A 72,089-nucleotide genomic window follows, 5' to 3' on the forward strand; every position below is an offset into this window, starting at 1 on the left:
CTCACTCAAAATATGTCAAAGAGCTATTGAAGACATTTGGACTAAACGATTCAAAACTAGTAAGTACACCTATGGTGACAATAGTCAAGCTATCAAAGAATGATGATTTAGCTAAGGTAAATCAAACATTATACAAATCTATGATTGGAAAATTAAAATATGTAGTACATAGTAGACCTAATATTGCATTAGTTGTGGGGATATTTGCAAGATTATATGCTAACCTTAGAGAGAATCACTTGATGGCTATAAAAAGGATAATGTGATACTTGAAAGGAATAAAAGAGTTTAGTTTATACTATAAGAAGAATAAAAAGTTACACTGATGCTAATTGGGCTAGAAATATTGATGATAGGAAGAGCACCAGTGGAGGAGCATTCTTTGTAGGTAGAAAACTTGTTAGATGGACTAGCAAGAACCAAAGTTGTACTTTTGAATCTATTGCTGAAGCAAAGTATGTTGCTACTGCCATTAATTGCACAAAGATTGTATGAATCAAGTAGCTACTTAAGGGAATGAAGGAAGAAATCATAGAACTAGTGACACTTTATTGTGATAATACAAGTGCTATCAATATATCAAAGAATCCTATAATGCATACAAAGACAAAGCACATTGCAATAAAGTATCATTATGTAAGGGAATTGGTTCAAGATAAAGAGGTGAAGATGGAATATATTAACACTAAGGAGAAAATTGCTAATATCTTCAAAAAAATATTACCAAAGGATGCTTATGAGTATCTGGGAGGTAAACTAGGGGTGATACTGCTATCAAAGGTTATGTAAAAGATAGAGGGAGTACCCTACATCAAACAAGCTAACATTCATTTTGTAAAAATTGATGCAGAAGATCTTACTTTAGGAATCTCCTAAGGTAATTACAAAACTAGAAATACAAATCAGTCACAAACAAGGTGATAGAGGGAGAAAATTGGAGAACCTACAAAAGTCTATATCTACATATATCAAAGATGTTAGGTGTTGAGTGTATGTATTTGGCATTTTTGTCAAAGAGGGAGAAAGTACATAAAATTGACCAAGTGCAAAAGGAACAATGGAGAGAGATCATTAGAAGATTAGAAGACTAAGAGAAAGAAAGAGGAGAAAGCAAAAAGCAATTTGAGGAAGGATCAGAACAAAAAGAGGGAGATATTTTGATATTCTACTAATCTATGAAAGAGGAGAATTAGATAAACAATGAACTCAAAGGGAGTTATATTTTGTAACCTAACTAGAAGAAGGAGCTACTGATAGAGGGAGAAATTTCAAATCACAAGTTTTCTTTTTAGTATTGTCTTACTATTTTAACCTAGTTAGTTTGATGGAACAAGATGTTCATCATTTTTTTGATTGGTTGATCAATTTGGCTTTCCATCAATGCCAAAGAGGGAGATTGTTGAAATTTGATTGAAAAGATCATTTGAGTAGAAAGATTGTTGAAGAAGATTGTGTGTTTTAATCATTGTTTTGTCACTGATGTTAGACCTGCTACATGCCGGTAAGACAATTGCTTATATGTTTCAAGTACTATCACTTAGTTGATTGCCGAGGATGATTTGATTAACAAGATGTAACAAAAGTACCTAAAGGAAAGGTTGAGTTATGATTATGTATTGAAGTGCAAGAATTAGTTAAGATAGTGATAACATAATGTATTGATGATCTACTCAAGGTTACAAAATGACTAGCTACACTTAGAAAATTTTGAAGAATAAAGTTAAACAAAGTTCATTTGCCAAGCTTGACCAAGTGGATAGTAGGTGTCAAGAAAAGTTAGCACAAGCCAAGAAAAAGGTCAGTTGGAGCCAAGTGAAAGAAAATTCTAGTGGATGTCAAGAAAGTTAGTAGATGTCGAGTAATTTTTAGTTGATGCTAAGTACTAGTAAAATCCAGTTGATGTCGCATGATTTTACAATAGATGCCAAGTAACATGGTATGTTTCAAGCATTAGAAGGATGATAATGTTGAGCTATTAAATTATGAAAAAGATTGAAGATTCACCAAATAAAAGCTACCAAGTTTGTTCTCTTGGAACTTGTGAATTAGGAGGAAGATAAGATTGATGAGCTGGTGGAATAGAACCTTATGTAAACCATTTTGGTAGTGAAGTCAAATGGATTCTTGAAGAAGTTTCTAGAAAAGACAAGATATGGGGTAGATACATTTTGTCCTACCTAATCCATCAAAAATCCTAATTTTGGTGATCAATAATGAGTGGGAAAAGTGTTCTAATATCCTATATGTAGGAATGTTTGGTCATGAAGCAAAGAGTTATAGAGTTTTGATGCGAAAATCTAACAAGGAGAAGAAAAGGGGTTTTTCTTCATCAAGTGACCCAAGTAAAGAAGTTTGCAATGGTGTACTAAGTAAGAAGGCTTAAAGAGGATGACTTCTTGAAGCATAAACAAGCTGTCAGAACTAAAAAGATTGGAAGCCAAGTAGAATTGAGGATTGGACAGTGATCTATAATCTGCAAGGTTGTAAGTTGTATCATATGAAAGGTCTACTATTACTTTTTAACAATTATACTGGTCTAGGTTAAATCCTTTGGAGTAAGGTTGACTTAGCAGTCATTGGAAAATCCTTTAACAGGGTGGAATTCCAAGTGAATGGCCTAAAGTCCTCTAACAAGGCCTGCTTTTGATAGGGTGACTAAAATCCTTGAACTGGGTCACATTTAACAGTGTGTATTGTAACCTTTAATAGGGTTGGCCTTTAATAGGGCATCACTTTAGAAGAGTGAAAAAGGAGTAGCATATTACTGGTGGTTTTCCTCAAATTGGGTTTCCACATTAAATCATTGTGTCAAATGTGTTGATGGATATGTTGTGTTTTATGCTTTACATTTCCACAAGTTGATGTGACATTAACATATCAGGTGTAGTTAACACACAATGAATGCATGGATGGTTAAGAAATTTTTATGGGTTCACTTAATTGTGAAATTTTTTTTTGTACATCTAGACCTTGAATAACTGATTCACTCCCCCTACTTTGAGTTATTCTAAAAGAATTTGAACAATAGAGGAAGCCTAAAAATATATAATCATCACAGTGAGAGTATGACTTAAAGCATAAGATGGGCAATAAATATGGCTTACCTCTATTTTAGCCCATTTGATGATGCATTCTAAGAAGAAATCATGTCCACATGATAGAATTCCACATGATTCACTAGCTTCAATCAACCAGATTGGACATGCTACCACATTAGAAAAGTTATGATTTGATGAAGATCTTGGAGATTAATGTTTCCAAATATTTTTAATATTTATATTTTTGTCAATAGTAAATTCATAAGTGTGCTTCTTAATTGAACATTTCCTACTTCCTTTAGATGTATAGTAGATAACTTCAATGCTAACTTTTGTAGAAGAAAACCCATGACCTGATTCAGATACACTCTATAATTTCATCAGATGACTATTTTCCTTATCCTTAACAACATTACAAGCACTAATTGGTTCTCATGCATAATCAAAAAATAGTGTGATACAGTTCAAAATGCTACCGTAGTCTTATTTTTGCACTACACGACATATTTTTCTATATTGTCAGTCCATATTTTGCTTTGAAAGATGAACAATTCCTATCATTGGTTTGAGACTTCTAGTTACATAATTGCATTACAAAAATTAACTTGTTCTCATGTGTAATCAAAAAATAGTGTGATATAGTTCAAAATGCTACCGTAGACTTAGTTTTGCACTACATGATGTATTTTTCTTCATTGTTTCTCCATATTTTTCTTTGAAGATGAACAATTCCTATCATTGGTTTGAGACTTCTAATTATATAAGTTTCTAGAAAAGTCTTGTAATAGCTAGTTATAGAAATAATCACCAAAGAAAACTATTAGTTTAGTGTTCAAAGTTTGTGGTCCCTCCAAAAATCATATTTAAAATGTTTCTCATACACATCAATTCAAGTACTTGTTTATGATGAACTTGACTGTCTCTTCTTGTTGAGATAGTCCTATTATTATGTGTATATATAATAGTATTGTACATAGTACATTTAAGCATTAGAGCCTTTGGATGTTGAGTGAATAGTTTTTGCATAGTTGTTTGTTATGGTGCAAACTCCGATGTAAACCATTTTTGGTTGATATAATCATGAATTTACAATTATAAGAGATAAGTATGGAATCATATTGCAAATACCTATGAAGTACATGCAACCAATCAAATTAAGGGAATTTTTAGGTGGCAATATGAATCAACCTTAGTCATTGATTTCGACCTAGCCCATCTCCATCATTTTTTATTTAAGAAGGTTAAACCCTAAAAAGTTTATCATTTCAAGAGGAGGTGAATGTTAAGTGTTGAGAGAGCATTCATGGTGGTGAAAGAAGAATCAATATAAGAGGAATAGAGAAAAGAAATGAAAGAATTAGTAAAGATAGATCTTATCAGAAGGATCAAGAGATAACCAACAAAGAGAAAATATGACATTAAGAAGAAGAGTTCTAACTGAAGGATCATGGTGTTGAATCATTCTAATAGGTGATACTAAGTAAATCTCTTAACATAGTATTCCTAATAAGTTGTTGTGAATCTCTAAAACAAGTGCTTACTTAATTGTGACTTGAAATCCTTTAACAAGGTAATACCTAACAGTCTTTGTAATCCTTTTACAAGGAAGACCCCTCACAGGGTAGATCATATCTTATGATCAAACACTTTGTAGCCATAATTGGCCACACTTTACAACTATAGTAGTGAAGATTTGTGGGTGTCATCACAAACGTAGTTTTACCTTCTCATTGGAGGGTTTATAGGTAACCAATTTATTGTACTATCTGTTATTTACTTTAAATACTATGGATGTGATGCATGTTAAGTTATTTTAGTTTATATGTTAAGTTATGAGATGGATGTTGGTGATATATTTTAGAGGAAAAAGTTTTAAGTGTTGATTCACTCCCCCCTTTTAGAACTTCCCATTATTATTTATAACAATTAATATTAGAGTTAAGATCTCTAGAAAGGAAATTTGTATAACTTTAGAGGTAAGGTCTTGAAGATGGAAGTCTACAAGTTGGGGAAGACTATTGAGAATCAGAAGATTGAACTACATCTTGTCATACATAAACTCAAGGAGGCAAGAGATGAACTCTAGAATTCATTAAAAAGAAGGAAAGATATATCTATTCAACAAGATAACACTCAATATCAAGAAGTTGACACTGCTAGATTATTTGAAGATGGAAACTCAGAAGAGTTTGATGCAGCAATTGTAGATCTAATGGAAAGGAATAATGCCCTAGGTAAAGAAGTTAGGAACTTGAAAGTAGAACAAGAAGTTCAATCAATATTATTGTGTGAGACAACTAAAATAAAGAAGGAAGTTGAGGAGGATAGAGCCATGATTGAAGAAAATAAAAGACTATTGGCTAATAGACTTGAAGATAAGACATCAGATGTACAAAATCTTGCAAATATGCAACTGGATACAATGAATCAACTAATCATTACAAATCAAGAACTTAATAGAAAAGACATTGAGATTACAACTTTGGAAACATAGAATACCCTATTGCATGATGAATTTAATGCTGAGAAACAAAATCTTAACAAGCCTAGTGAAGCCATCAAGTACTTTGAAAAATTGATTGAAGCATAAAGGCCAAAGAATGACACTGCTGGTTTGGGATATTCTACTACTAAACAAGGAGAATCATCCAGGAGTGGTGAATAAAGGACCAAAAAAGGAAAGTACAACAAACCCACTTGTCACCATTGTATAAAATTGGGTCATACAACAAATGTGTGCAAAAGCAACACTACAAATCAAAACCCTGAGAAGAAATTCAAGAGACATTATTGTATATGTGAATTGTGGGCCTCAAATCCTCACACACACTTCAAAATAGTCTTTACCTAAGAGATCATCCTGGAATGAACATTGAATTGCTCATCCAAGTAATCTAATTAGTGCAACCTGTTGACTTCTAACTACAAGGATTTTTCCTCTGCTATTTGATCAAAAAATAGGCAATGAGACCCTTTAATACAAAGGATTTATGCAACTATATGATAGTGTAATTAATCTAAATGAGAATGCAATTTAATTTAATAATATATAAAAGAAAATTAAGCTATATGATTGCATTTTGATCTATATGATATTAATGTTAAGCAAGAAAAGCTATGAGAATACTAATCAAGTGAGTAAATATTTTGATAGTAATTTGATACAATTCAATTCCTACCTTTGTAATGAACAATTAGAAGTCTCTTAAATAGAATTCTTAAAATAAATCAATAGTCAAGATCAACTCAAATGAATGGTCAAGATTGACACTAAGATACAGTCAAGATGGAAATTCCTAGTGTAGGTGAGGTTAACTAGCTCAAATCCTGAGTATAATGAAGAGTTAACTAAAATTCACCTGTGTGTGAGAATAAGTTGATTAATTTAATTCCAATTCGAGAGATAGATCACTTAGAATTCCCATTCTTGAAGTAAAGAGAAGGATTTGGAAGGTTATTTAATTTAATAAAATGAGATATGATCTCATAAATGCATATTTTAATTAATTAAGTAATTAAACCCAATAATTAAGATAAGGAAAATATTAAATTAAATAAATTTAATTCATTTGCACATTAGCTTCAAGAGATAATTTAATTTAACCAAAGTATGAATGCTTTAAATTAAATTAAATCTAATCAATAGGTTTAATGCAGCTAATCTGAGTCGATACTTAGGAATTAAATAAAGTATCTGATTAATGTAGATTAGATTTTTTTACATCTGACAATTAAATCAAATAGTGATAACTACAATAAGAATTTCTTGGTAAAATAGGACTTAGGGTTGATCAAAATAGACTAGAATTGGTTAACATGGAAATTTACAAATTTTGGGGTATTACATTTGCCCCTCTTTGAGTGAATGTGCAAGTAACACATTCAATTCAAAGAAATCAGAAGTATGATGTGAAGATCAAGAAATGAGATTGGCTCTGTGATTGATGATACAAAGACCAACTGATAAGCTTTTTAAGGTTATCTCTAGAATATAGCTTAACCTTAGGGAATCTAGATACAATACCTAGATATCAAAATTGATCAGCTTTTAAAGATTATCTCTAGAATAGAGCTTAACCTTAAGGGATCTAGATAGAAGACCTAAATACCTAGATTAATAAAATTTTAAAGATTACCTTGCGAATGGAGCTTAACCTTAAGGGATCCAAATAGAACACCTAGATACCAAGATTGACAACCTTTTAAAGATTATCTCCAAAATGGAGCTTAACCTTAAGGGATCTAGATAGAACACCTAGATACCTAGATTGATAAGCTTTTAAATATTATCACCAAAATGGAGCTTAACCTTAAGGGATCCAATAGAACACCTAGATACCTAGATTCATAAGCTTTTAAAGATTATCTCCATAATGGAGCTTAACCTTAAAGATTCTAGATAGAACACCTAGATACCTAGCCATAAAAGATAGCAAAATCCCATCATGAATTATAGAATCATCCCTAGAATGAGGCTTGACCCTTAGGACTTAGGCTTTAGACTTTCCTAATACCTATCCATAAAAATCTGATAAGAATTGCTTATAAGATAAGATTAGTTGATAAAAAGATGAGATAGATGACATAGATGTCAGATCAGAAAGGGGACAAGATGCCCCAAGTGATGAGATGCCTCGAGTGATGAGGATATAAGATTTAGATTGAGTTGAAATTCAGAGTCAATGTTGTAATCATCTTGCCCCTTTGGGAGAAAAATCAAAAGATGACACACCAGAAATATGATGTGGAGTAGTATATAGAGAAATACAAAACAAATTAGAGATTTAGAAAAATATAGAAGAGATCAGAATGATTAGAAGAAAATTTGGAATCAACTTGAAGTGTTTTTGAGGTCTAGAAGACCAAGTTTGACCATAGTTGATTTGAGTTGACTTTTTTTAGAATTTTGGAAAATTTGAAGAAATTGTGAGTTGAAAAGATTCAAAGATTGATAAAGTATAAAAAAAAATGGACTACATAAGCATTCGATCGCATTTGTCCCAAAATTTTAAAATGCAATTTTGAGCTATTTAAGTGTGATAGATTTTAAATTCACTCCTGAAAATGGATTTAGACTGGTCAAATTGGCCAAGGGGTGATTTTCATGCAAGTTAGAGCACTTTGAAAAATTATGTCAAAACTTATATAAGGGCCCAAATTTTCATTTTCAAATCATTTGCACTTTTGTCTTTTGTGGAGAATAGAGCTTTGAGGTGAAAATGGTGGTCCCCCTATCTACACATCAATTTGAGCACTCTTGACAACACAACTAGCTGACAGACTATGGGCATTGAGTGAGTAGTCAATAACCTTTCTTTGTATTAAGTTTTGCACATGTTTTGAGGTAGTTTTAGCATGTTTGATGTGTTTTTAAGCTTGACATGTTGGTTCTTGCATGAGGATGTCTCTCCTCATGTGAAGCTAGTCTCTTGTCACACAAAGAAGTACCAAGCATGTACTTCTTCACTTGGTATAGTGGGTTTTATCACATGGGAAATACCCACACGTCACATGAGAAACCTTAGATTTGGTTCATTTTTCTCTAAATGCTTGATCACTCCTTGCACAAAGAGTTATATCCTTGCATGAAGATGTGCAATCTCACATGAGGACATGAGATTTCGTGCAAGATTCTAGCATTAATTGCAAGGTTAAAAGTTTGAAATTTAATTTTTTGTTGCAATTTTTGTGCATTATGTCATCATGTTATTTAGTAGAGACTGGTCATTTGCATATTGTGTTCATGTGTGTGCCAGTTACCTTTGAGGACATTGAATTTCAATCCCATTACCCACCATATGGAGCTTTGTTGTGGGCACTAGATGACATGGATATCACTCACATAGATAGGTTGGGTTTGTCATAGCTTTGCCTAATTCCACTAGTGTTGGTGAATCATGACCTATTGACAACACTAGTGGATCATTTCCATTCAAAGACAAACACTTTCCAGTTGCCATAGGGAGAGATGATAGTGACATCAAAGGACATCTATAAGATTCTCCACATACCATTCTATAGATTGTATGATTTATGACATAGTTCCCCAAGTAGTCACAAAGGCACTAAGGGCCATCTTCTCGTAGGACGTGATTATGGGTAGAGAAATCACATGGGGTGAGCTTGTGCATACCTATGGTCCCACACATAGGTTGGCATTATGGGGATATTCATCAGTTGTTTCTTGATGCTAGATAGAGGCCAACACAAATTAGAGTGTGGATGGGGCAAGATGCTCTAGATGATGTTAGAGACCCTAGAGACATATGGGTGGGGTTAGTGCATGCTGACACATATGTACCATGAGATGCACAAAATAGTGTATCATGAGAGGAGGAGCATGGTAGCTAGAGTCTATGTTCTCTAGATCTGGACATGGGAGTAGCCTATGGAGCCATATATATGTAGATATAGAGGTTATCTTACCTAGATAGATTTAGGGAAGACTAATTAGTGTAGGGCTCATCTTGGTGATTTAGTGGTAGTAGTATGGAGGCCTTAGTGAGAGATAGAGGATTGGGATGATGCACCCCTAGAGCTGAGTCATGTATTTGCTTCATGACCACTGATAGGTTGATATGTAAAGATGGTGGAGAGATTCACACTAACATGTGTGTGGCAACAATATTGGAGGCCTTAGGACATCTCACATGAGTACTACTCCTATGCATGATTAGTGATTGATGTGGACCATGAATAATCCCCAAGATTGGATCTGGGGAGATCGATGATAGATGTATGTAACTTGGTTGCAACATAGAGGGACTAACTACTAGTAGTAGTAGATGGATGGATGACTCCTACATATCAGACATATTTTGCAAGTCATCCCTTTCCACAATTTACAGATCTAATGGGGATGGCAGCTTCAAGTAGCTAGAGTGGCCATAGTAGGTTAGAGATAGGCACCTATTAGCTCGATAGATAGGAGCAAACCCAAGTGTAGGTGGTAGTGGTATAGGGTAGAGGAGGTAGTAAGGTGAGATGGGAGGCCTAGGAGCCATTGGCAGGGATGTACAGAGGTAGCAAGTTGAGCAGGAGTAGTTGGCTGAGTAGCCTAAGGCTACAATCGGCGATGAGGAGATGTAGGACTAGCCTACTATAGGAGGCAAGTGTGGAGACATCTTGGCATAGACCTAGGAGGCCCTTAGGAGGTCAAGGGATCAAGTGTATATTTTAAAGAAATAGTTAGTAGAGTTACATATTCAAGTGGTGGTTAGAGATACCCAAATTAAAGAGTGGGATTGAGAGATCCACAGGTTACCAGAGTAGCTAGAGTTAGCATAGTAGAGATCTAAGTAGTTGCAAGATGAGGTATGACCACAGTCAGCTAGGGCAGCCTATTATTTTGTAGCATATGCAATGGTTGTACTAGATGAGATAGTATTGGTGCCTCAATTTTCTTAGTATACATGAGTGTCAAGGGGAGTACAACCTCCACAAAGACTAGACATGCCTCCTCCTTTGCTACCACTAGTAGGAGGTGAGGGGGAAGGGGAGACCTAGATTCTTTTGTGACCCCAATTTTGATCCAACTTTGTATCCATTGGTGTGCTAGCACCATTTTGCACCATTTTTGATTGATAGTGCTTGAGTAGCATACAATTTTGTAGAGATGTATAATTTTTAGATATATATATATGAGATTTTAATTCAAGTACCATTTGCATTTGTCACTTCTCTCTTTATAGCTTGTTGTGTATGAGATGTGTTATGCTATGATTATGAAATGTGATTATGATGTGATGTATGAATGCAAATTTGATTTGATGTATGAATATAGTGTAGATGAGATGGATTATGAAATTATGTATGAAATGCAAAATGTGAATGCACTAACATCTCATGTAGTGCTCCATATTTTTTTTGATAGTGACAAGTATCCCTTGAGGAGTGAGAGGATGAATCAAAGAACCAAAAACTTGTACAGTCATGAAGAAACATGATACTTTAAAGAAGCCAATAATCCCTCATAACAAAGGATGTAAGTGAATTAATCATCAAACAATGTACTTATGCAATGCAAGTTGATACTATATGCAATTCCTAGATGAGGTGAAACCCTAGGTCTAGTTACCAAACTTTGATAAGTATCATTAATGAGCATGTAGTTAAATCCCACATGTCATATAATTCCCATTGAAATTGAAAAAATATAAATATGAATATGACACATGTTCTAGTTTTGTTAAGATTAAATGTATGCATTCAAGGCACAAGAAGCCACAATGACTAGAACATTTGTCCCTTTTAAAGTAGAAAGTTAATATAAGCATCTAAGAATAAACACTAGGATGATTAGAATGTTTCTTGGATGTAGAGACATGAGAGATCATTCTTATGCTAAGTGGTTAGTAACTTTTTTTTCCACAATGACACTTGCATTCATAACTTGAGATAGAAGTGTGCTATGCATACTCGTAGTGACCCATATGTTCACTTAGTAGGATGAGTATCGATATTTACTGTAGCATGAAGAGTTCACTCCAACAAGAAAGGAAATTAACCAACCTTAATGAAGTATTAGTATAAAAGGAGTTGAGGTAAACATGGCTATCCAATATGAGATGAAGACTCTTATAGTGGACAACCCTCTTATATAGATGCTCTAAATCATTGAAACTAAACCACAAATAGAAAATAAAGAAAATATCATGCCTCTAGCCCTTGCTTCTCTATTTGAGAGAGACATCATTGAGTTTCTTGAAGGGACATAATAAAGTGAAAGCAAAAAAAATAAAGAAAAGTTCAACATATCAAAACAAGCTTATCATTTTGAGCTCATTAACTATGTTATAGGATTGATGTCAAGTGTCAATGTCCTAAACATGGATGAAAGAAATATCTTCAGTAGGGTGACAATAGTAGACAGACATAGTTAGAACAACTGGTGATTAAAGTCAAAGAGGAATCTTTAGTAAGAAGAACCTTAGTAGGAACTTGAGCAACAGTAGATAGACATAGTGAGGACCATTGGTAATTGGTGTAAGAGATCTTTCATGAGAGGAATCTTGAAAAGTGACACTAGAAATAGTAGGTTGACATAGCTAGAATAATTGGTGACTATTGTGAAAGAGATTATCCATGAGAGGAATCTCAAAAAGTTATACTAGCGATAGTAGGAAGGCATAGTTAGAACAATTGATGACTATCATGAAAGAGTATCCATGAGAGGAATCTCAAAGAGTGACATTAGAGACAATATGCAGATATAGTTAGAACAACTAGTGACTATCGCAAAAGAGACTCCTATGACATTGTATGGCATTACCCTCGAGTTATGACAAGATTCAATCCATGGATACATGAGTGAAAGCAAAAAAATAAAGCAAGAAAGCAACTGTACATGAGCAAGAAGATGCACTGTGAGATATAACATTTGAAGCAAGAGGCACCTGTTTTCCAAGTGTTCACCTTCTTGATAGAGATTCCTTTTTTTTACTACCATGATGCTTGTTTGCTAGGTTTTCATCAAAAGAACTTTTTTTTTTGTATATTTCTCTTTTTTTTTTTTTTTGTATTTTTGTATTTTTTCATTTTTTTTTGTATTACCTAGGCACCTATTGCTAGGTTTTTTTCAAGACTTTTTGAAATTTTTAGTTTTTTTCAAAAAATTTATGTATATATAGAGAGCTTTTGAAAACATATCAGCTGTAAAACTACTTTAGATGGAGAGTGTTGATAGGCTCCTTGAGCACCTCTTCATCGACTGTAGAAAGTTGGTAAACACTAGATCCAAACACTATAGTGACTATGTAGGGACCAAGCCATTTGGGTTTGAACTACCATTTTTGTACCCATTGTTACTAATTCTTAGGATTTTCTCTCAAAAAAAGATTACCTAGTTGGAATTCACATGGCTTTACTTTCTTATTGTAACTTCTAGACATATGCTACATATAAACTCGAAGATGATCACATACCACTTGTCAATGTTCATCTAACAATACTAGTTCTTGAAGTTGAGATATTCTATATTCATCATCAGCAATGAGGCCCTTATAAGTTCTAAAACCACTTTAGATGGAGAGTGTTGATAGGCTCCTTGAGTACCTCTTCGTCAACTGTAGAAAGTTGGTAAGCACTAGATTTGAAAACTGTAGTGACTATGTAGGGACAAAGCCATTTGGGTTTGAACTTCCCTTTTTGTACTTGTTGTTACTAATTCTTAGGGTTTTCTCTCAGATCAAGATGACCTAGTTGTTAGTTACATGGCTTTACTTTCTTATTGTAACTTCTGGACATATGTTGCATATAAGCTTGAAGATGATCACACACCACTTGCTGATGTTCATCTAAAAATACTATCTCTTGAAGCTGAGATATTCTGTAGTCATAATTAGTAATAAGGCCCTTCATGGAGATTCTTAGAGTAGGGATCTCAACATCAATTGATAGCACAACATCTTCTCCATAGACCAAAACAAAGGGCAATTTACTTGTAGGAATTTTGATACGTGTTCTATAAACCCATATATCTAGATCAATCTAAAGGTGCCAATCCCTTGTATATTTGCTAACTGTGTGATGAACAATCTTAAGTATCACCTTGTTGGATGCCTCTACTTGACCATTACCCTAGGGGTAATAGATAGAAGACCGATGTTGTGTTATTTTGAACTTTTTGCATATCTCCTTAATATCTTTATTTTTCAACTATCCTCTATTGTAAGTAATAATGGAGGAAGGTATGCCATACCTACATATGATGTAATTCATGATGAACAAAGGTATAGTTTTTCCATTTGTGATAGAGAGAGGTACTATCTCCACCCACTTAATGAAGTTGTTTGTAGCTATAATAATGAACTTATGTCCATTTGAAGAAGATGGGTAAATCTAACCCACAAGATCGAAGGCCCATTGTTGGAATGGCCAGAGTGTGATAGATGGAATTAGCTCCCTGGCTAGAGCATGAATCAGATTCCCATGGAGCTAGCATTTTTTTATAGGACATGGAATATTTGATTGCCTCTTGTTTCATATTCAGCCAATAGTAACCAACTCTAATAAGTTTATGAGCTAGTGTAAAGTTATTTGAGTGAGATCCACAAATGCCTTCATGGATATCAATTGAAGAACATTTGGACTCATTGATTTCTAGACACCTAAGGATTTTTCCATCAAGACCTCTCCTGAACAAGTCATTTAGAAATAATGACAAACTATGAAGCATTATGGATAAGGTGACATTTTTTATTCTATGTTAGACCATCCAAAATGGTTTGGTCATGCAAATAGGAGTATATGTGGTGGTAGCAATATGAATCATATCCTATAATATAATAGATCATCTAAGATTCAGGGGTATCATAGGAAGGGTAGAGTAACATTTCCACCAAGAACTCATGTTCAAGATTATTCTCTAGAATTTATAACAAGGAAGCAAGAGCAGCCATGGCATCAATGACTTTGTTGTTTGGTCAAGGAACCTATTGAAAAGTGATATGAGCAATGTATTTCTTTAGATCATCCACCATGCATTTATAAGGAATCAATTTCTCATCTTTTATCTGATGTACATCATTTATTTAGTTGATTATGAGTTGTGAATTGCCAAAGATGTTTAATTGATCAACTCTCGATTCAACTGCAATCTTCATGCCATTAATGAGAGCTTCATATTTTGCAATATTGTTTGTACAAGGAAACAAAATATTGTATGACTTAGGTAGTGAATACCTTTATGGTGTTATGAATAGTAACTCAACACTAGATCCTTGTTGTGTGAAGGAACCATCAAAGAACATCACCCAAGTTTGGTGTGTGTGTGCCAAAATTGATTCATAAGGAAAATCAATGTTCAGTGGAAGTAGACTTTGCATCAGTGCTTTAGCTAGCTAATCCACAATTGCTTGTCCTTTGATATCCTTCCATTTAACATACTAAATGTCAAATTTTCTTAGTATCATGACCCACTTAGCCAACCCTCCTATTAGAGTTTCTTTTCTGAGTAAGTACTTCATTGGATCAATTTTAGCAAATAGTCATGTATTATGGGCAAGCATGTAGTGTCTCAAATTTTGGGAAGAAAAGGTGAATATCAAGTAGTCCTTCTCAATGATATTGTAATTCTTTTCATAGGAGATCAATGTGTAACTCAGATAGCAAATGGCTCTTTCCTTGTTATCATTGTCCTCTTGAGCTAGCAAGATACCCAAAGATGTCTTTGGTTCTAAGATGTATAGAATAAGAGGCTTCCCATGAATAGGAGGCATCAAGATCAATGGATTAGCAAGGTATTTCTTTATCTATGTCAAACTCTAATCAAAATCTTGGCTCTAGTTATATTTTACACCTTTATGCAGAGTCTTGGTAAAAGGTTGTGACCTATCTGTCAACTATGATATGAATCTACGAATGGATTGGAGTATTTCTTGCAAGCCCCTCATTTGATTGATATTATGAGGTGGAGATATGTCCATGATTGCTTGAACATTTTCTAGATTGACCTTGATTCCTTTTCTAGACATAATGTAGCTAAGTAATTTCCTAGATGTTACACCAAATGCACATTTTTTAGGATTAAGTCTTAGGCTAAATTTCTCCATGCGATCCAAGATGGGTCCCAAATCTTGAAGGTGAGTGTGGTATTTTGTGTTCTTAACTAGAGTGTGATTAATAGAGTCTCCTATTATTTTATGCATCATGTCATGAAAAATTGTAGTGACTACCCTTTGATATGTAGCACCAAATTTTTTAAGACCAAATGGCATCACATTCCAATAGAATGTCCAAATGAACAAGTGAAATTAGTCTTTTCCTTATCTTCTAGTACAATTTTGATCTCATTATAACTATAAAAAATTGTCCATGAGTGAGCACATCTCATATCCTACCATCATGTCCACTAGCACATCAGTGTTAGGAAGTGGAAAATCATCCTTCGCACATGTTAAGTTCAGATCTCAAAATTCTATATAGACTCTGATAGATTTTTTGTACTTGGAAAATGGAAAAATGCTTGATATCCACTCAACATAATCAATACTGTGGATGAAACCAGCTTTCAAAAGCTTCTCCAGTTTAGCTTTGACAAATAATGCAATAAGAGGATGCATTTTCCTAGGTTTCTATTTGATTGGTTTAACTCTTACTATGATAGACAAGTGATTTATAATGAGATCAGGGTCTAATCTTGGCATGTTTGAATATGTCCATGTAAAGTTTATTTGTTTATCTTGGAAGAAAGTAATGAATCCCTCTTTTTCTTCTGAAGATAGCAACTATGCAAGATGTATCATGTGAGGTTGTTCCTCTATTATGAAGTTGATTGGCTATGTTGACTCTATCAACATTAATGGTATTACCTAAAAATGACTAGAAAGTGCATCAAATATCTCATCCATGGGTGCCTTAGAAAATTTTTCACCCTTGGATATGTCTTTTATTTTTACTTTTTTAGGTTTGCAATACTGCTAGAATATGGTTTTTGCCATCGAACCTTTTATTTCTTCTCTTTTTCATTATATGATTGAGATATTTTATGTCAAATTCAGTCATGTTGATGCTTTTTTCACTGGCGGAAGATGTTACTAATTTGACAATGTTTAAGTAGTAGGTAAGAGCATAGTCATTCTATAATGTAAGGACTTAACTAGATGCATTAGAATTCTATTCTATGAGCCTGGGATAGGTGAGTGAAAGAGATGTGATAGGTTTGATTGCATTCATGGTATAATCATTAAATTGTTGGATGAGTAATTTGAAACCTCTAGTAGCTTCGTCCACAAGTGTGATTGAATGCCTTTGAGCACTAACATCATTAATTGAAGACTTAAGGACACTAGTTGGATAGGACTCATCTAACCTAACTCTAGATTATTCATGTAGTTCAAGGAGGTTTTCATAGACATGAACTTGATCTATGTCTTTCTTCATAGTTGCTTCTAAGAGAGAGTCAAATTCATACTCTTAAGAATCTGTACTATAGGGAGACAGACTATAGAATTCTCCAATAGTGATAGGAATAAATTCTCTTTCATCATCTAAATTTTTACAAAGGCACTCAATGTGTGAAGCATGACCAAACTCTCCTTGTTCTTGTTGGGTATGATGTGAACTAGTAGTATCCTCAAAAGAATCACTATCACCATCCATGGTGCTAACACGTGGTACAAAATCATTTAGTTTTGCAAAGAATTTAGCTAGATCATCAAGAATTAGATACAGATAAGGGTCCCCATCATCAACATTATCTTCATGGTCATTAGACTTAGCTTGTGACTCATGTTCAAATGAACTCTCAAGTTCTGGTATGAATTTGTTACTTCCTAGATGGAAGGGAATATTCTTGAAGCCTAAAATAGATGTGTCTCGATTCCTTATAGTGATCACTTTGATAGGATCAATCAAATAATTTTTGTTACATCCAATAGGACTAGTTCCCTTGTAGCCAAAGCATTTCATGAGTCTAAGATTGAGACCATACTTCTTAGGAGTAATTTCATGAGACTATTCAGTGAGGTCAATGGGCATTTCCTCTTTGTAGATCCATGTAGCAGTAGCTTTAAAAAAAGTCCCATCTTACTTAGTTTGAGGTTTTAAGACAAAAGGTCTCTTTGCTTCAGATGGTATCCCATAGTGATGGGGAGACTCAGGAAGAGATGTTAGAGATAGAACTAGTTCTATGTGATATTCACCCATTCCAGTTTCTCTAAGCTTGAGTGACGGTTCAATTCACTTCAGCTTGTTATCATGATGGTTTGTAGATTCCCTATTAGTAGGTACAAGGTTTTCAATATATTTCAGCATATTACAGATATAACTAGTAGTTACAAGTATGGTTACTTCAGAGCCATGAAATGGGAATTTTACACATTGATGATAAGTAGATGGTACAACTCCCATCTCATGTATCCATGGTATTCCTAGAAGAATATTGTATGCTAAGGGAATGTTAATGACTTTGCAAGTGACATCCCTTTCTATAGGACCAATGCAAAAAGGAAATACCACAAGACTTAAAGATTTTCACTCAACTTCATCATATTCTTTGATATTTATCTTGTGATGAGGATCAACAGACTCTTCAAAATAGTCCAATTGTCTAAGAAGAATAGCAGAGACAATATTTAAACTAGATCCATTATCAATAAGCACACAATGGACATATTTCTAGTCTATCATGACCTCAATATGTAGAGGTTGATTATGTAGATGACTCATCCTCAAAGAAGGACATATAGTAAGGTGAGGTTAGATGACCTACCATAGATTGGAACCACTCAAGATCAAGATCTTGTGGGATGTTTACCTTAGTGAGGGCTTTGTCAAGAATCTACCTATGAGTAGGAGAGATTTTGAGTAGATAAAAGATTATGATTTCAGCATGAGTTTGTTGTAACTAATTGAGGATACTATAGCTAGTAGTTGTAGAAGTTGTTGGAAGTTTTATTCCTTTGCCAGAAGGACCAACAAAAGGTTTGTATTTTTTTTGTTCAAGATCAAGAGTAGAAGGTGTAAGGCCTTTGAGTACCAATTTGGCACAAGAATGTGTAATAGCTTTGGCACAAGATTGTGATGGTTCATTGTTAGATGTATTGGAAGAAGGGCCCATTAAGACAAATGGTGTCTTAGGTTTGATTCTATCTTATTTTCCCTTGATAGTGATGATATTAGAGTACTTAGAATCCATAGGTTCATCCATGTGGACAATCTCATCATCATCATTAGAGTATGTATAGTTGATCTTGTAATGAGATTTCTATTTTGGTGTTTCTCCTTTTTTGTAAGATTGGAATTTCTCTTTGAAAGCCTTGTGATCCAAGTTATTATTATGTCTATCCACAACAATATCACCATCATCAATCAAGTCTTGTACTTTGTGACACAAGTTTATGTAGTTACTAGTTTTGTGACCTTTTTTTTGGTGATATTCACAAAATGTAGTTTTGTTCTACCATGGTGGTTGTTGTTGTGGATCCTAAGGTCAAGTTATCCAATGGAGAAATGAGCTTGTTTTGTAACAAGGTCCTATAGACCACCTCTGGAGGTTCACCAAGAGGTGTATATTCTCATTTTGGATGTGAGACCCAAGTGGTGTTCTTTAGTTTATTTCCAGATGTCTTATTATCAAAAGGAGGTTTCTCAATAGTCTTGGATGCTTTGAGATTGTCTGTAACATTGAAGGCTACCTTACCAAGTTTAGGAGTGATGTTAACAACAACTCCATCATGCACGACCTCTCACTTTTTTTCACCTACTTATATTCATCCTTGTTAGAGGTGGATCCTTGTTTAGTGTCCTTTTGAAGGGTTAGGTCATCCTTTTTTACCATGAATTCCTGTATACAGATAGCTTGTGTGATCATGTCTTTGAAGGTGCATGGACCTTGAAGTTGAACCCTATACCCAAAATTAGCTAGGAGGTTATGAATGAAGATATCAAGCTTTTCCATTTCAAGAATTTTTCATGAATATTTGGTGTTAAGTTATCTCCACCTCTGAAGGAATGTGAGGAAAGGTTTCCCAACTTTTAGTTTAAGGTTACACAAGTCTCGAATGTTAACAGGGTATTAGATGTTGTGAGAATACTGTTGAAAAAATAGGTTAGCAATCTCATCAAATTTTTTGATACTAGTAGGCAAGTATGAAAACCACTCCATAGCTTGACCACCTATACTTCTTGGGAATAAATGCATGACATATGTTTGATTATGCATAAATTCGATAGATAATGCCCCAAATTTCTGAAAATGATCTTGGGGATTAGTAGTTCCAAAGTATTTATTGTACTTAGTTAATTCAAATCCTCTTGGAAAAGGAGGCATGTCTATACTCTTTTAAAATTGGAATGGACAAAGAGTATCTAAGGTGTATGTGTTTGTCTTTCTCATGCATCATTTAAGCTAGTTGGTCTTGCATTATTTTCAATTACTTTTGCAATTCAAAAGTTTTAGTTTCCTCTTAAGGTGTAATGATAGCTTCAACATTAAAGTGATGAGGGAGCTTAGCTCCCCCTTGGGAAAGTTTGAGAAAGTATTTCTCTTTCTCTTTGTTAAGTAGGATTTCCATAAATTTCTAGAAGTTTTTGTCGTTATGAAACTTTTCATTGTGTTTAGAGAGTATTTCTACCTCTTCATCATTATCATCAATAATAAGAGGTTCCTTATGTTTTTCATTTTTGTTTTGATCTTGGTCTCTACTATGTTCTCCCTATTTAGGTCCTTCATTAGCCATTCTAGGAATGCAAATGGTTTCAGTACATTTTGGTTGGAAAGGGTCCTCTAAATAAGAATTCTATTATGTTGTTTGGAGATGTATGATTGCTACTAGTTTTAGGATCCTCTTGATACAAGGGTTTCTTAGTTTTTTGTAAGTTGATAGAGAACATTCTCTAAAAATGAGGTGAGATGATAGGTCAAGGAGATCATGAAGACTCCTCACTAGATGAACCAAACATAGACCATGTATGAACTAGAAAGTGACCTTTGCCATGATTACAACCCCTAACTCTACCTCATATAATTCTAAGGGGATAAAAAACATTTCCACTTCTTGTTTCCATAGTTATAGAAAATGACAAGAAGCAAAAGCCTAGACAATGAACACACTAGAATGTAGTCTCAAATAAATAGGATAAGGGTGTTGTATATTAAGGTATGAGTCATCTGAGTAATGGCTAGAACAATCAAAGATTATGAATATCATGAATAAAATATGACAAGCACTAAAGGAAAAGAACAAGATAACTAAAAGATGAGACTAGGTTGAGTGTAGGTCACAAGTTGTTAGCTAAGAAAGATGTCATTGTTTGAAACTATTTGTAGAGAAGAAAGAGGAACTAGATCATAGATGGCTCTGATAGACAGTTTTGATAGTTTTAAGACAAGATCTCATGCAAAGATTCTCAAGGAAACATGTGAGAAGGTACAAAGAACTAGGTGAAGACTTAGAACAAAAATTTTTGGATTGGTTTCTCACATGAGGACTTAGTTAAAGCTACACAAGGATGTGGTAAACTGACAATAAAATAGGATTGTAAAAAAAGGACAAAGCTTAAAAGATCTTGCATGGAGATTTCCATGACATCGTGTGAAAACTTGAATAGGGTCACGTGAAGAAGTGCTATCCAAAAAGGTACTCATGTGAAATTTCACCAAATTGACTGTGAAAGTATAGACTAGACTGACAACTAAGTTTGAATTTCAAATATATTTACCAGGTTTAGACAATTTTGGATAGATTGTTGGTTTTTTTGACATATTTTAGATAGACAACAAGGTGGTTTTCAAGTTTTTGAACAAAATTTTGGATTTGAACAAGATAGTTTTCTTTCAGAAAGAACATGGGAAGCAAGTAGTAGTTGCAAACAATCCAATCAAGGACAAAGAAACTCAGAGGGATGGGGGAATCTTGACTTATTTTGTTTTGACAGGCTTTAACAAGTTTAAGACATAATAACAAACATGCTTTTATCTCTAAAACCAAAAAATGATAGAGGAAGCAAAACCTTTGTCCCACAACTTATGTGCATACATTCACCTTACATAGTCATGTCATGTCACTAGAGGGTGCCTATGTTTTGGGTATATTTCAAGGGATCAATAACATATATGCTAAATGAACACCCTTGTGGCAAGGGTCAAGCATGTATACCATCTTCCAAAACCTAGGTACATGCCTATGGTGAGTTCTATAGTAGAGATTCTTCCCTATCCTTGCACAAAGATTATGCCCCCTTTTGGAGGTGAACTAGGTAGCAACTAAATAAGAATTTTTTACTTGGCTTCCATTTATATTAATCCCTAATGTCTTTTTAAGAAAATTTAAGACTACTAGCCCACATTGGCATCTAAAAGTGCATCCACTTGACTAGCAAGACTGGGGTTGGTGCTGACCAGCGTAATAGATAGAGCCTTCTCTTGATATGCAATATTAGGAATCAAGAGGAAGAAATTAACATGGCTTTGGAGTATTTCACTCTATAAAGCTTCTTTATTATAGTGAGTTGGAATCTTTGACGAAAGGAGTGTGCTCAATTTGGTCATTCCTAGAGGTTGGATCACTCCAACAGGAATTCTAAAGGTTGACTTGGACTGGTGGTTCGGATCTAAGGGTTTGAGTTCCTAATTTTCCTCAAGGGGAAAGAGCCTACTCCTCTACCTCATCACCTCACCCAAACATGCAAGACATGTTAATCACCAAGTTAGCTTAATCAATCTAGACTTGTCTTTTCTCAAGATTTTGATTCTCTAAAAGGAAATCATCATCCATTCATAGAAGAGAAATCATACTAGAGAACCACTAACTTGCTTGCCTCCCTTGGATGTTGTCTTTTAGAGTCTTCTAGGCTTTTGATTTACCCTTGTTCATAACTTCCAAGTGGGAAAGAGCATACTCCCCTAATCCTCTATCTTGCACCCTATGAAGTTCACAAGCCCTAATTATACTATGTGTGAAAAGTAAAAAGAAGACAAGACATTTAAAGTGGATTTTAAATTGGTCTTTGACATGCATTTCTTTAGAAATCATCTTGCAATCACATACTCAGTATGTGCTTCAAGTTTTTTTGATAAAGGTTTCTTCATTAGGCATCCTAAAAATGACTATTATGCTATAGAAAACTACAAATTGGAAAGAAAATGCTTTAGAGAAAACTTCTTAGTCAAACATAATGATTAACTAAACTTTGGAAAACTGTATTTTGCATGTTGTTGCAAAATTTCACACAAAATCATGCACAAGACCATGCAAGAAAATGTTGTACACTGCATGAGGACCCACTCAATTATGCACTCTTTTGCATGAGGAAGTGTAATTAAAGGGGAAAAATCTTCAAATATTTGCATGAAAATGAGATTTCTCATGTGAAAATCTAGAAATTTGTGTAGAAAAATGCAATAGAACCATTAAAAAGACAAAAAACTAAGTAGATGAGGCCAAAAAAAATGATTTCTCAACCCCACCATGTGTGCCAGAAATATATGTGAATTGTGTGCCTTAGATCCTCATCCTCACTTCAACATAGTCTTTACTTGAGAGATTATCCTATAATGAACATTGAATTGTTCATCTGAGTATTCTAATCAGTGTGACTTGATGCCTTCTAACTAGAAGGATTTTTCCTTTGCTCTTAGACCAAGAAGTCGTCAACAAGACCTTTTAGTATGAAGGATTTATGTAGCTATATGAAAGTGTGATTAATCTAAACGAGAATGAAATTTAATCTAATAATAGATAAAAGAAAATTAAGCTATATGATTTTATTTTAATCTATATGATATTAATGTTATGCAAGAAAAGCTATGAGAATCCTAAGCAAGCGAGTAAGTATTTTGACAATAATTTGATGTAATTCAATTCCAATCTTTGTAATGAGGAATTAGATGCTTATTAAATAGAAATCCTAAAATCAGTTAATGATCAAGATCAACTCAAATGAATGGTTAGGATTAACACTAAGATCTAGTCAGGATGGAACATTCCTAGTGTAGGTGAGGTTAACTAGTTCAAATCCTAAGTATAATGAAGAGTTAACTAAAATTCACCTAAGTGTGAGAATAAGTTGATTAAGTTAATTCCAATTTAAGAGATGGATCACTTAGAATTCTTATTCTTGAACTGAAAAGAAGGATTTGGAAGGTTATTTAATTTAATAAAATGAGATATGATATCATAAATGCATATTTTAATTAATTGAGTAATTAAACCAAATAATTAAGATAAGGACATTATTAAATTAAATAAATTTAATTCCTTTGCACATTAGCTTTAAGAGATAATTTAATTTAATTAAAGTATGAACACTTTAAATTAAATTAAATCTAATCAATAGGTTTAATGCAGCTAATCTAAGTCAATACTTAGGAATTAAATAGAGAATGTGATTAATGTAGATTATGGTTTTCTACATCTAAAAATTAAGTGAAATAGTGATAACCAGAATAAGAATTTCCAAGTAAAATAGAACTTAGGGTTGATCAAAATAGACTAGAATTGGTTAACATGGTAATGTGCCAATTTTGAGGTATCACAACTATCACAACTACAAGAAGCAAGGACATCAGGTACATGAATGTAGGACCAAGACCACCAACACTCAAAGATTTGAAGGGTAATGTTACAACTATTTGAACTATTGACATAAGGTATATGAATGCAATTCAAAATCCAAGTGGACATCAAACAAATAGACAAAAGTACACAACAATGGAAACTCTTATGATTGGGATTACATCACAAGGTACAATTTTCACTATGGCCAAGAATATGATCACATTCCTAAAAATTACATAAGAAGATATTTCATAGGTAACTACAACAAATGGTTGAATGAGATTATATGCTTTAGTTGTCTTAAGATTGGTTATGTCAATAGAAACTTCCCAACTTGGTCACCTACACTGAGAAATGAAGGTAGCAAAGAAAAAGGAAAGGTTGATGCTGTTGGAATCAACGAGTGGGAATATTTACTTCTTAGGAGGTGGAGGGGGCGGGGGGGGGGGAAGAGGGGGGGTGAATCAGAAGTAACTAACTTTAACTTTTTCAAATTCACTTAACCAAATCCATTCACATGCATCAAATTTATCTAATAAACATGAAAGTAATGACATGCATAAAAATAGACAACACAAAAATTTGGTAACCTAGAAACCCTCCAAAATGAGAAGGTAAAATTAGGGTGGAGATGACAGCCACCAAATATCACTGCAGCAATGTGTAACTATTCAAGGTTACAATGTTTGACTACTTCCAATGGTCTACCCTATGAAAGGCCTATCCTATTAAAGACTTTACACTTTATCAAAAGTGACCTGGTTAAAGGATTTCACTACCCTACTAGAATTAGGCCTAGTTAAAGGACTTTTGTACATTCACTTGGAATGCCACTCTATTAAAGGATTTACAAATGGCTGTTAGGCCAACCTCAGTCCATAGGATTTTCCATATTTAATACAATTTCTAGAAATTATTAGAAAGCCTTGACCTGATTACTTGCAATCTTTAATTGCTGATTCTAGACCCTTGTTCTACTCTTTCTAATCTAATCCTTGCTTGATTTGATATGTCTCTCTACACGATTCTAATACTCTATTCTTCAAAAACTAGATACTCTATTCTTCACTAGGTCTCCTAAACTCCCCTCTAAATTTTTCTATATTTCACCCATACACTTCTCTCATGCACACATACAATGGGTTTTCATCCTCCTTTTAAATATTTTGAAGACTTAGTGTTAGGTATGAATCTATGTTCAATATTTAATCTTCATTTCCCACTCAACTCTTGCAATTTTCTTATTGGTTGCATGCCTTCTCTATTTTTCTTATTGGTTGCATGCTAATCACATAGGTAATGTGAAAGATTTGACCTTATCATCAAGATCATTTGAGATTCATCTCATGTCGGCTCCAAAAATGGCAATTCTGTTTCACTCAACATCTATAGTGACTCAACACCTATACTTTTCTTGGCATCTATACATCAATCAGCACTTAAACTTTAGTCAGCACCTAAAGATTGCTCAGCACCTAAAGTTCACTTGGCACCTATTGAATTATCTAGCTCGACATATAGTATAGCTCAGCTTCTATATTATACTTGACATTAACTTTAGAATTTGGTTAAGTGTGTTGAGACTCAAATGTCAAAACCAATTTGAGACTAAGAATCTCCCCATTTGACATGAGTGGCAAAAACACTTAACTAAACATTATAAATTTGATCTCTATGAGTATACTACATATTCTTGCTTGGCATATTTACAAGACTTCAAAAACTTATTCAAAATTTTGTATACCTCAAAATCTTGTAACTCCCCCTGAGTTGTTGTGTCATTCCCATTCATGTTACCAAAATTCTCATGCTAAATATGTCTCATGCTGATATATTTGATACTATTTGCCTTGTCTACCTTTGTCTGTATCTGTGTACCCTATTTCTACTTCTTGTACTCTATACTTGTTCTCCTTTACATATGTTTGCATTTTTTCATCCTTTTGGCTTTATTACTTCCTCAAAAATATGAATGTGAATATATCCCCCTTTGGATATTCTTTATTGTTTCCATCAAATAATGTGTTATGTATTCATTCTTATTTACATCTCCCTCAAAACATTATATCTCCCCTTTTTATTAGATGCAATAAATAATGAATTTAATATTCTTATTCTCCCCCTTTTTGACACAATATGTCAAAGGGTCCTAAGGATGAATAGAATACTTTTCCAAAAATGTTTTATTTACCTCCATAATTATCTTGAGAGAAGCATCCCAATTATCTAAAGTTATCTCCAATGACTTGTGTTGGATGGCTATTTCTGCTACAAGATGAACAAGACCTTCTCAAGTAGAAAGATTTAGGTCTTTCTTTAGTACATTTTCTACATAGGACTACTCCTTATGAAGTACTTCTAGATGTGGAGTTATGAAGGATTGAATTTGCATCAATTTGGCCTTAATATTGGCCTCTTCAGCTATCAACATAGCTAATTCCTTCTATGTGTGAAGTGTAGCTACAAAATATTTCTCACTCTAAGCTAGATCTTTTGGTAGTTGAGTGATATAAATATTTATATTTTTCTCCAAGCTTAGTATCCTTTGGCTTCTTTCCTGTGTGAAATATGAGGAATCACACAAACTTGGTGTACAATGAGAATACATTCTCAAGTACTTTCTTCACTTTTTCAATCTTCTTTGCCAATTCAACTTGTGAGAGTGCTATTTCACTTGATATCTTCTCATTTACTTTCATTTGAAATTTATTTTTTGACCATTCTAATAATTTGACATTAGTTTCTAGGTCCTCATTTTGTACCTATTCCACAATGTTGGATAATTGCTCCATTATGGGCTAAGTTTCATTAGGTACTTGCAAGTTGAATGCATCAAGAAATATGTCCTTGATCTCCACTAGTGCTTGCTTCTACCTATACTCATTTCTAAGTATCTCTTGTCTCTTCCTCCTTTCTAGCACCTCTTGCACTTCATTTATCTATTGCAAGTTCATGGTTCTTGAGTCATAGCTTGGTAGACTATTTCTTCATCAAGTGTAGGGTCTCCATAGTGAAGTACCCTTGCAACCTTAGTAGTGCTCAAGCCTAATGTTGAAATTTGCAATGGTAATACATCAATGCTCAGCTTCTTATTAGGAGTCCCCAAGGTAGGCAAGTTTACCAATGTTTGTATTGCCTCCTACTCCTTAAGGGTTTTCTCTGCTTCTATCTTGTCTCCTCTACTACCTTGATCAATGATGAAAATTTGTGGAGGTGCACCTTGGGTTTGTGTTGTAGGAACATCTTGTCCTATTTTTTCCTTTGTTTTCTCCTCGATATTTGTTGTCATTCTGACTGTAGAATCAACCTTAGCAATTTTGTCTTGTTCTTTTTTCTCTTTAGGTTTCTCTATTGTAGTTGTGGGAGGTTATGTAGATTGATCTTGTGTGGTTTCCTTCTCCCTTTTTATTTCTACTACAACTTTTTGTAGCTCGTCAACACTCACCAATACTAGGTTTGTGAAAAGTTATGCTTGTAATGTTGATTGGTGAAGGATCTTCTTGAGATCCTCCATAGTTAAAGGATTAATGTTCTGACCTGAGGTGTCAAGAACATCCTTAACAATTACTATTTCTATAGGTGTTGTGAGTGGAGGGCTTGGTGGTGGTAGTTGAGTGTCTTGGACACTCTGTTTAGTTTTTTTTTCATCAGCTATTGCCTCTTCACCATGTGTCTCCTCCACTATCTCTTTTTTTGTTTCTTTTTCTCCTTCATCTTTTTCTTTTTCTCTTTCTTCCTCTTTCTCATTCTCTTCTTATTCTTCATCATTTCTACCCTCAAATGGGTCTTCATGCCCTTCCTTTACAGTTTTCAAACCATATATTAATTTCCACATTTGTGTGGATTTTTGGACAACATCTTCAATTTGATTTTGTAAAATATTGAAGGCTCTATATTTGGGTACAAATTTTCTCCCATGCTTCTTACTAACCTTTTTTATTTGACCTTTAGTAAGGTCTTGCATTACATGAGCCAATGTAGACTCTCTTATTTCTTTCTCCATTTTAAGATAGTAATGCTACTTATTCTCTACTAATAAGCTCAATTCCTTTGGCATTGAAGTGTCTAGTTCAAGTGGACTAGCCCTTAACTTAGCCATTATACTATAGATGGACTCTTTCGCTATTCTTTGTTGTTCCTTTGACAACTTATTGAAATCTATGGTCTTTAGACCAAATAAATCTGCATTATCTCTAATATTATTGAAAATATTTTCTAATTTAGATGTTGTAGAGTGTCTTACCAATCTAAATTATTCTTCTTTAGACTTAGTTCTCTCTTCATCTGATTATGGAGGTGCAACATATTTTCTTCTCTTTTTCTACTCTATTAGTCCTCCTTGTTCTATTGCCTTTTGTTTTTCCTACTCCTTTGCCCCTTCTATTATGGACCTAGTGTCAGCCCTTGTTGTTGGCTTGGCTAGGGTTAGCTTTGCAGGTTTCTTCTTCTTCCCTTGGGGCTTTGTAACTGGCTACTTCTGAGCTTTCCTCTTCTTTGGTTCAACCTTTGGTGCTTCTTGCTCAACACCTTCTTTTTCATGCACATCTTCTCCCATACCTTGGGTTAGGGCAAGTGGCCCTTGATCTTTATCTTCTTCATCACCCTCGACATCTTCACCTTCTTTCTCTACTTCTTCTGTAGTTCCTTCTCCAATTTTTGCTTTGAGATTCTTAACAAGCTTGTCTTTCTTCTTCAAAGAGGAGGTAATCTTCAACTCCATATCCACTTTGGATCTCACCATGTCATAGGTTCCAAAATGTGGTGCATCCTTGTCAATCTCCTCTGCAAGTAGTGCATTTATTGTTGTTGATGCTTCATCTATATTTATCTCATACCCAAGAGGTCTCAACCATCTCACTCTTGGTATGGCCACTTTTATATATCTATAGTCTATAGCTACAAGAAAACAAGCTTCATTTACATGTTTCTCCACTAAGGAAACTGGAATTTTGAGCCTTTGTTTCATTGATTTCTTAAAATCCTCAAAATAACTAGTCATCAAGGTCTCAAAATTGGCTCTCATCTGCTCTATGTATTCATTGAATTGAGCTATAATAGACCTATTATTTTTCCATGCAACTTTTCCAAAAGAAGGGAATTCATTCTGTACATAAAAGAAAACACATATCAAAATTGCACCAAATTTACATTGGGCTCCTTTTGTTCTCTTGATTGTTATTAGATTTTCATTGATCTATTGTAATTGTAGCTCTGCAAGATCATATATATGATCCTTCTTCACTAGTTTGTATTCAACATCTACTACAATACAAGGCACACTGTTGAGTCTATTGGATTGATAGAATTTGTGTGCTATGACCCTTACTACAAAGTCCACTAGAGGGTCTTGGATTATATCAATTGTCATCCCTCTTTTATTCCATTTTGCACTTGTGTTCTTCTCAATTGCTTCCTTGGCATCACTCCTAAGAATCTTTGGCCAATCTAGGGTTGGGTATCTAGTTACTCTATGAATTATTCTCTTAGTGATTTTATTAGGACCATCCTCAACCATAAACTACCATCATGCACTCGGCTCAACACTAGTTTAATCCATTTTGTTCTGAACATAGTGGGGAATTCTAGGGCATGCATTAAACCCTTCCTCTCAACAATTTTGTACTCTTCTTTCAACACTCTATTTTCACATGATTTCTCATATTCCTCCCTCATTTCCATGTCACCTATGGCTCCAATTTTGTAGTTATAGCATTTTCTTATGTCTTGAACCATTACAATCTTTGTGGGTATGATGAATAAGGCACTAGCTAGGTCATTCTTGTATGCAAGCTCTGGGATTGGAAAAAAATTAGGTTGTCTAACCTATTTGGATACTAATTAAACTTCAAATGTTTCCTTCTTCTGATTTTTTCTTGAGCTAGATGCCATTTTTCACAATCTAGGGTTTCAACACAAAGAAAAACATGAAACTGTGTAGCTTGGCATAGTTGTAAATACCTTATAATTGATGGAATTGTGCTAGAATGTTGTTTAAACATTCATATGCACTGATTTCTTCACTTTGGATTCACTCTGTGCTCTTTCTTGTCTTTTCTCTTCATTCTTGATGAAGTAAAATGAATGAAAATATGATATTATACCCTATTTTCATTGCATTTAATGCTCAGTATGTTTACAACTATCCACTCAGCTTTTGAATGATTCTACATTACTCAACTTCCATTGTTTTTCCACTACTTGGCTTCCATTGAAGTATTACATACTCAGCTTCAACTGAGATTTCTTCTTTACTTGGCTTCCTCTACCAACTGAGCTCCTACTATTTTGACAATCAACTTGGCTTGTACTAAATTTTTACTTGGTATCTAAAGGCAACTTGACAATACTTGTGATCTCTTTAATTTTTTTAAATCTTTGAATCCTTTTTCATGCTAATCTATTCTTTTCCAGTACTTTCTTTTCTAGGAATTGATGCATGATGAAACTTTTTAAATCAGTCCCTTATGCCTTTTCTTGCTTATTTTGATGAAGTGTGACCACTTGACCTATTAGGTGAAGTGATCCCTTCATTTGATGTGCTAAGCCCATCTTTCTTCTTCCATGTCTTGTTCATTTCTCCTTTGATGTGTTCAACATCTACCTTCTCTTTACCTTTGTCATTCTTTGAGTTTGGTGCCTTTGACCTAGTTGGAAAATTCCTGCTGATATGACTAGTCTTCAAGCAACTAAAACATGTGGTTTGGCTCAACCATCTATTGTAGTTCCCTTTGAAATTTTTCCTTATGCAATTTTCAGGAATGTGTCCATATTCTTGACAGTAATGATAGCTATACCTAGTGTTATAGTCCCAATTGTAGTGATGACCATGGTTTCCTTCCTTTTCTAGCCAATTTGATGTCCACATAGGCTTTGATCTACATTCAAAAGATCTATGTCCATACTTCTTGCAATTGTAGCAGTGACCTTCAAATTTTGGTGTTTTGATAGTCCCAGTCCTATAGTTATGTGACTGATGTCCTTGCTTTTTGCACTTATGACAATAACTTGCATTCTTAGGCTTTTCATGCTAATCGGCATTCTTACTCCAACATACATAAGAGGTATGTCCCTTTTTATCATAGAAATGACAAGTAGGTTTAGTGTTCTTACCTATGTTACTCCTTTCTTCTACAGTCTTGGAGGACTCTCTTTTCTTAGTGCTGATGTAACCTAATCTTGAAGTATCATTGCTAGCCCTTGGTGATTTTAGTAGCTACTCAAAGTACTTGATAGCCTCATTGGGTTTTTTGAAGCTTTATACAATCTCCTTCTCTCCTTTTAGGTCATTTTGCAATTGTTCATTTTCAATCTTCAACATAGAGATCTCAATTTCCTTGATATTCAGTTCATGATGTGCATTCATCATCTGGCTAAGGGTGTCCAACTGCATGTTTGAGATTCTTGCAAGCTCAATTAACTTTTCTTCTAGTCTGTTGGCAAGGTTTCTCTTTTCTTCTTCTATCATAGCCTTGTCTTCAATGGCTCTTTTCTTCTCTTCAGTTACCTCACAAAGCATCATGGCTTGTGATTCTTGTTCAAGCTTAAGTATTCTAATTTCTTCTACTTGAGCTCTATTCTTCTCCATCAAGTTTTCTATTGCTGCATCAAATTCTTTAGAAACTCCATTTTAAAATAGGTTTGAGGTGCCAATCTCCTTGTACTGTGTTTCATTCTTAGCTATGGCAATCTATCTTCTTCTTTCTAAGGATTTCTTCAATTCTCCTCTAGCTTCTTCCAAAGCATTTAAAGCAAGTTGTATGTCAATTACCTAATTTTCTATGATCTACCCAAGTTTGTAGACTTCCATTTTTAGATCTTTTCTCTAAGTTGTAAGGCTCTTTCTTGTGAGAACTTGGCTCTGATACCAATTGTTGGAATTAACAAGTGGGTAGATTTACTTTTGAGAGGGGGGGGGGGGGGGGTTGTTGTGACTCAGAAGTAACTAACTTTAACTTTTTCAAATTCACTTAACCAAATCCATTCACATGAATCAAATTTATCTAATAAACATGAAAGTAATGACATGCATAAAAATAGACAACAGACAAATTTGGAAATTGAGAAACCCTCCAAAATGAGAAGGTAAAACTAGGGTGGAGATGACACCGACAAAATATCACTACAACAATGTGTAACTATTCAAGGTTACAATGTTTGACCACTTCCAATGGTCTACCCTATGAAAGGACTATCCCATTAAAGACTTTATACTCTATCAAAAGTATTTACAAATGGCTACTAGGCCAACCTAAGTTTATAGGATTTTCTATATCTAATACAATTGCTAGAAAGTATTAGAAATCCTTTACCTAATTACTTATAATCTTCAATTGATAATTCCATATCCTTGTTCTGCTCTTGCTGATCTGATCTGTGTTTAATCTGATATGTCTTTCTATGTGGTTTTGATACTTTGTCCTTCAACAACTAGATTCTACAATGCTTCTTTGTTCTTCACTAAGTCTCTTGAACTCCCCCTCTAAATTTTTCTATATTTCACCCATACACTTCTCTCATGCACACATATAATGGGGTTTTGTCATCCTTTTAAAGATTTCAAAGACTTAAGCTTAGATATGAATCTACGATCAATATTAAATCTTATTTCCTGATCACTCTTGCACTTTTCTTATTGGTTGCATGCCTTCTCTATTTTTCTTATTGGTTGGATGCTAATCACATAGGTAATGTGAAAGATTCAACCTTATCTTCAAGATCCTTCAAGATTCATCCCATGTTGGCTCCAAAAATGGTTTACATCTGAGTTTGTGAAGATACAAACTCATATGTTGATTCTGTGTTACTCAGCACATACTAGTTGTTGTTTCTCAACACATGTAGAAAAATTGGCTCACTCAAATCCTATAGCAATTCTATTTCACTCACCATCTATAGTGACTCAACACCTATACTTTTCTTGGCATCTATATATCACTTGGCAATTGAACTTCACTTAGCACCTAAAGATTGCTTGGCACCTAAAGATCACTTGGCACTTGTTGAATTCTTTAGCTCAACATATACTGTATCTCAGCTTCTATATTATACTTAGCATTAACTTGAGAATTTGGTTAAGTGTGGTGACTCTCAAATGTCAAAACCAATCTGGGACTAATAGATGCTAAAAAGGTGAAGATAGAGATGAGAAAGACATAAAAAAATGAAGGAAGATTGAAGTACATCAAATGCAAATGAGGTCACTTCATCTAATGGATCAGGTGATCATATCACCCCCAATTAGGAAATAAAAGGTACATGTAGAAATGATATTTGAAAATTTATATTATGCATCAGTTCCAAGAATCTAAGATATGAAAAGATTAAAAATTCATTAATTAATATGCAATGGAGTGATTAGAACCTAGAGAAAATATATAATTTTGTTGTTTTCTATGTTGCTGCCAAGCATGGAAGGAATTGTAGTTATAGACAAGTTAAGGAGTTATGGTAGTGAGTTTCAAGCTTGTTATTATAGCCAAGTATATTGAAAGTCCCATGATAGCCAAGCTTAGAACTATGTAAGCACTGAGTAATTAATGTTGAATTTTAAGGGTTACATAGTCAATTTTTGACTCATTTGCACTTACCAAATTTTGAAGAGCATGAAGACCATGAAGGATAATTGTAAAGGGAGTTTCAAGTGTTTTCAAACCAAATTCAACTGTAACTAGAGATCATTCATCAAATTTGAGAGGTATTTATCTTGTGTCAAGTTATGTTGTTTTATTTTTTTGCAAACCCTAGGAAGTCAAAATGGAAGCTAGCTCTTCTGTAATAGTTGGGAAAGAGGGAAAGGAAGTTCTCAATATTTAGTTAATCAGTAATGATGTAAGACAACCCCCACTCTATGCTATTCTTGAAATTATATATAAGGGAGACCTTTCTGGTGCATTATCCATGATACCACCAAAGGTTTTAATGGTTCATGATGTGATATGTTGTTATACTTGCAAGGTAGGAGATATGGAGGTTTAAGACATCTATAGTAAGCTATGTCATAATGGAATTTTAAGGGAAGATAAAAAAAATCATCAAGAAGAAAGGGTTAAATCATGCCCTAGACTTTCCTCAAATGTTTAAAATAGAATGGATCAAGATTTTCTTAAGCTGCATACATGACAATCAAATTTGGTTAGAGAATAGACCAATTAGAATCACAAAGAGGATTGTGCATAGAGTATTAGGGTACCCAACCCTAGATAGACCAAAGAATATGCAAAGTGATGTAAATGAGGTTATTGAAAAGAATATAGGTGTCATGTGGAAAAAGAGAGGGATGTCAATGGATACTATTTTAGATCCCCTAGTTGCCTTTGTAGTGAGAGTGATAGATCACAATTTGTTTTAGTCAAGCCAACTAAATAGTGTTTCCTATATGGTAGTGGATTTAGGTTATAATATTGTAAAAAGAGACCATTCCTATGACCTTACCAAGTTGCAACTACAACAATCATTAGAAAAATTGGAAGCCATCAGGAAAGCCAAAAGTGCATCTTGTAAGTTTAGATCTTTGTTTATTTGCATATTTTTCTATGTGCATAACACATTTCCCACTTTTGGTAAAGTTTCTTGGAATACAAATAAGCCAGTGACATAGTAAATTATAGAGCTCATTGAGTAGCTTGGAGTTAGCTTTGAATCAATTATGACTTGTTACTTTGAGGATTTCAAGAAATCCATGAAATAGAGAATGAGGATTCTTGTATCATTAGTGGAACAACATTATGATGATGTGTGTTTCCTAGTGGATATAGATTTACATATGTATAAGTATAAATACCTAGAGTCAGATGGTTAAAGCCATTTCCATATGAGATCAATGTGAATGAAGCCTCAGCAACAATCATAACTTTATTAGTAGAAGAAATTGACAAGAATGCAACATCATTTGGAAACTATGATAAGGCTAATTCTAGGATAACAATAAACTTGTAGACTACCTCAGTGATCAAGAAAAAGAAAAAACTAGTGAAGAAATTTAAGATTTGGTGTAGGAGAATATGAAGAACAAGAAGAACAAGGCCAAGCACCATTGAAAGTAACAAAAGTCCTAGGAGAAGATCAAGGTTATGATGTTGAAGGTGTCGAGGAAAAAGAAGTAAAGGAAACACCTAAGAAAACTAAGAAAAAGAGGAAAGAAAATGAATAAAAAATGGAGATACCTAAGAAGACTATGAAGTAGTCACAAAAAAATCTTGTTGTACCTTTAACTAGATTGAGCATAACAGTAGCTACTATACAGGCTATAGAAGTTACAAAGCCTAAAGACAAAAGAGCAAGTTACAACAGAGCTAAGCTAACTTGCTAAGAATACTTAAAAGAGATTGAGGAAGAAGCCCAAGCCATAGGTAGAGTTAGATGAGGATAAGATATATTTTGATAAATTGAGTCAATTCAAGGTGGTAAGCCACAATCTCTCTTCTAAAATTGATAACTTGTGTGAAAATATTAAGGTCAATGTAGATTTGTCACGTTTTACACATGTTGATTTTTATAAGTTAGGAAGTGTAGATAAAAATAATATAGAGGAGGCCATATATGACATGATGGTAACTTTCTAGACCACTCCTCTAGAGATTTCCAACTCATTACCAAATATTTTATATGAAAGAGTTGAGAAAAAGTGGCAATTTAGCTTACAAATTGAAAGACAAATCAGGAAAACTACACTAGCCCAAGTGATGAATAAATTGGATAAATAGATGATTTCTAAGGTAGTGGAGAATCATAAAGGGAAATTTTCACCCAAATATAGGAAATTCCATATTTTGAAGAAGAACATAGAAGATATGGTAACCAAAAGTACATCAATTTGGAAATCTATTTATGGATCATCCACTAAAGCAATAACTAAGAAAGGCGAACAATAAGTTACAAATACTATGAAAGAGAACCCAATCAAGGAAGGAATTATGGAGAGAACTAAAGGAATAAAAAATGAGGTCATAACTGAAGAAGAGCAAAAAGATGTATAGGATGTACAAGTGTCGAGTGTGAGTCCTCCACATACAAACCAAGAGAGTCAAAAGAACTAAATTATTATCAAGGATGTTCCTAATAATACAAAACAAAGTGTGAATCCTTTGATTGAGGATGATATAATTAAAATTCTATAAGACTCTACCAATAATAAAATGCTATGCATTAATCCTATATTGGTGAGAATGGATGAGATTCAAAAGGTAGAACTTGCATCTGTAGCAGAGCTTCAAATATATCAAAGTGTAAACCTAGAAAAAAAGGATGTTACAACTAAGACACCATCTACAATTCCAAAAATTGTCATTCAAATGAAAGTAGAAAAAATAGAAACTACAAATACATCATTACCAAGCCTAAATAGTTTAGGTTTACTAATTGTAGTGATTGATGACAAGGATGGAATAGAAGTGTAGATAGGTAAGGAAGAAAGTATTGTACCTATTCCACCATTACAAGGTGAAGTCCAAAAGGAAGGGAACAATATTGAAGTGGATAAGTTGACTTCTACACTTGAGGAGAAAATTTCCATGTAGACATGGGTCACTTTTCCAGTCAATACATCTCCTATAAGTAGTCATGCCCTTTAGAGGCTGAGTACATATTATATTCCACTTCAAATATCAAGGCCAAACACCTATGAGTGTTGATGCTACATCATTTGGTGATGTAAGTTTAGATAAATTGATTGAGCTACCAAAGTTTTATTTGAATACAATCACTATTGAAAGAATAAGCATTCTTTAGGAAGCTCTAGAAAGGAGGAAGAGACAATAAATTTTATAGAGTGAGTATAAGAAAAAGAAAGTCTTCCATGAAATCAAAGATATGTTCATTGATGCTTTTAGCCTCCCAAAAATAAATGAAGATAAGCCAATAATAGAAAAAATTATCACTACTGTGGACAAGATAAAGCATGAAGCCCCAGATTCTAATGTCAAATTATTGAAGTGGTAAAAAAGAAAGTTTCCTACCAAGGTACTGGAGAAGATATCTAGTGCTATTGCACTAAGATAGGTTGATCTAGCAACCAAAATGGATAGTGTGAAGGTGGTCTTAGAGAACATTTTCTCTCTATACACTAATTTATTCAATGTTGAGCTATTTACAAAAGAGACACACAGGAATTTTGACAAGTTGTAGGAAGATCTACAACTCATAGATACATTGCAACTATCTCCTAGTCAAATCCAGTTACATTTTTAGAGGTTACTATACACTCAAGGTAGGCTTGGAAAGCTACAAGAATAAGGTTAAAATATTAGATCTACCTTGATTAGTATTCAATCCATGTTGACACCTCACATGGAAGCATTGTGCAAGGAACTAGCCTATGTAGAGACATTGATGAAGAAAGATTCTCATCTTTCTACCCATGATGACTTAGTTGACCTTGCTGCCCAAGTAGACATCTAATATCAATCCCTAGAGGCATCTAACAACAATTGGGATGTAAAATTGAAGATAATAGTGGAGCTTCACAAGCCATTTTTTGGACAAACACATGGTTAATGTACAACCCAAATGACATAAGTGTCAAAAAAATGGGATTATCAAAATTTGAAGGAAAATGTTTTTCAAGGAGGATATCTACTCAGCAAAAGTAATATAAGCAGGAAAAAAATGAAGCATTTACTTAGGGAGAGTAATAAGGTATGGAAGAGACATCAATTTTTCAAAGTTTGAGATTTTGAAAGTTTTGTATTCAATTCGAGTCATGGAGATGAATTGTGTACCTTATGCATAAAAATAATTATATATATCCCATGAAAAAGTATTTTTGCCACTCATGTCAAAGGGGGACATTGTTGATCTCATTTTGGTTTTGACAAGGTAGTGACAAAAAACTTAGTCAATATCTAGTAGAATTACAGTGCAAGTTGAGTGCATTGTGCATGTCGAGCATAAGTTTCTAGATAATACATACTAAAAAATAAGACTAGTTAGTGCCAAGCAATAATATGTGTTGAGTAGATAGTATATACTGAGTCACTCTAGTGTCAAGCAATCTATACATGTTGAGTGATTTAGGTGCCAAGTAAATAATGAGTGTTGATCTATTTAGAAGCCAAGTTACAACATTAAGATTTCAATGAAGGTTGGGCATCAGATCCTTTTCATGCCAAGTGATCATTTTTTGGCATAGTTATTTGTTATGGCACAAACTCCTATGTAAACCATTTTTGGCCGATATAGTCATGACTATATGATTATAAGAGACAAGTATGGAATCACATTGCCAATCCCTATGCAGTACATGAAACCAATTAGATTAAGGGAAGTTTTAGGTGGTAATATCAATCAAACTTAGCTATTTATTTTGACCTATCCCATCTCCACCATTGTTTATTTAAGAGTGCTAAACTTTAAGAAGTTTATCATTGTAAGAGGAGGTGCATGCTAAGTGTTGAGAGAGCATTCATGGTAGCTTTGGTGGCTATGATAGAGTTATGTAATGAAGAATTAGTCTAAGAGGAATAGAAACAAGTAGTGAAAGGATTAGGAAAGAAAGATTTGATTAGAAGGATCAAGAGACAACCAGCAAAGAGAAGATTTGGCATTAAGCAATAGAGTGCTAACCGAAGGATCATAGTGTTGAATCATTCTAATAGGTGATATAGAATAAATATCTTAATATAGTATTCCTAACAGGCTATTGTAAATCTCTTAACCAAGTGTTTACTTAATTTTGAGTTGAAATCCTTTAGCAAGGTGAGACCTAATAGTCTTTGTAAGCCTTTGACAGGGAAAACCCCTCATAGGGTAGATCATAGCTTATGATCAAATAGTTCATAGTCATAATTGGTCATACTTTACAATTATAGTAGTGAAGATTTGTGGATGTCATCTCCACACCATTTTTACCTTCTCATTAAAGGGTTTCTAGTTAACCAATTTATTGTGTTATATGTTATTTACTTTATACCATGGATTTGATGCACGTTAAGTTATGAGATGGATGTTGGTGATATGTTTTATAGGAAAAAGTTTTAAGTGTTGATTCAACCCCCCACCCCTCTCATAACTTACTTTTCCATTGCAATTTCTAACTTATGCTTCTTTTTCAACTCCTTTCCCTTAGAATCTAATGTGCTTTATCTCAACACATTCAGTTGCAAACCCTAGGTTTGAATTATGAGATTTAGCTTGTGTGATTCTTGGGTCATGAAATGTTGCCTTTATTCTAATCATGTATTCTTCTCCTCTTGAATTGGCTATGGTGATGACACAATTGATTGATCATTCTCAATATTTTTATGTTTACCTATTAAACTTTGTTTAGCAACCTCTTTTTCTTTCTCTAGTTGAGTTCCTAAGGAAATTGTCTAACTCACTGTAGAAGATTGATCTACATGACCCTTTTATATATTTTATCTTCACATATATTATTAGTGCCCTTTGTGGCTCGATCTATCTTTTCTTTCTCAGGTTTCTCATTATCTCTAGTGTTGACCAACTCACCTTATTGCTTGACATCTTCACCTTATATTTGACTAACCCTTAGTGCAATTCAGAATATAGGATATGTAGAGGTATCTAGTATTGCATATATAGTTTGCATACATACCCATTTTCCTATTTTTGGACATTATTTTATTTAAATCAACACAATATTTTGGTTGAGTAATACTTTTGTAGTAGGCATTTGAATAGGGGTCTCATCCTTTAGCTCTCCCTCAGCCAATGCATCATCATTATTTGGATTCTCTTCAAATTTATTTTCAATGGTGATGGTATTCATTTGAGGGAGTATCTTAAGTAGTGGATAAGTATATAGAATGATTGACATTTTGTATTCATGATTGTGTTTATCATTGATTTCAACATAATATTGTTTTTGTGAAGACTAATAGAGTAGAAGACAAAGAAAAAGGTCATATGGATAGTATATTAATAATTAGGTAAAGAATAGTTGATGATGTACTCTACATTATGTCCTAATGAAGTGGAAAATTGCACATATAGGGAATCAAATACATGCATAAGTTATTCATGAATTACAAAAGATAGTATGCAAATAGAGTACCTGATAAATAGTTTTTGATGATTAGATATCATCTCTTAACTAGGAAAGAATGTTGATGAGTAAAATTAGAAACTAGTAGTCAATAGTCTGATGATGATGTCAATAAGTGCACAAGGTCATTAGTCATATGTGTGAAAAGTTGTCAAGACTGCAAGACGACAATAATTTGTAATTGTAAAAAGAAGTAATGTTTTGTAATATCTTAATGAGGTCCTATTATAATTAATTGGGAAAGCCTCAAGGATGACTGAAGGAATCATTTTGGGGATATGGTATATAGGAAGATTTTTTTTCCTTGTAGTGATGTGTGTTCCATTTATATTTAGAAAGTGATATGCAGAGTTGGTAAATGCATGTAAGCAATCCAAGTCAATATTTGGATGCAAAGTTGGTGATCTAGTATTGATATTAGAAGAGGTTTTGGTCTTATCAAGAAGATAGAGGAGCTTGAGTTATTACATTTATATTATTCTACAAGGAATAATAAAAAGATCTATTGGACATTGAGTTCAGTGATCTTACCCCTGAAGCTATTTAGACAATGGCTCCATCTACCTTTTACAACTCCTAATAGGGTTGGAATCTCCTAACAGAGATTCAAAGTCACCTAAAAAGGATTGATATGTACTGAATTTATTTTATTGGCTCCTAATAGAGTCCATGCTCTTATAATAAATATTTGTATTAGTACATCAGCTTTTTGCTACCATCCCCACCAAGGTTTCCCCTCTAATTAATGGTTTTCCTAGTTAACTTATTTAGTGTTATTGTGTATGTGTATCTTTTTATGGTTGTTGATTATATTGTTCACATGGTTATGGATTAATAAGGTTGATAAATTTTTTAGTATTCTAATAAATTATTTACCTCCCCCCCACACTTAGATTTATTGGTGTACCTTACTTTCTAACAATTCGTATTAGAGCATTAGGTCCTTGAAGAAAAATCTTAACAACCTAAGGGGATCAATGGTTTGTCACTTCAGTAAAGAAAGTCCTAAATTTGATGAATTTAACTATGACATCTAGAAGGAGAGGATGAAGACTCATTTTATATGTATGTGCCTAGGGTATTGGCTAATGAAAAAGAATAGAAAGAAGAGTTTGGAAGAAAGAAAACTTGAAGAATATAGTGAAGCTAAAAAAAATCTATTCATGTGCAATATGCTTGCCAAAGAAGCATTATTTTGAGCTCTTTCTGAGAATGAATTGTTAGAAATAGGGAATACTAAGAAGGAGGGGGGTGAATTAGTATTTTACAAACTTTTATCACCAACTAGATATTATTAATTACTTTGAACCATGCATAAGAAAGTAAACAAGTAATTTTGAATAGTAATAATGACCATGCATAAAGAGAAATCATAACACCATATTTTTTTATCTAGGGAAACCCTAACCAAGGAAAAACCCCAATTGGGATGATACCCACTATATAATATACTAATGTATATGTTCCTTGTTAGAGGATGGACCCTGTTAGGAGTCAATGAGAAAATTCAATATAGAGAGTCCCTATTAGGAGACATTGAATTCCTATTAGGAGATTTTAACCCTATTAGGAGTTGTAGTATAGTAGATGCAAGAAGAGCTCATTGCCCAAACATACACTTCCAATTACAAGAAGAGCTCACTGCGCAAACAAGTGAATTTTGTATCCTTTTTCTTGACTGATCTCTAACCTTAGCTCAATCTTCGATCATGAAATTAGGTTCTCAAAAGCTTTGCATATATCACTTCAGAAAAGTTCACATATCATTTATTACAATACAATTTCCCTCTTCTTCTCGCAAGATATCCTTGTATAAATATCATGCCTTTTCAAAAATTACTACTAGGTCATCTAAGACCACAATATACTTTTCCAGCTTAGAGTAAACATCTAGGATGTTGGCCCTAATTGGAGAAGTAATTATTTTGTAAACAAAATAATTCCTTTCCTTTAATTATGTTGTTCTATTTCACTTTTTAAATCATTAATATCTCTTTTTTGTACTATCTCTACTAATTTTCAAGGTTATACATGTCATTATCTACATGTATATTTTCTCCATCTATCTTCTCTAGTCATAATATGACGTCAGAAACATTTTACATATAAAACAATGTATTGTTGTAAATCAATTTCATACTTAAACAATTTTTTGAGCACTAGAAGCTAGGTATACCAAGGTTTTCTACAAGTGATTACATCATGGTTTACCATAAATGAGAAAAATTACATTACTACATATATAGCCAATTGTCAACAATCTCCCCCTTTGGCATTGATGGCAACAAAGTAAGGACAATTGGCTAAGTGACAAAAACATAAAACAAACTTACAATACTTATACTATTACATTGCATATGCTCAATTATTAAATTACTCCCCTTTGAATATGATTTCTATAGACATAACTTACTACACAATTCTCTTCTACACTTCTCCCCCTTTGACATCAATGACAAAGGTTGAAATTTTTAAAAAACTTTCAAAAAGTTGTCTACTATCAAAACACCATCTTACTGCCTTAAGCTATGAAAATCTTCGTACAATCATCAAAATTTTCCTTCAAAATATTCATACCTTTCTCTCATGTGTCCTTTCTACTTTGGCAGTAGTGATTATTGCACATAAGGCATGTGACACAATCTCAACTACATTAAGGTTAGAATAGGTGAAGTTTGCATAAGTGTCTTTTGTTTAACACATTCTCCCAATTGTCTTTCCATGGTTGATATCTTCAGAGCAGTAGACTCTTTGAATTTTGATAATCTTCTCACCATTAGTTCTTTTGTAAGTTCAAATTTCTTGATGTTTGTGTGGATACCAGAAATGGGTATGTGTAGGATCATGGTGTACCAAACTATGGCCTTAAGTGGCAGTGAAAAACCAACAAATCAGGGTTATGTCAACTTGACACATAATTTTAAAGTGGTTCTGGACTTTATAATCAAAAATTTGTAAGAAAATAATCTATATGAAATTGAATCTAGTTTCTAAACTACAAGGCCTTATTTGGAGAAAAAATTATTTGATTGGTCAAAACTTTAGATTTTAATGCAGTACTACAAAAATTTTAGGGAAAAAATAAAAAGTAGGTGTATGTCTGACCACCTTAATCATAATCAAATGAAAATATTTTTAAATATAATTTTAGATATAAAAAGTAGACTCATGCTTGGATGTGATGCATATTTTTGGCAATTTGTATTCCAAATAAATAATTAATTATGAATTTTCTACTATACTATTTTCAGAATTAAAAAAATTTCGTGTTTGACCACCTTAACTAGTTCAAAAAAAATTAAAATTAAGTTTTTTTTTTTTTTTTCTTATACTAGTCAAAGCATAGAATGTGACGCATCTTTTGGATTTCACAAATCTTATACGGTTTGAAAGTTATAGCTATTTTTCAACTAGTATGTCAATCAGCACTTTGTAGTTAACTCCATTAGAAAATAAGTAATGATTACTTACTAAACTCGTAATTTGACAAAACTTACATTTATGAAAAGCTAAGAACATTCTAAAGAAACCCTTTTCATTACATCAAATTTTGGTTTAAAAAAAGTCGTCAGCTACATGCTTGAAGTAAAAAACACATAAGAACATGCCAAAAACACATTTTCGGGATGTTTTAAAGATGACCATATAAGGTTGGTATTGAAAGATATAGTAAGAATTATAAAGGTATTAATTGTTTTCATTTAGTATCAGGATGGGTGGGAAAAAAGTGGGAATAGATTTTGAAATTCTTTGAGGTATTTCAGAACTACATATTTTTCAGATCACCACTTTTTGGCACACCATGATCCTGCACATACCCAAATCTCTCCTTCCAATACATCAACTCTACAAGAGGGTTGTTGTATCTGACTAGTTAGAGCTTCTAGCTGACACATCTTCCCTTGAATCTTTAACTTATGAGGTAAAGTATGATTGATTTTCATTACCTTTCCAAATTGTTGACATCTTTAGAGTCCCTTGATACAAGTATTAAGACTTAGCAAATCATTCTGAATATTCTAGAAAATGGTGCTAAAAAGATTAGCATCATGTGGAATTTGAGCCTTAGCCTCAGCAACATTCAAAAAATTTGTAAATTCATCATCAAATGATTTTATAATTACTTTAGCTCTCTATGGGGGGTCTACTTTAGTGTGTTTAGCTAAGAGGGTGTTGTGCAATCTATCAATCACCTCCATTAATGCTCTTTGTAGACTTTAAACCTTTTATGTTCTTTTCAAATAATTTTGTTAAGGATGAGACCAAGTTAGATTTATCATTACCATCATTTGTAAGGTTTGCAAGAGATATAGGAGAGGATGAGATAGATGCTTTCACGTCATCTTCCTTTAGTTTCTTCTCTATTGCCTTCTTTGACTTTCTCTCTTCTTCTTCCTTCTCTTCTCTTTTTTTCTTTTCTTTTTCTTCCTTTTCTATTTCTTCCTCTTTCCTTCTTTTCCTCTTCAATACATTTCAACTTGGCTTCTTCAATCTTATTCTTTTATTCTTCAAGCTATCTTTTCTCTTCTTCAATTAGTCTCAATTGATCCTAAATATCTTTGGGAAGGGGCTTAGGCTGGTTGAACAAATATTCATCAATGTTAATAGTAATATTTGTCTAACCAATCTACACAGTATCACCACTTATTGATACTTCTGAAGTCTTCTCTATAGTTGAAGGATCTTTCTTTAACTCACTCATCATTTAATTGATGGTTGTTGTAGTTTCACTTCTAATAAAATTATTTTCTCCTCCCATGAATAGAAATGGCCTCATCTTACTTCACAAGTAAGGTGCTAGTTTCTTCATCAATTTCTTGATTTCATCTTCATCATCTATCTTACACATAGTTCTTAGCATTGACTTCTGAAGTTCCATGTCTTCTTCATGAACTGGTCCCTTCTTAGCTACAAGTTTTTTATATACCTTCTAATTTGTCATGAGTTTAATACTCCCAAGTTTCAAGTTATTGAGAATCATATATCTCATAGTAGAGATATTAATCTTTTCTTTCTCTATACAATTGTACAAATTATAGAACTTATTCATCTATACAAAGTTCCTCTCATTAACAATATATATGTTAATCTTCTCTATTTTTGGTTTCCAAGGTTTCCTTGTTTTACCTACTAGCTTCTTAGAAATAGTGACTTTCTCTAGTTGTTTGTCTTCTTGTTCCTCTTCTTCCTCTTCATCAGTTGCATCTTCAATTATCAACAATGTATTTTTCTTCTTTTCTAGTCTAGTAGCTTATTGCTTGACTCTTCTATACTTTTGAGGCCCTACCATCCTTTTAGACTTCCTCTTAGGTTCACTTGGTTTCTTGGTTGATACAATAGCATATGGAATGCTTTGTTCTAAAGGAGTTTTTGCAATAGATACACCAGATGCTTGGCCAACTAATAGAGGTGTCACCTACATTATGCCTTGTTCACCATTTTATTTTAGTCTAAAAATTATTTGTCTCACTACTTGACACTCTTCTTTTGACATATCAGCCTCAAATAATGCTTTCTTCATTACAGATGCAATCTTCCTATGAGATGCCTTTTGTAATGATGTCTGGTAGGTTGACTGGGTTATCTCATCATACATTCTAAATCTGTATGATGCTTGATCTATATTGGATTTCAATATTAAATCAATATAACTAATAGCTACATAATCACTCAATTCATAACCTAGGGGCTCAAGAAATGTATTTTGAGGTTCTATTGCTTCAATGTAGGTTAAGTCAGTATCCACCATAAAAGAATGATTATCCACCATAAAACATATATCATTCTTAAATCTATCTAAAATTGAAGGGGCAATTTTGAATCTCTATTTCATTTCATCCTAAAATATTCTCACAATCAAATTTATGTTGTCCAAGATTCTCTATTTTGGATGCCTTCTACACACATCTATTATCTTGTCCATAGTGCATATTTCACTTCTCATAATATTAGTAACTAATAAAAATGGAAATCTTCTGTAGATGAAAGAAATAATGATTAATTAGAGGCTAGAATTTGAATACACCATTCCTAGTTCTCTTAATTTTCTCTAAGTTCTCAAGAAGTTGTACTCTTAGAATCTCACTTAGATTCACTTGTTTCTTTCTCAACACATATCTTATTGTAATACCCCAAAATTGGTTCATTGGCATGTTAACCAATTTTGGTCTATTTGATCAACCCTAAAGTCCTATGTCACTAGGCAATTCTAATTCTGATAATCTCTTATCAACTTAAGTGTCAAATTTAGAAAATCATTAATCTGTATTAATCATTTACTTTAATTAATTCCTAAATATTCATTGAATTGGCTAAATTAACCTCTTATTTGAATTAATTTAATTATAAGTCTTAATACTTTAATTAAATTACATTCAACCCTTTTAGCTAATATACATGAGGAATTAAATATATTTTATTTAGTTCAATATTCTTATTCTAATTATTGAATTTAATTATTGAATTTAGAATACTCAATTATGAGGTCATATTTAATTTCCTTAAATCAAATATCTTCTCTAATATTCTCTCTCCAGTTTAGAAATGGAAACTCTTAGTTAACTCAAATCAAAAAAGGAAAGAAATTAGTTAACTTCCTTTTTCATAAGGAAACTTTCCATTCTAACTAAATCTTGTTTTTAATCTCTACCATTCATCCAATTAATCTTGATCATTGATGGATTTTGGGAATTCTATTTAAGAGGATTCTAATCTCTCATTAGGGGGTGGGATTTTAAATTGCATCGAATCTTTTTCAAATTGCATACTCACTTGTTTTGTGATATCATAACTTTTCATTGCTTAGCATCAATATCATCTAGCTTAATACAATGCATACATATAGATTAAATGTTTTTTCTTATTCTGAGATTAAACTGCATCTCTCATCTAGATTAATTGCACTTCCATTTAGTTGCATAAAATCCTTCATACTAAAAGGTCTAGTTTCTTGGTTCTTGGTTTGAAAGAAAATAGGCAAAATCCTTCTAGTTAGAAGGCAACACGTTGTTCTGTTAGATCTTTTGGATAAACAATCGAATGTTTATTCTAGAATGATCTTATAGGTAAGGACTATGTTGAAGTGTATGTGAGGATCAAAGGCCCCCAATTTCACATATATATTCTAGCACCCACCATGGGGCTGAGAAAATCAATTTTTCTAGCCTCATCTACTTTATTTTTTGATATTTTAATGATTTTTTCATACCTGTACGTACAAATTTCTAGATTTTCATGCAAAAAATCTCATTTTTGTGTGAAGATTTGAGGATTTTGCTTGTTTATTCACACTTCCTCATGCAAAAAAGTGACCCATTGCACGATTCCTCAAGCGACACTTCATTTTCTTACATGAGCCTATGCAAGATTTCACTCAAAATCTTGAAACAACACATGCAAAATGTAGAATTTTTAGAAGTTATTTAATTATTTGATTTGACTAACATGTTTTCTCTAAAGCACTTTCTTTTTTCTTTCTAATTTTTCTACAACATAACTATGGTTTACATGATGATTTATAAAGATACCTTGTATACAAACATATCAAACATAAACTAACTATGTGTTTCTAGGATGTTGTCAAAGATATGAATGTCGAAGATCAATTTCAAACCCACATTAAATGTTGTGTCTTTTTCCTACTTTCCACACTACTATGATTAGGGCTTGTGAACTTTCTAGGGTTCAAGATAGGGGAATACAAAAGTATGCTCTTTACAACTTGGAGGTCATGACCAAGGGTAAATTATAAACCTAGAAGCCTCTAAAAGAAAACATCTAAGGGAGGCAAGCAAGTTAGTGGTTCTCCCAAACAAAGCATTTAATGAAGAGATGATGATTTCCTTTTAGGGAATCAAAGTCTTGGAATAGGCCAAGGTGGGATTGATTAAGCTAACTCAATTATTAATATGTCTTATGTGTTTGGGCAAGGAAATAAGGTAGAGGAGTATGTTGTTTCCCCTTGAGGGAAATAAGAAACTTGGACCCTTAGATCCAAACCACCAGTCCAAGTCATCCTATAGATGGCCTACCAGAGTGATCCAACCTTTGGGAATGACCCAAGTGAGCACACTCCTTTTGCCAAAGATTCTAACTCACTATAATAAAGAAGTTTTTTAGAATGCTAGACTACAAAGCCATGTTAATTTCCTCTTCTTCATTCCTAATATCACATATCAATAAGAGGCTTTGTTTGTTGTACTAGTCGGCACTAGCCCTTGTCTTGATAGTCAAGTGTGCACACTTTCAAATGTTGGTGTGGGTTTTTGCTCTCAACTCCACTTGTGAAGTCACTAGGGATTAATATGAATAGAAGCCAAGTAAAAACTTTTAGTTAGTTGCTACTCGATTCACCTTCAAAAGGAGGCATAATCTTTATGCGAGGGGGAATAATCTCTCCTATAGAACTCACCATAGGCATGCTACTAGCCATTGAAAGGTGGTATATGTACTTGACCCCTGCCACAAGTGTATTTATTCAATGTATATGTTATTGAGCCCTTTGAATACACCAAAAACATGGGTACCCTCTAGGGGATGACATGGTTGTGTGAGATGCACACATACACATAAGTTTTGGAACAAAGGTTTTACTTTCTCTACCATTTTTTGTTTTAGGTATAAAGTATGTTTTTTATTGAGTCTTAAACATGTCCAAACCTATCTCAATAAACTAAAGGTTAAGACTCTCCCATCCCTCCAAGTTGCTTTGTGCTTAGTTAGATTGTATTCGACTACTACTTGCTTCTTGTGCCTCTTCAAAAAAACTTGTCTTGTTTAAACACCAAATGTTATTAATGACTTAAAAAAAAACCTTGCTATTTGTCTGAAATCTACCAAGATCTATCTAAATTTTTCAAAATCTCTTCAAAATCTAGTTTTAGTTATCAGTCTAGTCTCCATTTTTGTGCATAGTTTGCAAAAATTCATGCAAGTTCCTTTTGAGTCATCATTTCTTTGCACAACTCTATCTAGATACTTGCACAAGCCTATGAAAATCTTCGTGTAAGATCTTAAAAATGATCTTATCTATTTTACTTCTCAGTTTGAGAACTTTTTTCACATAGCTTAGTCCATTTGCTCAGCGAGTTTAATTATTATTTCAAGTCTTCATCTGGTTCTATACACTTTCTCACATGGTTCTATGAGAATCTTTGCATATAATCTTGAGTCAAAAATGTCAAAAATGTTTTGTTAGAACTATCCACACTCTAATTCTAGTCTATTCCTACAACTTGTTACCTCTTTCTTGTCTACGTACAATTCCCAATAGAAACATCCTACTTAGCTAATGAATTGTGATCTACACTTCTACTAGTCTCATCTTTTAGTTATCTTGTTTTAGTCATTTAGTGCTTGTGATAACCCATGTCACAATAGTCATAATCTTTGGTTGTTCTAGCCTTCACTCAAACTACTCGTACCTTAGTATCTAACACTCTTCTCTTACTTTTTGAGACTACATTCTAGTGTAATCCTTGTATTGGTATTTTCTTCTTGTTCTAGTCTATGACTGTGCAAAAAGAAGTGGAAACATGTTTTATCCTCTTAGACTTAGGTGAGGTCAAGCTAGGGGTCATAATCATGATAGAGGTTGCCTTCCAATTTATACATAGTCTATGTTCAGTTCGTCCAGTGAGGAATATTCATGATCTCCTTCACTTGTCAGATCACCTCAAGTCCATAGAATGTTCTCTATAAAATTGCAACAAATTAGGAATCCCTTGTATCAAGAGGATCCTAAAACTATAAAAGGTCCCACATCTCCAAATGATACATCTGAATTATTTTTCAAAGGACCTTTCCAATCACAACATATAGAAACTAAACACATTCCTATAATGGCTTATCATGAACTTGAAGATGGTGAACATAGTATAAACCAAGACCAACCTAGGAATGAAAAAGAGAAAGACCATTTGATAAAGATGAGGAAGAGGTGGAAATACTTCCTAAACACATAGCAAAGTGTTGTAAAGACAAAAACTTCCAAAAGGTCATGGAAATCCTACTCAACAAAGAGAAAGAAAAATACTTTCTCAAACTTTCCCAAGAGGGAGCTAAGCTACCCCATAATTTCAATGTGGAAACTATCATCATGCCTAAATAGGAGACTAAACTTCCTAATTCCAAAAACAATTTAAAATCATGCAAGATCAACTAGCCCAAATGATGCGTGATAAAGACACACCTGCAAAAACATACACCTTAGAGGCTCTTTGTCCATTCCCATTTGACAAGAGTATAGACATGCCTCCTTTTCCAAGAGGAGTGGAGCTACCTAAGTATGATGAATAGTTTGAAACTACTAATCCCCAAGATCATTTGTATGAATTTGGGGCCTTGTATATGGAATTTATGGATAATCAGACATATCTCATGCATCTATTCCCAAGAACTCTAGGTGGTTAGGCTATGGAGTGGTTTTCACACTTGCCTCCTGGTATCAAAATGTTTCATGAAATTTCTAGTATTTTTAGGGATAGTAACTTCAAAGCTGTGAAATGGGAATTTGACACATTGATGATAAGTGGATGGTACAACATGCATCTCATATATCCATAGTCTTCGTAGAAGAATATTATAAGCTAAGGTAATTTCAAGGACCTAACAAGTGACATCCCTTTCTATAGTACCAACATTTAGGGGCAACACCCCAAGACCTAGAGACTTTCTCTCAACTTTTTCATATGCTTTGATAGTGATCTTGCAATGAGGATCAATAGATTCCTTACAATAGTCTAATTGTCTAAGAAATGTAGTAGAGACAATGTTCAACCTAGCTCCATTATCGATGAGTACCTAATGGAAACATGTCTAATGTATCATGACCTTAATGTGTAGAGGTTGATTGTGTGGGTGACTCAATGAATTATCCTCCTCCTCAGAGAAGGACATATAGTAAGGTGAGGTCAGATGACCTAGCATAGATTCGAATCACTCAAGATCAAGATCTTAAGGGACATTTGCCTCAGTGAGGGCTTTGCCAAGAATCTACCTATGGGTAGGTGAGATTTTAAGTAGCTCAAAGATTTTGATTTGAGCATTAGTTCATCTTAATTGATCAAGAACACTGTAGCTAGTGGTTGCAAAATTTTTTGCAAGTTATGCACTTCTGCCAGATGGATTAGCAAGGGTTTTATCTTTTTTCTATTCAAGATTAGGAGTAGAAGGCATAGGGCCTTTGAGTACCAACTTAGTATGAGAACATGTAACAACATTGGCACAATATTATGAAGATTCATTTTCAAATGTGTGGGAAGTAGGGCCCTTCAAGATGAATGGTGTCTTGGGTTTATTGTTACCTTGCTTGCCCTTGATGGTAATAATGTCACAGTACTCAAAATCCATAGGTTCAACCATGTTGATCATATTGTTGTCATTAGAGTATGTATAGTTGACCTTGTTGTTAGGTTTTGGTTTTGAGCTATCTCCTTTTTCATAAGATGGGAAGCACTCCTTGAAAGCCATGTCATCTGAGTTCTTGTTATGTTTTTTGAGCACAATGTCACCATCATCAATCATGTCCTAGACTTTGTGATGCAAGTTTATGCACTTGCTAGTTTTGTGTTCCTTATTTTGGTGGTATTTGCAGAATGTAGTTTCATTCCACCATGGTGGCTATGGTTGCATGTTGTAAGGATGAGAGTTTTCTAATGGTGAAATGAGATTTTTTTTTAGCAAGGTCTTATATACCACATCCGAAGGTTCATCAAGAGGTGTATACTCTCATTTAGGATGTGTAGCCCATGAATTCCTCAATTTATTTCTAGATGTCTTATTGTTAGGAGGAGCTTTCTCAACATTCTTGGATACAATGAGACTATTTGTGAGGTTAAAGGCTGCCTTAGTAGGTTTAGGAGTGATGTTGTCAACAACCCCATCATGTACAACTTCTTGGTTATTGTTGATGTACTTGGGTTTGTCCTTGTTAGAGGTGGATCCTTGTTTTGTGTCCTTTTGAAGGGTAAGTTCACCCTTCTTGACCATGAATTCCTCTATGAGGATAGCTTGTGTGATCATGTCCTTGAAGGTGCATGGACCTTGAAGTTGGAATCTATACTTGAAATCAAGTAGGAGATTATCAGTGAAGATGTCAAGATTTTCCATTTCAAGAATCTTGTGTAAATATTTAGAATAAATTTGTCTCTATCTCTAAAGGAATGTAAGGAAAGGTTCCCCAAGTCTCTACTTAAGATTACACAAATCTTAGATGTTAACAAGGTGTTCAATGTTGTGAGAATACTACTAGTGAAATAAGTTGGCAATTTCATCAAACGTTTTGATACCAAGAGGCAAGTGTGAAAACCACTCCATAGCCTAACCACCTAGACTTCTTGGGAATAGATGCATGTGATATTTGATAATACATAAATTCTATAGACAAGGCCACAAATTCCCAAAAATAATCTTGGGGATCAGAAGTTCCAAAGTATTTTTCATGCTTAGATAGATCCACTCTTCTATATCTCTTGATACACTACTTTATATCATATTTCTAGTGTGTCATCTTTCAATTTTTCTCCCATGGGGGTAGGATGATTACATCATTGAATTTGAATTTTAAATCAATCTAAATCCTATGTCCTCATCATTAGGAGCATCTCATCACTAGGGGCATCTTGTTCCCCTCTACCTGGCATCATTTTTCATCTATCTCATATTTTCACTAGCTGATCACATCTTATAGCAGTCTCTATTAGAGTTTGATGGATATTAATGGGGATAGTATAAACCCCAACTCTTGAGGATCAAGCCTCATTCTAGGGATATTTCTACAACTCATGGTTGGATCATGCTATCTTTTATGGCTAGTTATCTAAGTGTTCTATTTTTATCCCTTAATGTTAAGCTCTATTCTAGAGATAATCTTTAAAAGCTTATCAATCTAGGTATCTAGGTGTTCTATCTAGATCCCTTAAGATTAAGCTCCATTCTGGAGATAATTTTTAAAAGCTTGTCAATCTAGATATCTAGGTGTTCTATATGGATTCCTTAAGATTAAAATCCATTCTAGAGATAATCTTTAAAAGCTTGTCAATCTAGGTATCCAAGTGTTCTATCTAGATTCCTTAAGATTAAGCTCCATTCTGGAGATAATCTTTAAAAGCTTTTCAATTCAGGTATCTAGGTGTTCAATCTGGATCCCTTAAGATTAAGCTCCATTCTGGAGATAACCTTTAAAAGCTTATCAATCTTGGTATCTGGGTATTCTATTTGGATTCCCTAAGGTTAAGCTACATTCTAGAGATAACTTTTAAAATCTTATCAATTAGTCTTTGTATCATCAATTTTGGAACCAATCTCATTTCTTGATCTATGCATCATACTTCTTATTTCTTTGAATTGAATGCATTTCTTGTACATTCATTCAAAGAGGGATAAAATGTAATACCCCAAAATTGGCTCATTGCCATGTTAACCAATTCTGGTCTATTTGATCAACCCAAAAGTCCTATGCCACTAGGCAATTTTGATTCTGATAATCTCTACTCAACCTAAGTGTCAAATGCAAAAAATCATTAATCTATATTAATCATTTACTTTAATTAATTATTGAATATTCATTGAATTGACTAAATTAACCTCTTAATTGAATTAATTTAATTATAAGTCTTAATACTTTAATTTAATTTAATTCACCCCTTTTAGCTAATATATATGAGGAATTAAATATATTTGATTTAGTTAAATATTCTTATTCTAATTGTTGAATTTAATTATTCAATTTAGAATACTCAATTATGAGGTCATATTTAATTTCTTTAAACCAAATATCTTTTTCAATATTCTCTCTTTAGTTCAAAAATGGAAACTCTTAGTTAACTAAAATAAAAAAAGGAAAGAAATCAATTAACTTCCTTTTTTATAAGGAAACTTTCCATTCTAACTGAATCTTATTTCTAATCTCGACCATTCATCCATATTAATCTTGGCCATTGATGGATTTTGAGAATTCTATTTAAGAGGCTTCTAATCTCTCATTACGGGGTGGGATTTTGAATTGCATCGAATCTTTGTCAAATTGCATACTCACTTGTTTTGTGATATCATAACTTTTCATTGCTTAGCATCAATATCATCTAGCTTAATACAATGCATACATATAGATTAAATTATTTTTCTTATTCCTAGATTAAACTACATCTCTCATCTAGATTAATTGCACTTCCATTTAGTTGCATAAAATCCTTTGTACTAAAAGGTTTGGGAGCTTGCTTCTTAGTCTAAGAGAAAATATGCAAAATCCTTCTAGTTAGAAGGCAAGAGGTCATTCTGTTGGATCTTTTGGATAAACAATCAAATGTTTATTCTAGAATGTTCTTGAAAGTAAGGACTATGTTGAAGTGTATGTGAGGATCAGAGGCCCCTAATTTCACATATACACTTACAAGCTACATAAATGAAGTCCACTGATAACTCATCATTCTTAGAACTTGCACATATAAAATATGCAATGATTTTTCTTAAGAATCTTACATCATGTTGTGTGGTGGTGCTGATCACCATTGCTTTACCATTGTAAATTGCCTAGGTATAACTTTCAACCTTTTTCTTAACTAATTTCTCACCAATAGGTACACTTTGTTGTTTTCTAAGACTGGTGACTTGATGAATAAAGTTGACAGAGATGTCAACTACATTGTCTCCCATCCAAATCTTTCCATTATGAATTCTTCTTAATATGATCTCTGTCCATTCTTCTATATCAAGTTCATGATAAAAAAGATATTTGACTAAGCCTAAGTCTTTTAGATACTCATATCTAGGCCTAATAGTCATATCATGATTTTTAAAAAAATCCATATCCTTGTTCATAAACTCACTTGCAATAGTTTCAAACTAACTACATAGATAGCTTCTTACATCTTCCAATAACACTATGTTGTCTGGAGTAATTGGCAAAGCTAAATTAGGGTTTTTCTCTAGGGGTTTCATAGGAACAACCTCTAATTTGGGTCTCTCAATATTTTCAACATTCAAAACAACTCACATATCCATGAATACACTCAATAAAAATTTACCAAAGAATTTTTGTGTAGAGAATGAAAAAATACCTTTTTTAGAGTAGGGTTTTGCTCAAAATCACTTTTCCAAATTGCTTCTATGTGCTCTTAGATTCTGAGAAGATCGCAATATAGAAAAAATCATGTTCATTCTCCTTTTATTCATCTAGAACTTGCATTAATTGCATACTTCTCTCAATTAGAAAAGCTATTTATTTCACTTTGAAATTAAATATCTTCTCAAGATCAACTATTCAATCTTTGAATGCTATCTGAGGTTCACCATAGATTCCTTTCATCATGGCAATGCTTCACAATTTTTTTTGTAGAAACATAGATTTCATATTTTGTCACAGACTAAGCTTTCTTTGTTATAAAAGTAAGACTTATTTACTTCATAACTTGTTTCAATAATCCTCGAACTCAAGTGATCTTAACTACAATCCAAACTCATTAAGGTACATCTTCTCTAAACTTCTCCACTCATAGCTTTATCTCTAAATGAAGTTTCCAATTTTGGTATTGTGAACAAGCTTAATTCAACTTGGTTGAATCCAACTCAATTACTAACTTTGATTTTCCTATCTTAGAATCATCTATCTTTTCTTCTAAAATATATAACCCCTTTACTAATGCGTCATTAAGTTCTTCTAAAAGTTCACTAACCATATTTATTTTTTCTTCATTGTCTTTCTTAGTTTCAGAGTTACTTTCATGATTCCTTTTGTTATTTCTAAATTTCCTCCCATTGTTGCTTCTATTTCAAAAGTTTCTTCCATATTCCTTCTATCATTTCCAAAGTTTCTTCCATTGTTTCTTCTATCCATTCTACAATACTTTAATGTATGTCTGAAGTTGTTGCATAACTAGCATATTAGGGTTTTGCTTCTAGAATTATGTTGATCAATAGGTGCTTGACAATTTTGAGTTATGTGTCCAAAGTTGTTACACTTATAACACACAATCTTCTTTCTTTCTGCAAAAGGTCTAATTTCTCTTGATGTCCTTTCATTAGATCTTCTTCTATATGCAAGGTTAGTATTTCTAGACATTCTACTATTTCTTCTATCATTACCATACTTAGGTTTCCTACAATCAATTACATTATGACCAATACCATGACAATTATGACAACAAAATTTGGTAGCATGATTAAATGATTTATTTCTATAATCTCTTTTCATATAACCTATTTCATTACATGAAAAATATGTACCTCTAAATTCATACATGGTTACCTTATGATATTCCACTTGCTTAGGTTCACCCAATTTCTCAATTTCTTTCTCTTGTCCAACTTCTTTGGATTTATCAAAAGATTGACTGGATTCAATCTTATCATCAGATTTATCTTTCTCTTTTAGATTTGATTTACTTTCAAGTTTCCTTTCAAACATGTTAAATAGATAACCAAGACCAATACTATCATAAGTAGTTCTTTGTATAGACATAGATTCATCAAGCTTTTCTTTTCTAGTGTAAAGCTTTTCAAGTTGTTTCTTGTACTAAGTTAGTTCACCTTTCATAATAGTGTTGTATTTATGAAGTTCTGCATGATCTTCTTTCAATGTTTCAAATTCAACGTCTTCTTCACTAGACTCACTCTAAGATCTAAATTTTAAGTCTTCAAATCAAATTCAATTTTGCTAGGATCATTCTTCAAACTCAACTTTAAATTGGTAATCTTCAATTCATGCTTCAAGATCTTGTAATCCTTTTTTAGTTTTGAATATTCATCATCACTAGTAGTTTCAATAGATTTGGGCTTGTATTTGAGATGTTCAATCCTATCCTTTAGTTGTCCCATGTATGTTTTGGAGTCTTTATATCTATCTTTTAGCTTATCTCTTTCTTTAGTAAGGAAATCAATTTTTTCAAGTGTCTCTTCAAGGTTCTTCATCAACTACTCCATATCCATAGGGATCTTACTCAAGCTTTTAAGCCTCTTCTAAGTAATTAAGCTCAGATACCAGTTATTAAAAATAAGGAATATTGATAGGTGGGGTGGGGGGGGGGGGTTGAATCAGTATTCTACAAACTTATTTTTCACTAACTGTATATTATTTATTACTTTGAACCATGCATAAGAAAGTAAACAAGTAATGTTAAACAATAATAATGACCATGTATAAAGAGAACTCATAACACCATATTATGCTAACTAGGGAAACCCTGGCCAAGGGAAAACTTTAGTGGGATGATACCCACTAGATAATATACTAATATTTTTGTTCCTTGTTAGAGGATGGATCCTATTAGGAGTCAATTATAAAATTTAGTATAGAGAGTCCCTGGTAGGAGAATTTGAATCCTAGTTAGGAGATTCCAACCTTGTTATGAGTTGTAGTACAGTGGATGCAAGAAGATCTCATTGCCCAAAAAAGTAAATGTTGTATCCTCTTTCTTCATTGATCTCTAACCTTAGCTTGATATTGGATCACAAAATTAGGTTCTCGAAAGCTTTGCATAGATCGCTTCACAAAAATTTCACATATCATTTATTGGAATATAATTGCTCTCTTCTTCTCATAAGATATCCTTTATATAAATATCATGCCTTTTCACAAATTTCTACTAGGTTGGCTAAGACCACAATATACTTTTCCAACTTAGAGTAAACATCTAGGATGTCAGCCCTAATTGGTCAATTAATTATTTTGTAAAAAAAATAATTCTTTTTCTTTAATTTTGTTGTTCTATTTCACTTAGTAAATTGTGAATATCTCTTTTTCATACTATCTATAGTGATGTCCAAGGTTATACATGTCATCATCAACATGTATACTGTCACGCCTGACCACTACTTTAGGTTTTTCTGCAAATTAGTGTATACACTAATATGTTAGCAAGAAACACTAATCTATTAAGAGAACAAAGCATTAACTAACAAAATCAATATAACATATATGAGAGACTAAGAAAAAACCTCAATTGAGAATATGAACCATTAAGAGGTTCTCTCAATGAGACCTTTCTTATTTTTGGGATGAGTCTATTTGATAGGATTTGGGATGTAGCTCAAGATACTCAAACTATGCTTCAATGGAGATGGAAAATGGTAAATTGGTAGCTTTGTGAGCTCTCAATTTGGCATCATAAGGGTATGGTTAAGGGCTTTGGTTTCTCAAACTAGCATTATAACTTTAACTCAAGGATTGTGATAAAATGGCTTGGGAGGGGATTCAATTTATAGGCTAAGGGCTTGAGGGTTTGAGGGCTAAGATGCAAGGATGGAGAAAAGCTCATGGAGGGTTCAAATTGCATGAGAGAAGAGCACATGGATTGTGCTTCCTTACAGCCAATCATGGAGTGACACATGTCACAAGGTGAGAGGATGGAAGAAAAGGCAAGGATGAGTCAACAAAGGAGGTTCAAGGGATAATATCTTTATAAAGACCCTTCATAATGTCTTGTAAGAGCAATGAATGGGCTTGTAAGAGTCTTTATGACCTTTGTAAGAGCATTGAAGGCTTAGTGGTTGGGATATTTTGGAGGGAGTTGAGATTTTTGACTTTGCTTGGCTTAGGAAAGTCTTAAGCTTTCTTAGGGAATGTGACAAGGTTAGGGGGGGGATTAGAGGTGATTTAGGATTAGATTAAGCTTGTTAGAGATATGCAAGTGGATGACATTCAATGAGGGTGGGTGAGTTAGTGGTTAAGCTTGGTTAATATGGGTGGATGGGGTGGATTAGGCTAAGAAGGGGGTTTAGGGATAGGCTTAGGGTTAGGATAAATAAATTTTATTTATCTCATAGGTTTGGTTTGAGGAGATATTTATTAAAACATTTTTAATAAATATGAGAATTAATATTTAACCTTAGTTAAATATTTTGAGTTGGGATTAGGAGTAGAAAATGATGGGATTAGCCTTTAATCGAAATTAAAGAAGGATTAGAAGATTTTGGAAGAGGTTAGTGGTCTTAAGGAAATTGGTCAAGTTTTGGGCAAAAAATAAATTAAACATTTATTTTGAGATTTTTGGTTAATTTATTAATTAAATAATTAATAAATAAGGAAAATAATGTTTAAATAAGATTTAAACATTTTTGGGAGGGATTCCTTAATTAAATATTTTAAATTAAGGCAAGGGGATTTAATGGCATAAAAATTAATTAATTAATTAATTAATTAAATAATTAATTAATTAATTAATTAATTAAATAATTAATTAATAAATGATGATGTCATCAGGGACTTTTTCAGAAAATAAAATACTTTATTTTCTAAAGGATTTTAGGTGTCTACAATTAGGACCTTGCTATCATAAGATTCCTTTTAGATGTTATGTTTGTATTTTTGAAGAACTTGGTTATATTACTATCTTTCAATTATGAGACCGATGCTGAACATATTTTCTGTTTAGAACTTATCATTGTAGTTTCATATGTGTGATTGTAAAAGGGATTAAAAACTTTATATTGCATATAACCTTGAGATGGTTTTAATTACATAACCTATATTCATTTTGTTTTAAAGGGTTTAATAAATCGCAGTTTGCTTTGCATACATATATTCTTGTTTTAAAAGGGTCTAACACCCTAAGTTGAGGTTGCCATAATCATTTTCTATTATTAAAGGGGTTTAATATTTGTTAAAAGGCATACAACCCTAAATGGGTATCAAATGCCATGTAAGAGGAAACTTACTCACTATTTTTGAAAGCCATGTATGGTAGTGGTATTGCAACTATCTTGTGCACGACCTTGTGTAGTATCACAATTGAATTGAATGCTTGTTTATGAGGATTGATGACACTAAGGGTTTGGTTAGCCATTTCTTGTTGTGAGTCAAGTTTTTTGCAGAATATGGGTTGGAAACTTGGCTGCATTGCTCTATTTGATTACATCTATGAACCTTGTTGCTGAGGTATCAGCATAATGAAGGGTGTTGGTTGGAAGGGAAACTTGCATATTGGGTTTAGCTCAATGGAGTTACTCCTCAGAAGTTGTCTATTTTTGTTAATGGGTTCTTCTGCTTCACCCCATTGTGAAGTCATCTACGAGTTATGTGTGTTGGCATTGTAGAGATTGCTTAACAGTTTTGGATTCAACTTTTGGGTCTTTGGCATTGAGTTAGATTATAGAGCAATTTTCCATCTTCAGTATTACAAGTAGGGGCAATTTCTTACCCTACTCTCTCTCTATTTGCAATTGTAAAGTTATTTCAATTAGCATGTTGTAAATGGTTATGAGTTTTACATATTGTGTATTGACACTCAAGGATGGATATGTGCAGAGCATGGCGCTATGTGCAATGCTTAGCCCTACATATACCCATCTTTGAATGTGGAGTATGGAGATATCAGTTTTGAGGTTGTTATATGTATATATTTGGGCTTTTCCCTAAAGATATATTTGTTCACCAAGTTAAACCCTGTCGGAGCCTCATGCTTGCGACAGTTATTTAGTATGTGATTTTTTTTTGAGTGAGTATTCGGCTTTAATAGGGCTGAGCTCTATGAGAAACCATATCTCAAAGATCACTTTTTTTCTATAGCAAATGGGTAAGAGGTTCAGCCTCAGTCTTGAGTTTGCCCTAAATTATCGGCTCATGACCGCAGTCGAGGGTAGAGGCATTTTGTTGAATAGTTAGTATCTAACCAAAACAATGTTATATTAACATGTAAATAGCATAGCATCTTTATGGTTTTTGAATGTTTGAAAATTTCCATGTTTAACAACCGATACACTGTCTGAACATTGTAGTGTGGTTCAAATTCTTTATAACAGTTGCTTGAAGTTGTGTAAACTAGAAACATGTTATGTTGTGTCACATCTTGTCTGATAGTATATTGGAGATTCTAAATAGTAAATATGATATCCATGGGTCAGAACTTGCAATTTGGCAAAATAGAAGTGGGTTTGTTTGAACACTTGGTATCATCAATTATGTTCTTTTTGTTTTAAAAACAACAATAGAGCTTGGAAAATTTAGTTAACTGTATGTCATTGGGATTTGTTAGATATGATTTAATTGGATTTTTTTGGAAGCAATTTAGATATGTCAGTAGTATTTATATTATGTTTTTGAGAGGAAAGTTATATGTTTGCAAATTAGAATTCTATTATTTTAATGATGTTTTTTCTGTCCAATATTGAATTGAAGATTGTTTTCAATGGAAAAGATAGATTTATGATACATGTGTTTGATGATATGTTATTCAAAGCGAGAATATCATATGTGCATTATATTACTATCTTGGCCAATTCGAAGGATAAGCTTAGTTTGTTATAATAGTAGAGATAAGTAGTACTACGACTAGTAAATATCATTAAACTGATGTGACAGTTTAGTTATATTTACGAGATCATAATATTTTAGTATTTATTTCTGTTGTTAAAATAATCTAAGTTTACTTTCAATTTTGGTAGTCGAAGATGAGATTTTAAGAGATGAAGAGTGTAATATCATGTGAAATCTAACTACTATTCATTGTATGTGCATTCTTAGAATATCTGTTTGATGTGTATTTTAAGGATAGCTATAATGAACATATATCGAGGTGGCTGAATATCGATTTATCTTATTTAGTTAATTAATTCAGTGATAATTTTAAAGATGAATTGGGTGGGTTAATTACATACAAAAGATAATTGGCCTTACCTATGACTTAAACTAGTAAGGTTAAGTATGAAGAACAAGGCAAGTCTCTATTGCATCATTTCACGAGTACTATAGAGAATCCCACTATGTGTTGTCTATGGGCTTACCATATATGGATGTAGTATCTTAGTACCATAGTGATGAAACCTCAGTATATATATAGTTCATTAACTGGTTATTCTTAGTGCGAGTTTAATTTTGCATTGTTAAGAAGATGTTACTTCTTGCATAGTAATTTTAGAATTGCACTATGTTATGTGGTTCAGATATCTACATTATGGTTTTATATATGTTTATTTTGACATGTATGTAGGTGGACTACACTTTTTAGCTCAGTGTGTACTGAGCCCTCTTTGTGTTGTGTTTCATTTTTGTGTATGTTTCAGGTGTTCAAGTTGAATAACTAGTGCTAAGGAAGATTGTTGAAGTTACTTCTTGAAACTGAATTTGATATTTGTAAAGTCCATATGTTGGACTTAGGCATCTTTGAATGATACTGTTCTTCATTATTGTACTGAACTCATTATGTATTAACATCATTATGGAAATTTATTTAGATGATATATTCTTATATTTTGAAGTCTATGAATTGAGAATGATTCAATCATTGTATTTGTTCTTGTAATATGATGATTAAAAAAAAAAAAGTTTTTATGGTTCTTTATGCTTGTTCATGGTTTCCTAATTTTTTTAATCTTTGTTTTGTGTAGCATTACATATACTATCTCCATCTATTTTTGCTAGTCATAATATGACATTAGAAACATTTTACATATAAAACAATGTACTATTGTAAACCAATTTCATACTTAGACAATTTTTTGAGTATCAAAAGCTAAGTATCTTTATTACCAAGGTTTTCTACAAGTACATCATGTGTTGCCATAAATGACAATAATTACATCACTAAATATATAGCCAATTGTCAACATGAATATAGCCATGTAAAATCATTAGTGACATCTCATGTAATTTTGGAAGCTTTAGAATCTACTTTTGAAGGTGATAAGAATGCTAAAAGAATTGAACTACAGAATTGGACATATTTGTTTCAAGATGCTAAAATGATGGAAGATGAATCTTTAAGAAGATATATTGGTAGAATATCCAAAATTATTGTAGGAATTAAGTCTTGAAGTGGATTTAAAAATGAGAATGATATTATATGAAAGATCTTGAAAACTTTGAAACCACCATTTAAATAGACAATGCAAATGATTGAGCATGTAATGCCTTATATTAAGAAGTTTACTAGAGAGACTGTACTTGGAAGATTGAAAGTAGTAGAAGTGAGTTTAAATAAATCTAGATAATTTCATAGAGTGGAAACAAATTTTAGTACATTAAGTGTTCTTCATTATTTATCAAGGAGTAAAAGAACTAGTGGAGACTATGCTAGCACTACTAGATCCCAATATGAGGAGAATAAAAGAATTGAAGAAGGAAATGCCCTTCTTGTAAGGAGAGAACTCGATGGTAACCACATTTTTAAATGTTGGACTTGCATTGAATTTAGTCATTATGATTTAAAGTGTCCTAAAACAGACAAAAAAATATAATAATATTTTCAAGGCTAGAAGTCCTAGAGATTGTTTGTATGCAAATAAATATTATGATTCTAAAGAAATAGTTTAGAATGAAACTAATGATGAATTAGGATTTGTAGCTATAAAAGAAGAAAAGAAAAAAAGTTAGAGAACAGAAAGCCCTAGTTTTGCAAGTTGAAAAGAGAACTAAGTGGATTATAGATAGTGGATATTCACATCATATAACTAGAGACATGAATAAGCTTTTTAATTTTAGTGATCATGATGGAAGAATTGTAAGAGCTAGCAACGATGAAGCTTGTCATATCAAGGGAATCAAATCTATTACTCTTGACAAAAAGACTAATATTGATGATGTCTATTTTGTTGATGGATTAAAGTATAACCTATTGAGTGTTGGATAGTTGGTTGATAAATATTATACATTACAATTCAGAGAGAAGATATGCATTATCAAGGATAAATATGGTAAGTTGATTGGCATTAATACAAGATCCAGAGGTAATGTGTTTTAACTAAACCCTATAGAGATTTTTTGTTTGGTTTCAAAGGTGGAAAACAATTGGTTATGGCATAGAAGAGTTTTTCATATAAAGTTTTATAATATTGTGAAAGATAGTAGTGCATTTTCTGTCAAAGATTTACCTAAAATTGTGAAGCCTACTAATATTATTTGCAAAGAATGTGTTATGGCTAAGTAGAATAAAGTTTATTTTCCTAGAAAAATGTTCACTGTCATAGTGAAATTGTAGAAGTTGATAAAAACCAACTTCACAGTGCACCAAGATCACCTGCATTCAAATAACCTATCAAAGAGAAACTGACAAAGAGAGGAGCAAGGAGCTTGGAGCAATTTAGCAAAGCAAAAAAAGATATTTCAAAATAAGAAAATGAAATTGCTATGTGAATAATGTGAATTTATAATGAGAGAGATTGAATATAAAGGCCTCAAGGAAGCTTGTAGAACAAGTTGGAAAGTTCTAGAAGATAAGGTTGACAACTACGCATATGTCCAAAAAAGGTGGAATATCCTTGATCAAGGTGAGAGGATAAGTATAACTAGATAGGAACAAACTACTGTGTTGTCAACAACTCATCAACTACAACTATTAAATAAATTCATTAACCTAAGTAAACTTAAGTAAAAGAATAAATAATTATTTACTCTAACACCCCCCCTTAAGTGTAACCTAGGGGAATGCATTAAGCTCACAAAAACTAAGATGAAATGTAGAATGGGTCCAGGAAACAAGCCCATATTAGGTACCCATGTACAATGCAAAGAAATGCAACCTTTGAAAATGGGGAAAGAGGGAAAACCTCTTGGGAAAAACCTTCCTCTAGAAAGAGGTAAGTAGAAACATGCTAAAAAAAATGAAGGAAGGAAAGCCTCAACAAGACCCCCAAGGAAAACCTCCACTAGAAATGTTTCAAGAGACTCTAAAAATGATAAGTACAACCAGCCCCCCTATGATAGATAGAAAAGAACCAAAGCTTCCCAAGAATAATGGATCCCCTAGAGAAAGAACCAAACAAATGAAACTCCAATGCATAGTAAAAAAGGGAACAAAACAAGGGAACCCCTGAATGAGAGGGAAAACTAGAAGGCCTAAATGATGCTCAAAGGAGAAAATATAAGGATCCAAAAAGGGAATCCCCAAGGTAGGTGTGATGATACTATCATGAATTTCCATTGTAGAATTTGTAATAGGTGCACTTGGAAGCTTGATGAATGGAGCTAGAGGATCAAGTAGAGAAAAAGAAGAATCCTATTGAAGAGAAAAGACCTCAACTAGATGTGGTGTGGTAGTAAAAATAGGGATCTCAAAAATAATAGAAAGGTTCAAGTATCCTGATTGCAACAGACGATGCTCCTACGAAAGAGAAGTAGTGTGCTCCAAAAATGGAGATGGTGGGAAAAAATGCAAGAAGGTGTAGAGATGGGTGGAAGAATCAATTGTCCCTATAGCAATAAGGCCTCTTGTAGCATGATATTGAATGAAGACCGAATCTACAGTGAACTCAATTGTCTTCCCTAATCCACTACTTGTAATCTAAGAAATCAAGAGAAGGTTGGAAGACAAAGATGGAACATACAATACATCATTGAATATACCCTCTTGGATGTGAACTAAACCTTTCCTATAGACTAGTAGGGTAGTGTTATTCCCCATGAGAATATGAGGGATGGGAGAAGCCTCAAGAGTAGAGAAGACACCTTGAGAAGATGTCATATGGTGAGAAGCACCTGAATCCAATATCTAAGGGACCTATAAAGAGGATACAATGGATGCCCATAATGCATGACCCTTTCCAATATTTGGTGTAGATGTTGAAGATGTGGAAGAAGACTAAAAGGTAGATCCTTATGAGGTAGAAGAGGATGGAGAGGAAATAGTTCTCTTATGATGAAGAGCTTGCAAATCTAAAATTTATTTCGCATAGCCATCAAATCTCTTCTAAAAATAATGTGGCTCATCATGAGATCATTTTTGACAATAGGAATAGGTAGGAGTCTGAGTCTTCTTTTTCTCCTTCTTCTTAGAAGAATATGATAAACCAATAGAATGAGAACTCGATATCTGCTTTGGCTTCTACTCTTGTATATCCTTGGCAAGCAATGCCTGCAATTGTGAACTTGAAAGTGAATCCATTTGAGTGATCTTGGACTATTTACAATTTAACTAATCACAAAATATCTCAAATGAAGGCATCTTGTGTCTATCACCTAAGGCATCCATAGTGGAGTAGAAAGTGGAATAGAAGATCTGATACTATTCCCTCAACTTTGAGAGTATAAAAAAGATACACCCATCATCTATCTTGGTTTTCCCACATCCCTACAAAAGTGTACATATACATTTGAACTTCATCAAGAAGTCCTCAATTGTGGGGAAGTTGGTAGGTGTCAAAGATGTCAACTCTGCATCAAGCTAAAGTGCCCAAAGCTTATTCACTATGCCAAGAAAAGACTAGAATTTCATCAAAATAGCCCATAGAGTGGTCAAACCATCCAAGTGAAATAGAAGACTATCTAAGCTATTCAGTTCAATCAATCCCATGGCCTCATCCATTCTATTCCTGTGATGAAGAACCTCAAAAGGGCACATTAGAGAAGGTTGGTTTTCATCTAGACATGACCATAAACCTCTTGACATGAGAAGCCTTGTAATTTGTGCCTTCTAGGTGTGATAATTGTGTCACATAAGTTGGGTCACAGATGGATCTGACATTGAGAGAAGAAGATAGTAGAAAAAGATTCTTATTCTAAAGTAAATTACAAAAAAGAAAATGCCACACACCCCCCACCCCACAATTTATAAAGATATCCCTCAAGTACCACAAAAAGCAACTATAGAAAACATGAAAACTAAAAAAGAACCTGGATTCTAGATGCAAAGAAGGAGGAAATAGAAGCCTCTACTTTGACACCAAAAATGGGAGCTCAAATGAACTTAGAATGTGATGAATCTAGCACCATTGTCTCTATCTCTAAGTTAGCTTTGCAACACTTCTTTCAGATTGGAAAAAGACCTCTATATGTTTAAGTTATGGCCAAAAAACCAACTACAGCTCCAAAAGACTATCTCACTAGAAAAATACAGTCATTGCAAAAAATGTGATTGTCGTACGACTGTTAGGAGGACATCACCAAAAAAACATTGACTTTCAATTTTTTTATGTCAGCAAGCCAGAAAGTGATGTTAGAACACCAAAAAATGATATTAGTAGGCTGGATAGGGTTGATGACATTAGTGTGACATCATGTTAAAAAATGATTTAGCACCAAGAAAAGCTGGTGTAAGCACCAAATTTCTTACATAATCATCGTAGAAAGCTGATGTAACACTGGCAAAAATTGATGTCACCATTGGAGGGCTGATAGGTGGCAACACCACTGGTAGTGGTGGCACTCGGGACAAGAACCCGATGATGCTACTGTGTTGCCACTGGTGGTAGTGGTGGATTGGCAACCTGCCAATGAAAGTCGGGCCTGGGTGTCACTATGTTAGCACAACCAATTGTGATGGTGTCAAGGCTGAGCAAAGGTGGTGGAAGGGTAGTGTCATGGTGGTGTGGGGGCATTGCTATGGTGCCACTTTTTTTTTTTCTCTGAAATTCCATACAATCTATACGGCCACTTGTAGGGGGTAAAAAAATCCTCCATGTGCCATGGAAGCCAAAATCAAAAAGTTTTATATGAATTTTGATCGTAACTAGCCTTATGGCCTTCTAAAATCAATGGTAGTGTCATTTTAGGCCCAAAGTGCTCCAAAACGTTGCTCTTCCTCCCAATTAAAGAAAAAAATCACAAACAAATTAGGGTTTGTGTCTCTAAATCATAGCTTCAAAAATTCTTCAACCAAGAAGTAGTAGGGAGGTTCTAATTCCATGTAGAAGTTTATGAAAGCCAACTTCATAGTACACCAAGATCACCTACATATAGATAACTATTCGAAGAGAAACCAAAGAAGAAAGGATCAAGGAGCTTCGAGCAATTCAACAAAGAGAAAAAGATATTTCACAATAAGAAAAATGAAATTTCTATATGAATGATGTGACTTTACAATGAGAGAGACTAAATATAAAGGCCTCAAGGAAGCTTGTAGAACAAGCTAGAAAGTGCTAGAAGATAAGGTTGACAACTAAGCATACATCCATGAAAGGTGAAATATCCTTGATCAAGGTGAGAGGATAAGTATGACTAGCTAGGAACAAACTCCCATGTTATCAACAACTCATCAACTACAACTATTAAATAAATGCATTAACCTAAATAAACTTAAGTAAAAGAATAAATAATTATTAACTATAATAGAAATTAGAGATTGTTCATACAAATTTGAGCGACCCTACTACAATAAGAGGATTCTATTGTGAAAGGCATTAGAAATAGGGAATACTGAGAGGGAGGGGGTGAATTAGTATTTTACAAACTTTATCCCAAAACTAGATATTATTAGTTGCCTTATAATGTGCATATGTAAGAAAATTAATTCTATTGAACAATAAACATAACCATGCAATAAGGGAAATCTAAACACCATATAATTTGCATAGTCTTCCATAGAAGTACACATTACTTCACACTTACAAACTTCCCTTTATATCTTTACAATTATCAAAATACTATCCAGTTGGCCTTGAAGCTTTTACACACTTGATAAAATATATTATTACAACTCTCTATCTTAGGGTTAACATATAGGATATTGTGACTGATTAATTAAGTACTTTATTTATAAACAAAATAATTCCTTAATCCGTAGTTGTCCATTTCCTATCATACTCCTTTCTTGTTTGTATACTACCACAACTAGTGAAGAATGTTATATCTCCTTTTGTACTAACCATATTGATTCATACAATTGAACACATGATCTTAATATTTTGTCCTGTCTATACCGAACTATGCATGTGCCAATAATTCCTGTGTCAACTAGGTATATCAAAACTATACCTTCTCTGCCAAATAAACTAATTGATACTTATATAGTTTTCTAAGTATGAATGCTATAACTTCATCTTCAAGGTCTACCTTCTTCATACTGAAAATATATTCCCATAAATGAAAAAATTCAATATCTTACTTAGAAAAATTTCCAACAATCTCCCCCTTTGGCATTGATGGAAACATATGCAAAAAATGGCTAAGTCCCAAAAACTTGTAATCATTAAAACTTTACAAAATTTGGCCTTATCAAAATTTTCAAAATTCAAAACTTGTGTATCATTTTATTTAACCATTCTTCCTTATATTTCTTAGTTATATTACAAAATTCCCACTTTCATATACCTTAATTCTTCTTTACATGCATATACCTATATATAATTTTTCTTCTCTCTCCCCCTTTGATATCAACGACAAAGGTGTCAAAAACATATGAAGTTCAAACTTTGGATTTATACCTCTACATTAGGTAGATAGTCATGTCATACAATCATCAAAAAAATTCTCTAGATTCTTGAAGTTCTTCTCCCATTAATCTTTAACACCTTTATATATGCTAAGAAGGATACAAAGTCCATAGAATGCAATTTCAACTACTTTCAGGTCTAAATAGACAAACTTCTCAAAAGATTACTCTACCTTAAGAAATTCCTTTGTTTTTCATTTGAAAGTTTCTTTTTTAAAGATAGATTTTCTCTAAGAAATGAAAACCTTCTAGAAATTCTCTCTTTATTCATCTCAATAAGACTTATTTCATCATAAGTTTTTCCAATCTTAGCCTCAATTTCATCTATCTTTTGATCAGGCTACTAAAGTTATTTTGCTAGTACTTGGAGGTCTTCCTTCTTATTTTTCAACTCTTTGTCACCCGTTTTGGAGAACTTAAATAAAAATGCACACTTTTCATACAATTTCTTTCCTTCTTGTTCACATCTTCTCATCTCCTTGATACATGCATCAAGAGCTCCCAAATAGTTTATGATATTTTGATAGACAATGTTAAATGTTTGTGCATCATGTTTGGCCTATACTTGAACAGTTGCAATGTTAGATAAATGTGTGAATTCTACATCAAAAGCTTGCACTAAAACTTTCACTCTATCTTGTAGATATGACTCTGTCATCATCTTAGCTAATTTTTTATGAAGTCTCTCTATCACTTCCATCAACGAACTTTGTAGACTTTTCACTTTTCTATTTTTCTCAATAATTTTTCTAAGATTACTTCAGTTTGATCATCATAATCTAATCATGTTAGTTCTTCTAATGGAAGGAGTTTCCTAGAAGAGCTAGGTACACTGGCCCTCTTCTCATATTCCTCCTTTCTCTTCTTCTCCTCTTCTTTACTTTTCTTTTCTTCTTCCCTTTTCTTCTTCTCTTCTTTCTTTTTCTTCTACTCTTCTTCCTCCTTTTTCCTTTTCTCTTCTTCTTTCTTTTTTTTCTCCTCTTCTTCATCCTTCCTTCTCTCTTCTTCTCCTCTTCTAATTTCTTCTTTTCCTAATCAATTTTCTTCATTTCTTTCTCCATTTTCTTATGTTCTTCCTCCATTATCCTTTTGTCTATATCAATATTTTTCTTTTCTTCTTCTTCTTCATTCTCAAAGCTAGTGTAACTTGTAAAACCATAATCCTTAAAAGCATCTTCTAATGTATCAATTGTTGCCTTGGTGCTATTAATATGCAAGGTGTCTTTTGAAATAGTGACTTGCAATGTTGTTGCTACTATTACTTTTCTCAAATCTTCCATCATTTATACTATAGTTATAATTTTCTCTTCATTAAATTACATCCCATAATTAGCATAGCTCTAGTTTTTTTCCTAAGATAGGGTTCAAATCTCCTTAACAAACTTTCTAGGTGATCATCACTATAAATATTACATAGTTTCCTAATCAAGTTTTCTCTGATTCCTTTGACTCCATTTGCTAATATTTTCTATTGTTCATTAACCTCTCATAAATTTCTTTAGGAATATCATTCTTAATGCCTTCAAATATTTTATTCAACAATATCAAATTTCTAATAATTGCATTCTCAAGTTCCAACCTATCAATTCCAATGTATAAATAATAAAATTTCTTTAGTTACACAAAATTACCTTAATCTATGATTGTGCTATACTTCTCAATTTTAGGCTTCACGACTTCCTACTCATGCTCACAACTTCTAGTTACTTCTTTGTTTGTGACTTAGTCTCTACTTGTTGTCTCCTCTTCTTCTTGGGTACATTTTTCATTATCTCCTTGTGTCTCTTCCCATGTCCTACTTCCATAGCCTTCATTATTTTAATCCTTGGGGAATCAGGAGAATCTTGTTCAAACTTAGCCAATGTGACTAATTTTCTTTTCAGCTCAACTGCTTCCACTTCTTATTCTTCTTTGGATGGCTTAGATAGTGAAATAACATGTGTAATAGGTATTTGATCCTGTGATACTATTGCATAAGGTGTTATAGGAATGGTCACAGATGGAACTACTATGGCAACACTTTTTGATGGTCTTACTAATGCCAAGGGTGGCACATACATCATTCCTTGTTGACCTATCTTACTTATTCCTATAATGGTATACTTTATTGCACTCATCACTTCTTCTATCATGCTTACCTTTTGCATTGATTTCTTTGTTTCTGAATCAACTTTCTTCTTAGCAAATTTTTCTATCTTTTCTTGGATTTCTGATTGCATTAGCTCATCATATCTTCCAAGCCTATCAAATTATTTATCCTTGTCTAGTTTATGGATAATATTTGCATATCATTTTATTTCTTCTTCTTGGATCTCATAGCCAAGTGGTTCAATATATAGTATTCTAGGTTCTACTATCTCAATGTATGAGAAATCAGTCTCCACAATAAAAAAAATATCATCTCTAAATTTTTCTTTCATAGGGGGTGGTACTATGAATCTTTCTCTCATCTCATTTTGAAAATTCTTCACAATGGATCTGCGTTGTTATTGATTTTATCAATAGAATTTCTATTACACATCTATGTTATCTTTTCCATAGTGCACTTATCATTGCTACACAATTTAGCTACTGACATAAAAAGAAATCTCTTAATCAAATGAAAAAACCATATGTCTAATCAATGATTAGAATATAAACTGACTACTTTTAACATTTTTAATCCTTTCAAGATTTGCAATCAACTGTGCTTTTAGAATTTCACTTAAATTGATCTTTTATTTCTAAATACACATCTTATAGGTTTCTTGTATGAATCCAACTACCATGCTATCATCTCTTGAACTATAAAAAACCTTAGTTGCAATGATTCTTCTTAAGAACCTTGCATTATGTTGTTTCATCTCACTTATGACTATTCCTATTCCATTATAAACTGAATTTTGTGTTATCTAGAATTATCTTCTTAATATTCTTCTCATTGATAGTTATACTACTCTCATTACAAAGACTAGTCACTTCATGAATTATGTTATCTAAGATT

This window comes from Cupressus sempervirens, chromosome 9 (genome assembly GCF_028749045.1).
Source record: "Cupressus sempervirens isolate cs-2001-9-10 chromosome 9, ASM2874904v1, whole genome shotgun sequence".
NCBI lineage: Eukaryota > Viridiplantae > Streptophyta > Pinopsida > Cupressales > Cupressaceae > Cupressus > Cupressus sempervirens.